Source organism: Drosophila serrata, unplaced genomic scaffold, assembly GCF_035046125.1.
Source record: "Drosophila serrata isolate PLE 108 unplaced genomic scaffold, ASM3504612v1 contig_240, whole genome shotgun sequence".
Classification (NCBI taxonomy): Eukaryota; Metazoa; Arthropoda; class Insecta; order Diptera; family Drosophilidae; genus Drosophila; species Drosophila serrata.
The window spans coordinates 10,080,337-10,152,425 of NW_028257138.1; the positions used below are offsets into that span (position 1 = coordinate 10,080,337).

Below are 72,089 nucleotides of genomic sequence, written 5' to 3' on the forward strand. Positions count from 1 at the left end.
ATATTTTTATTTGAAATTTTTCCACAATTCAAAATTTAAAAATCTCATAACTCAGCCTAAAACTCATTGATTTATATTCGGAAAGCATTTCTATGTTAGTTTTTAGCAGGTTAACAAAACTGCAAACTCCATTTAAAATGTGAATTTTGGCCGATTTTTGCAAATTTTCATGATGTAACCCCTTTCCTTTTTTCCGAAAAATGGGAAATTTCTGAAAAAAAATTTTTCGGCCGGATAAAGCTAGAAAGAAAGGCCTGTAGATGCTGATCAAGAATATATATGATTTATGGGGTCGGAAATGGCTCCTTCACTTATTTTTAAGCTTCTGACTGAAGGTGCATTACCATTTTTGCACCGATATTAACAATATTTTTATTTGAAATTTTTCCACAATTCAAAATTTAAAAATCTCATAACTCAGCCTAAAACTCATTGATTTATATTCGGAAAGCATTTCTATGTTAGTTTTTAGCAGGTTAACAAAACTGCAAACTCCATTTAAAATGTGAATTTTGGCCGATTTTTGCAAATTTTCATGATGTAACCCCTTTCCTTTTTTCCGAAAAATGGGAAATTTCTGAAAAAAATTTTTTCGGCCGGATAAAGCTAGAAAGAAAGGCCTGTAGATGCTGATCAAGAATATATATGATTTATGGGGTCGGAAATGGCTCCTTCACTTATTTTTAAGCTTCTGACTGAAGGTGCATTACCATTTTTGCACCGATATTAACAATATTTTTATTTGAAAATTTTCCACAAATCAAAATTTAAAAATCTCATAACTCAGCCTAAAACTCATTCATTTCAATTCGGAAAGCATTTCTATGTTAGTTTTTAGCAGGTTAACAAAACTGCATACTCCATTTAAAATGTGAATTTTGGCCGATTTTTGCAAATTTTCATGATGTAACCCCTTTCCTTTTTTCCGAAAAATGGGAAATTTCTGAAAAAATTTTTTTCGGCCGGATAAAGCTAGAAAGAAAGGCCTGTAGATGCTGATCAAGAATATATTTGATTTATGGGGTCGGTAATGGCTCCTTCACTTATTTTTAAGCTTCTGACTTAACAATCTTTTTATTTGAAATGTTTCCCTTCTCTTTTTTCCGAAAAATGGGAAATTTCAGAACAAATTTTTTTCGGCCGGATAAAGCTAGAAAGAAAGGCCTGTAGATGCTGATCAAGAATATAATTGATTTATGGGGTCGGAAATGACTCCTTCACTTATTTTTAAGCTTCTGACTGAAGGTGCATTACCATTTTTGCACCGATATTAACAATATTTTTATTTGAAATTTTTCCACAATTCAAAATTTAAAAATCTCATAACTCAGCCTAAAACTCATTGATTTATATTCGGAAAGCATTTCTATGTTAGTTTTTAGCAGGTTAACAAAACTGCAAACTCCATTTAAAATGTGAATTTTGGCCGATTTTTGCAAATTTTCATGATGTAACCCCTTTCCTTTTTTCCGAAAAATGGGAAATTTCTGAAAAAATTTTTTTCGGCCGGATAAAGCGAAAAAGAAAGGCCTGTAGATGCTGATCAAGAATATATATGATTTATGGGGTCGGAAATGGCTCCTTCACTTATTTTTAAGCTTCTGACTGAAGGTGCATTACCATTTTTGCACCGATATTAACAATATTTTTATTTGAAATTTTTCCACAATTCAAAATTTAAAAATCTCATAACTCAGCCTAAAACTCATTGATTTATATTCGGAAAGCATTTCTATGTTAGTTTTTAGCAGGTTAACAAAACTGCAAACTCCATTTAAAATGTGAATTTTGGCCGATTTTTGCAAATTTTCATGATGTAACCCCTTTCCTTTTTTCCGAAAAATGGGAAATTTCTGAAAAAATTTTTTTCGGCCGGATAAAGCTAGAAAGAAAGGCCTGTAGATGCTGATCAAGAATATATTTGATTTATGGGGTCGGTAATGGCTCCTTCACTTATTTTTAAGCTTCTGACTTAACAATCTTTTTATTTGAAATGTTTCCACAAATCAAAAATTAAAAATCTCATAACTGAGCCAAAAACGCATTAATTTTAATTCGGAAAGCGGCAGTATGTTAATTTTTAGCAGGCCAACAAAACTGCATACTCCATTTAAAATGTGAATTTTGGCCGATTTTTGCAAATTTTCATGATGTAACCCCTTTCCTTTTTTCCGAAAAATGGGAAATTTCTGAAAAAATTTTTTTCGGCCGGATAAAGCTAGAAAGAAAGGCCTGTAGATGCTGATCAAGAATATATTTGATTTATGGGGTCGGTAATGGCTCCTTCACTTATTTTTAAGCTTCTGACTTAACAATCTTTTTATTTGAAATGTTTCCCTTCTCTTTTTTCCGAAAAATGGGAAATTTCAGAACAAATTTTTTTCGGCCGGATAAAGCTAGAAAGAAAGGCCTGTAGATGCTGATCAAGAATATAATTGATTTATGGGGTCGGAAATGACTCCTTCACTTATTTTTAAGCTTCTGACTGAAGGTGCATTACCATTTTTGCACCGATATTAACAATATTTTTATTTGAAATTTTTCCACAATTCAAAATTTAAAAATCTCATAACTCAGCCTAAAACTCATTGATTTATATTCGGAAAGCATTTCTATGTTAGTTTTTAGCAGGTTAACAAAACTGCAAACTCCATTTAAAATGTGAATTTTGGCCGATTTTTGCAAATTTTCATGATGTAACCCCTTTCCTTTTTTCCGAAAAATGGGAAATTTCTGAAAAAATTTTTTTCGGCCGGATAAAGCGAAAAAGAAAGGCCTGTAGATGCTGATCAAGAATATATATGATTTATGGGGTCGGAAATGGCTCCTTCACTTATTTTTAAGCTTCTGACTGAAGGTGCATTACCATTTTTGCACCGATATTAACAATATTTTTATTTGAAATTTTTCCACAATTCAAAATTTAAAAATCTCATAACTCAGCCTAAAACTCATTGATTTATATTCGGAAAGCATTTCTATGTTAGTTTTTAGCAGGTTAACAAAACTGCAAACTCCATTTAAAATGTGAATTTTGGCCGATTTTTGCAAATTTTCATGATGTAACCCCTTTCCTTTTTTCCGAAAAATGGGAAATTTCTGAAAAAATTTTTTTCGGCCGGATAAAGCTAGAAAGAAAGGCCTGTAGATGCTGATCAAGAATATATTTGATTTATGGGGTCGGTAATGGCTCCTTCACTTATTTTTAAGCTTCTGACTTAACAATCTTTTTATTTGAAATGTTTCCACAAATCAAAAATTAAAAATCTCATAACTGAGCCAAAAACGCATTAATTTTAATTCGGAAAGCGGCAGTATGTTAATTTTTAGCAGGCCAACAAAACTGCATACTCCATTTAAAATGTGAATTTTGGCCGATTTTTGCAAATTTTCATGATGTAACCCCTTTCCTTTTTTCCGAAAAATGGGAAATTTCTGAAAAAAAATTTTTCGGCCTGATAAAGCTAGAAAGAAAGGCCTGTAGATGCTGATCAAGAATATAATTGATTTATGGGGTCGGAAATGACTCCTTCACTTATTTTTAAGCTTCTGACTGAAGGTGCATTACCATTTTTGCACCGATATTAACAATATTTTTATTTGAAATTTTTCCACAATTCAAAATTTAAAAATCTCATAACTCAGCCTAAAACTCATTGATTTATATTCGGAAAGCATTTCTATGTTAGTTTTTAGCAGGTTAACAAAACTGCAAACTCCATTTAAAATGTGAATTTTGGCCGATTTTTGCAAATTTTCATGATGTAACCCCTTTCCTTTTTTCCGAAAAATGGGAAATTTCTGAAAAAATTTTTTTCGGCCGGATAAAGCGAAAAAGAAAGGCCTGTAGATGCTGATCAAGAATATATATGATTTATGGGGTCGGAAATGGCTCCTTCACTTATTTTTAAGCTTCTGACTGAAGGTGCATTACCATTTTTGCACCGATATTAACAATATTTTTATTTGAAATTTTTCCACAAATCAAAATTTAAAAATCTCATAACTGAGCCAAAAACGCATTAATTTTAATTCGGAAAGCGGCAGTATGTTAATTTTTAGCATGTTAACAAAACTGCATACTCCATTTAAAATGTGAATTTTGGCTGATTTTTTGCAAATTTTCATGTTGTAACCCCTTTCCTTTTTTCCGAAAAATGGGAAATTTCTGAAAACAATTTTTTTCGGCCGGATAAAGCTAGAAAGAAAGGCCTGTAGATGCTGATCAAGAATATATATGATTTATGGGGTCGGAAATGGCTCCTTCACTTATTTTTAAACTTCTGACTGAAGGTGCAATACCATTTTAAATCGATATTAACTAAATTTTTATATGCACATTTTTTGGACAATTCAAAATGTAAAAATCTTACAACTAAGCAAAAACCGCATTAATTTCAATTCGGAAAGCATTTCTATGTTAGTTTTTAGCAGGTTAACAAAGCTGCATACTCCATGCAAAATGATAGTTTTTGGCCAACTTTTGCAAATTTTAATGATGTAACCCCTTTCATTTTTTTTCAAAAAAGGGAAAAAATTTTAAAACTTTTTTTTTCAACTGGACATGGCTTGACGGACTATGCTTTCGATATTGATCAAGATTACATGTGATTTATAGGGTCGGAAGTGATTCCTTCACTGAGTTTCAAGTTTCTGACTAATATTAATAATACCTTACAAGGGTATAATAATATTAACATAACTAAAATTAATTTTAAGTGAAGAAGATTTATGTTCAAAAAGTAAAGAGGATTTTTTCATTTGCAGAAAAACAATTCTCTATTTTTAAAGAAAAATGAAGCTACAATAAATTCTCCATTATTATTTTAAGAAATAATCCCAGCAACTATAATTAAATACTCCCAATGAGATTGATGACTTTTGTTTTGATTTCTTCAAGTATAAATATCTTCCCATATATTTGAACAAATTGGTTAATTCCCTTCCATATATCCAGCTGAGAACCAGCCTTCGCCACTATCCGATAAGCTTATTAACCAGGCTTAAATAGATACCAACATATATGTATACCGTCACCGATTTCTAGCCCGACTATTTGAAAGCAGTTTTGGGGTCCATTCACAGTTTCGGGCTGTCGGCTAACAACTTCTTTAAGTAGAATTTATGGCGCGACACCATCGAAATGCAGAAAGGAAGGGAAATATTAAAGAGACATTGGTAACCTGTCTTCGGATTAAGATTTTATACAAATGTTAACTTTGTTTGGGGCATAATTTGGCAATCATTAAGTAACAGTTAAATTTAAATATTTAACTATACCCAAACTATAAACTATAAAAAGAAACGCGAAATATGCTACAGAAAGTTCTACACACATATATTCGATCCAGATCATTCATAAAGCGATACAGATGTTCAGTGTTCCAGTAGAGAAATACGCATTAAGTTTGGAATATGTTAATGGTCCGAAAGTCGAATTTAATGTCGCATATATATGCTATATATATTTGATGTTCCCAATGCAGATGGATCCGGGGAACTGTCTACGGTTTTTTAGCTTGTCGCAAATCATTAGCGTAAAGTGTTGATTTTGCATAAATTTTGATGGGACTGTTGTGTTGGATGTGTTGGATTTAATTTGATTTGATTTGCAAAGCAAGTCTCTCAAGACCTGACTTGGGGCCATGTATTATGCTAATTATAGCTTATCGGCTAATTTGTATACCATTTTTGGGAACTGTGACATTTTTGCGTGGGCAGATGTTGAACTATTTTACCAAGTAGCCCATAGATTGATTTGTTTGATTCACTGGCGACTTTGCTGGGCGATCGAATATCTTCATTTTAAGGCTCCATGGTGGCGGATTTATATACCTGTCCGGCCAGTTGATTTAAAATGTGAATATTTGGTGTACAGGAAAGCGGTTCCCAGCTTCCACTTGGGGCTGAGATTATCTCTAGCGGCTTTTTCTTCTTATTTTATTTTGGCCATCGGAAACTCCAACCGTATCGCATTTTCTTCTATAAATTTCTTTTGGGGTTTTCTTTTTGGCTTGCTGTACCTTTCCTGGAGATGGCAAATACATTAACACTTTTTTATGGCTCCGGGACTGGACTGCAAACATCCAGCTCCGGCGGACACCGGCGTCAGTGCCTGGCGGGTGGCGAGCTATGGTTTTTTCGCATCATTTGCTTGGGAATCCCCCTTATGTTGATGCCACATTAGAGGCAGTGGCGGTGGGTTCTCGATTTCGCTTTATTTTTTACTCCCGGCCAGCGAGAGCTTGCGCATCATTGATTTCAATTTGAAGCTCGAGTTGTCGTGTCTTGGCAGGACCCCGATCCGAACTATCGGCATTAAATGTTATGTCCTACGCGGACCGTGGTCGTGGTGGCATCTCCTGCTCCGGCTCCTGTTCCTGCTCCTGCTCCTGCTCCATCCACCATGTGTCCGTAGTCGTGTCCGTGCGTTATCTGTTTCCGCAACATGATGTTGCAAAGTGCGGGGCGATGTGGCAGCGACAACGTTGTCGTTCTTGCTGATAATGATTATTGAAGTTGCGCCGCACACACGCACGCCGCCGCATATTTTATATATCTATAAACATATATATAGGGAGAGAGAGAAAGATACACGTATATATTTATGATGTATGCGATTTGGTCCAGCTGAAAAATTTCAACGCATAAAAATATCTTGGACGTGGCAGCCATCGGGCTCCCTTCCTCCCCAGCGGCAGTAGCCTGCTGCCTGCTGTCGTCGACACTGTAGCAAGATGGACTTCCGGTTTCCTGTTTCCGTCTGTCGAAGTTCTTTACTTTTTTCAATGCTTCAACGCACACACTCTCTCGCCCAACACCCTGTCATATGTATAACAATTTTTATATCGCTTCTGCTCGCCTCCATCTTTGTTGTTGCCTTTTGGATGGGTGGCCATGAGGGGGCGTGGCATTGGCCGGGGGGTAACATCCTTGCATCGACATTTGATGTGTCGGCAGCCCCAGTGCCCAGTTGGGTGTGAGTCCTGCGAAAGTTAAGCGCAGCTTTCCTAATAAATCGATAAGGAAAAAAAATCAGACTCAGCTGGGATTTTGCGAGTGGATTTTCCTCCTTTCCTTTTTTTTTTTAGAAATTATACTCACTTGGCCAGCCTTGAGAAATGCAACCCTTCAGATGGCTGAGCACCGTGCGAAACTAATGACAATTCGTCTCAAGCACCATTAGAGCTGAGCCCATGGCCATGACTTTCACAAATGAATGCCGAGAATGCCAGACAACATGACGCTGCTGTAACTGTCTGGGATTCCAACTGCAAAACACCTGCAACCTGCAACACCTCAGGAGCAACAATCAACTGCAATGGCATGCTGTGCAGCGAGTCTCTTTAAAACGGGGCGTCTAGCTGTCTGGCGAACTAAGCAGGCAGGATTTCGCGCCAGGAGTTGGCCTTGGTGCGAGAACACGCTGCGAACGGTCCGGGAATCGGAGGAACCTCTGGCCATATGCCCAGGTCAGAGGTAACACTAGACATGAAGGCGTCGGACATTAGTCATGGATCTGCTAAGGCTGACAATAATTGCAGGGAATACTAACTAATAGTCTAACCAACACAGCAACAGAGAAAGTTAAGAAATAGTTGTATTTATTTAAAAAGCTATCTTAACTTATAGTTACTGATATTGCATTTATATATTTTATCAAATTCGAAACTCTAACCGAACATTAAGAAATGTAATGTTACCACACACACGACTCCATTAATTTCCCTCTATCAGCTAAAGCTGACTAATAGATCATGTCTGAAAATACCTTAAGTTCAAAATAACAGTCACAGGCCTTAAAGAGTTGTCCGGTCGGCCTTTTCATTTGCCTTATCAATTAATGGTCACTAATAGATCATAATAGAATGCCATAAAATCAACATAGAAAAGACACTTTTGGCTACTTAAAGTTGTAGGTAGTAGAAGGCCTTTGTGTGTGGCATAGCTTTCAGGGCAAGCTGAAAGACTGTAAAACCCAAATGGGACTTTGTAGATTTTTATTCTCCTCAAATATATATACATATATAGGGGCTGGGCGATAAGCAAATTTTGATGAGGCAATGCTACAAACTTATCAATGATGATTCGGCCCATTTAATTTGAATTCAATTTTTATAAGTCTTTAATGACCCTTAGAATATTGACAAACCGGACCGTATATAAATGTTCCTGAAGAAGGCAAAAACAATATATCGAAAATAAATGTTGAACGATATTTTTTATTGATTTTTTACGAGCGCACACACTTGAATTCCAACCGAAAGGAATTATCACAGACTCCGTAGTAGATTTGCATAATTTTTTTGGGAGCTGAGTTTTTTGGGGCGACGGGGTCAAAAGTGGGACGAGGATCGGTGTTAAACGATTTGTCCAATCTTCGGGGATCAGGCGTGTGATCGTAAAACAAAAACATTTACCAGACAGAGAGCTTCGATCGAGGCGACTTTTGTCAACCAAAAAAAAGTCGTAAAACCATGTCGAAGAGTCACAACAAGAGCTACATTGGCTCCAAAGACCATTTCGCACCTGCGACGGGTCGATCGATCGTTCGAAATAAAAATGAAACCAACAACAAACTTTTTACGACCCCCTCGATCGGTGTCCATAAAAAAAAGCGATGGACCGCCTTCTCAGGGCTTTGGTCCCCCCTCAATAATCGTTGACTTATGTGACATTATTGATCGTTAAGGCCACAGCTCCGTTTGAGTTGCGAAGGGACTTGTCATTTAGCGTAATTTCGTAATTTGTTTTCCAAATGGCTTTCGACTACTTAGAACCGTATCAGTCTGACGAGATCCGTTGCCGGTGGTCTGGACCTGCTCTGTGTCCCGTCCCTGACCCCCCTGGATCATCAGCGATTTCCAAATTTTCAATAAGATATTGCTTTTAACGAGTTGGGGCCACATGGAGTTGAGTTTAGCCAAGTTGAGCTTTTATGTTGCCAGCATTTTTATGATCGACTTTTATGAGGTGCGATGACTTAGAGATTGCCTTGAACTCGATTTTTGTTATTGGTTTTTTTTTTTTTGCTCCGGGATTCTTTCTTTCTGTGTTTGGGTTTATAACGGCACTAGTTTTAGCCTTATATATGTAAAGAAATATGACATGTGGTTCATGAAACGAAACTAGAAAGTTTATTTCGCTAGAAATAGGCAGATAAACAGCAGAGTCCATTAGTTGACTACTTTAAAATACAATAACTAAGCTTTGAGTGAAGATACAAATGCAAATTTACAGGAATTTAGTATTTAAATTCTGACTAATGAAATGTTTTTCATTTACTTTTATAATATATTACAAGAACCGAGAAAGGAGAGGAAAACAAGGATTATGAAGTGAAAGTGTCGACGAATTTGTTTTGTCTTTTAAGAGCTACATTTTTGTGTGGCTTCAAATTCTTGTAGAATCATTACCCTTTAACTTGAAAAATCCTGAAAATTATATTATATTTTTTCAAACTGTAAAGTACTTAAAACTAAGTCTGTGTATATTACACTCTCTCCTGAAACCTTCAAATTAAGATACATAACCTGTGACATTGACAAATTTGTAATAATTCTTTAGACAGATTCTTCGAGTTCCTCTGACAACATTATCATATCTGACTGAAATCCCTAAAGAGCAAGATCCAAACTAGATCTGGTGGTGAATGCAGCTGCTCGATTTGGAACTCAACGGGGATCCTAGGAGGGCCCTCTTCCTACAAGTAAATTTTATTGCACCGAGTGCTGGTGGACATTTTTTTCGGGTATTGTTCTAGATTTTTGTGGGGGAAAATTGCTAGAAAATGTTAAGTAGGCTGGACCTTGGACAAAAACTAAATCCAATAATTTCATTCTTGACTTTCGGCTCTGGAGATGTGGGTTAACTTTCTGACATGGGTTTTATGGAACCGATTGCTATGCCCTTCTCTCTCCCTGTGTTGTGTAAAGTGTGAAGAAACTGGAATAAAAATCGAAACACATATTATTTATGAGGTTCATCAGGAGTTTACGACGGCTCAATGCTCATTCAGAGCCGGCGTATAAGAGGAGAAGAGTGGAAAGAATACCTGACCGGGCCATAAAAATTATAAAAATAAGGTATGCATCTGCCCCGACCACTTTTGCACCTCAGTTCCAGTCTCAGTTCCAGTCCCAAGGCAACCTCATGCTGTGCGGAAGGGTCTTCTTCATCGAGAGCCGAGAGGGCCACAGAGTCTGGCCGGCACAGACTTCATGACGTCCCCGCTTAATGTCCGACGTTGTAACGAAAGTAAATTTCTCATAACTCGCCGATGAGCCGATCGATAAATATTTCCAGACTGCAGCAGGTAGAGGCAGGTTCTGTAGGTAGCATCTTGTCCCGGCTGCTGCGAGTATATTTGCTTTTTTCGGCTCCAGACAAACTGGCAGCGGCATCATTAGCAAACTGCCTGCGTGTGTGTCTCCTCAATGACAGAACAGGAATCCCGGATTCAGGGTCCAATGCGGGTCGGTTCGGGTACCTCTGGGTGCACCTCGTTCTCCTCCCGAGGGGATGTGTGCTTGGAGTCCGGTCATAAATGACTAATCGAATTGGGAGCCAAATGGTTTACAGTCCCATGGCTGGAAGGGAGGAAAAATTACGAATTACTGGACTGAGGATTAACTGCAGAAATAAGGCAAGGAGCTGGCTGCAGTTCGGTTAATAGAGTACTTCAGAGTTGGGTTTTTTGGTTCAGAAAATGGTTGGAAGTTCTTGGATGCTACTATAAAATTACAAGATACTTATTAAAACAAACACTTCCTACCTTTATCACTGAGATTTAATGGCTCTAACCTTGTTATTTTTTGTATAATTGCAGCAAACCCATTGCCATTTCTCACCTTTTACCTTTTACCCATCCAAACACTAGTCATGCTCTGTGAGCCCTTGTCCTTCACCTTCCGTTCACGCTCCTGAAGAGCCCAATGTTATTACTATTTGCCTAAGGTCAGAGGGCTTTGTCAAATGCAAATAGATCATAAAACTGAAAAATATTTGATTGCCATGCCAAAAAAAAAGAAGGAAAAAGGTGTCAAGTGTTCGGTGAAAATGTGTGGAAAAGGTTGTCGTGGCGGCTACCACGGACACTTGACAATTGTCGGCCAAATAAACAAAACTCTCTGCGTAAATACGAGTATCTGCTGACTGGCACTTGAATAAATAAGGGAAGCCAAGAAACCGTAGACTTCCTGGCTGCCAAAGAGTGTGAACACCAGGAGGGATTTCGTATTGGTTTTTATACCCTTTCAGGGTATTACAATTTCAGTCAGGAGCTTGAAAAGCAGTGAAGGAATCATTTCCGACCCTAGGAATCATATATATTCTTGATCAGAATGAAGAGTCGAATCGATCTAGCTTTGTTTGGTTGAAAAATAAAATTTCGAAATTTTTTTTATTATATGAAAAAACATCATTAAAATTTGCAAAAATTGACAAAAAAAATTCAGTTTTCTAAAATTCAAAACTAAGTATGTAGATTCTTTACCTATAAAAAACTAACACAGAACCGCTTTCCGAATTGAATTTACTTAAGTATTGGCCAAGTTATGTATTCTTTAAATCTTTGATTTAATGAACAAATTGTCATATAAAAATATCGATTATCTTCCTTACATTTAAATATAAATAAATACCAGTAATGAGTCCTCCAATAACATGCATATCAACATAATCCATCTTGGTATTATAGTATATATACTTAATCAAAGTAAAAATGTGCCTGTAGTTAACCAATTAACGATGGTAGTTGGTTCTGTTTGGGATTTGGAACGCTTCAAATATGCACAAATCGCGTTAATTGGCATCGCCCTTTTCAAGGAAATAGCCAACCCCATTAAAGGATAATATTCTTGCGGCTTTTGGCTAATTAGGCGCACACGCCGTCGCGTTCAGCTCGTGCCACTTTCGACAAGCGGATCACATGCCACATTCTCGTTCGCTGGATACAAATTACGCAAATGTTACCAGAACGAGCCAATCAATTGCTCGTTGTCATGGCTAGCACCTACTACACACAGATAGATCCTTTGGCTTTCTGCCCACTTGCCAGAGGAACGGGATGCATAGTCCTTGTTACCAAGGGGCACAGCCAATTAAATGGATTTCAGCAAATGCGACCACTGTTCGGCATTTGATTGCCATGATAGTAGCAATAAAAGTGCGTACAAGTATAGAAAAATAGGGAAAATACTTAAGGCTTGAATAATGAATAATGGGTCAAAGGAAAGCACACAAATAATGAAGTTTTTATAATTAAAAACAAGACTCAAAGAAAGTAGATTAAAATCAGAGTTTACTTGCGTGTTTCTTAGTTCCCTCATCAGTTAATTAAAAATATATTACTTAAACTTATAGATTAATTATATTTAAGCTATACTGCAACTTAAATTATCATATAATAGTCGTATCTAAGGAATGTTGTAAATACATATATCAAGTTTCCAGCCAGAGACCTCAACCAGCCGCATTCGAGTGCCTGTGGTCCACTTGAAATTATGCCAAGAGATGCTCGAGTGGGCACAGCCGCCAATAACCACGCACAACACTCGTCCAGATTTATTCCTCAGACCCAGACCAAAAAACCCATACCCAAAAAAAAAAAACCCAGAGCTCGGACTGAACCGCAAACAACCCTCGATTCGAGAGCAATCTTTAGGGGTTGCGGGGGATTGATGGACTGGATGGATGGATGCTGATGCGTCCTCAATCAAAGCTGCTGTGCCGATCTTTCTACTTCGATAAACGTTTACTGGGATCTGTCAGGCTGTTTGCGGCCGGATTTTGTTTAAAATTGCCAGCAATTAGGCATTCCACATTCGTCCATGAATTTGGCATTTCCTCTAGTTTTATTTTTTTCTTCAGCGGCCATCTGCATTGTTGGCATAATTATAGGCTTAACGCGATTTATTGACAAGTGAATTAGAAAAATATTTTGGTTTAAATTCGTAGTTACAGTACTCTGCTCTCCTCTGGCATTCTTTGTTTGAATAAATGGGCAATGAGTTGGAAAGTTTTTAGGGCCTGAACGAATGTGTGAAACTATTTGAATTACAAAAGGGGACTAAACTGTTTGCTGGGAAAGAGGTCACCCGGAAAGGGGTTCAGTTCTAAGTCGTAGAAAAAAAACATAAGTCTATTTGAACGTGACCTTTATAAGCAGTACAGAAATAATATGAAATTAACCAAGCCAATTGGGTTAATTAAAGGTGTAAATTCTGTCAAGCAGGATCTTCAGCTTAGTATTAGTTTAGTTAGTTTTTCTTTTACATTTTTTAAGCTATCACAGACGGATTATAATGCCATTACCTGGCTTGCATAACCACCGATCTTTTAGAGAACCAAAACCTGTCAGTCTGCCCCGCCCACAGGCGCTAAAAAGCAACTTAAAAATAACAAAGTGACAACAGACGCCAACGCACACAGCCGGCCAATTAATATTCATAAGAATTTCGTTACGCTTTTGCCGCAAAAGTAAGTAGAAGTAGAAACTACATAGTCACCATCAAAGTTGTCCGCTCCGTACTCCCGCAACCACTCGAGAATATATGTATATGTATTTTTCGAAAGCCCAAGAAAAACCAGAGTACAAAGCACTTACCTCTTACCGACCACTCTCAGTGCATACTACACACAGTAAGTAGTTGCTGTCGGAGGAGGGATTGGGATTGGGACTGGGAATGGGTCTGAAGAGCTGGACAGGGATGATGATGTCGAAGGGGAGTTGTTGGGCACAAAATGTTATAACAAACGTAACGAATCGAATGCGGTAGGCATGTCCATGTGTCTCTCAGTGTCTTTCCAACCGAGATTCCCAAAAGCCGAAAACTCAAATTCTGAATATTTGATGGGGGGAAAGTGTTAATTCGTCATGATGACGTCACGGCTAGAAAAATTGATTACCCAAAAGCGGACAGAGCGTATCCCCGAGCAGTGAACATCGAGTATCCTATAGCCACCCCGAAACTATATACACACATATATTCATAGTGGGTTGGAAAATAGGGCTGGCCAAAGGAGGATGGTCCCAGGGAGTGCTCTTGTTGTTGCCACATAAATTGCCTCATATGAATAAACATTTTGACAGATTTTTGTTTGGTTTTTTCGACTCCAAATTTAATAGTTTGCCGAATTTCTTGTTACTATTAGAAATTTAAATTTTATATCGAGTTTGTTTTCATGCTGTGTTTTATATACACATGTACATCTGATGATTTAGGGACGGACGTTGTTTAGCTGCTGCATGCATATGGATAAGTTTGAATCGGGTTTTTTGATTTTTTACGGATCGTTTAAGTGCTCAACGAAATGGCCGATAAAATTTCAAAGATCATTTGAACATTTTCGGGTGAAATCTTGTTAATTTTTTTCATGATTTATGGATGACAATTAATGGTTGTGTATATTATAATTTGAAGAACATATAAGGTATGTGTAGTGTGAAATTTAAGTTTAATAATCAAGCATACTTAAGATAATCTATGTTTCTGTATCTTTAATAATTTATATACCTCACATTTGATTCACACTTTAAATTCAAAATCCATTAATGAGGATCAACTCACTCAAGAGAAGACCCTTGCTTGCAGCATTTTTAAAGGCTTAAAGACCTTTTTCCCACACTGTCTTTCGTTTCTGAATCTCTCCCCCGACTGAACGCATCATTTCGTTTATTATCACGATTTTCACATTTCATATCAGTTGGAAAGTAAACAATTTATGCGCCCACACTGACGTCTGACTGGCTGATTGTACTGTCCCGGCGGCGTAATCTACATCATCATAACCCACAGAGGCTGCGTAGCCCCGGGCACCAAATTATCGTCTCGCTCACCTGGGAAACCTATGGGGGGAGATGACACCTGAGTCTGCATTTAGGGAACTCTGAAGCCTCGATCCGGGAGATAATAAGTACGGGGTTCGCCTTGATGCTCTATAATACCGAGGTACCCAAATGGGACTCCTCCTGCTGTTCGCCATTCGAGGCTTCTTTTTTTTTGTTATGCTAATTGGCATCCAAAAGCGAACCATCATTTCCATAGGTCTGTTGCTCCTCCATCCTGGTGACTGGCAGGGTCCACACGTACTCCGCCCAGAAGTTGGATGGACCTTAAAACGCTTAACCAAACAAACAGCAAATAGTTTCACTTTTCACGATTTTTTCTTTTTGTTGCTCCATGCAAAATGCGAAGGAAGCCCCAGCTTCAGTTGTAAGTGAGAAGTGAATGTTGCCATTTTGTTGGCGTTTGCTGGATTGCAGCAAATGGGTTCTATAGAGCTGTGTGCACTGAGAGAAATAAGAGGGAGAAATTACAGAGAATTAAGTTAAGATATACTGTAATTAATATCGAAAGAGTTGAAGTAATGGTTGATGATTTGAAATGGTTTTTAAAGTGCAATTGAAGAGGTTTCCGTAGCCTATATTCAATATCCTTTTGTTACTACAAAATCTAAACTTAATATATTAAAATGTGATGGACTATTTTCCTTATTTTCCACAACAAATTTATCTAATATTTTTTAATGATATCACAATTAGTTTCCCCCTTTTTATCGGTGCATAGACCTGGGCCATGTTTGTGTTGGCTGTTAAACTCTGTGCTATTAAAGGCTAAGGCCGACTTTTTGTCAGCCATTATGGTGTGCACCTTTTGTGCTCCCGTGTTGTTGTTGTTGCCATTGCTGCAGTAGTAGTTTTTCCAGGGAAACCCTCACATGGACACAGACGCCCTCACAGACACAGGCGGAGCAGCAGACAGAGAGATGCATATACAGTTGCTCGCCTCACTCGCTGGCATTCATGAAATGTATAGCATAATAAATCTTTACCTAGACGCAGGACCAAGGGGGCAGGAGGATGAGGAGGAGGAGGTCCTCGGGACAGGACATATTTTTCGCTGCTGCTCCGCAGGTAGCAAACGGATTTTTGCCACCTTTGCACACAGGATGTAACAGGCAGCGGCTGCGTAGGAGTTTTCGATGGAGGGAAGGTCCTGGATGTCCTGGACCCGCTTCTGGGAAATGCTATGACGAGCCACGACGAGTCCTTGCATTTTTACGTACCATTTTACAATTTCGATTGCTATCTGTACTGCTCCTCGAATTCCGATCCCTTTTGCCAGTGTTTCAGTGTTTTTTTTTTTTTTTTGCGGTATTTGAGGTAGAAGACAAAAGGATGCGGAACGCATGGATAATCATTTGCTGATGGACTACTGTGCACTCGCTCTCAATCGATCGATCGATCGATCCCTCGATAGGGAATTCTGCGTGCGTTTGCGGTTCGTTTGATTTTGAGGATCGCTTATCGTAAGGATTGCATCGTCAGCGGCGATAAGATTAGCCAAGCAGACTGCCTGTCGCTTTCCATGGAAACGGGAGGATAGGGATAGGGATTCCGAAGGGAGGTCTGTTTTGGGTCAGAGGCGTTCAGACATGAGGGCATACAGGAAGAGATAAGTCGGGTTAGGGATGGGTTAGGGGATATGACTTTAATTTGTAACTGAAATCCTGATTGGTGATGGATCTAGGATACTGATTTTATTAATTCCTGAAAGACTAAGATAGGGATATATTAATTTAAGATATGCATATTATAAAATTGCGAGGTATATTAATAAACACATTCAAGTAACCCTTGAATCAGTTGAGTTTTCTATTTCTAAATCTAAAGCTTTTAAGATCTAACCAGTTTCTGTAGTCTCCTTAACCCAGGTCAGTTTCCTTTTCCAACTTTCTCAACAAAATATAAAAATATATTAGTAAAAGACCTACGACAAAACTAACTGTTCTGGGCCACATTTTCACTTTCCATCGAAATGCAAAAGATAAACACAATATAAAACCGAAACTTTTCCAATCCCCAGATCCCAAACACTAAACCAGCAGACGGATTGCAACAGATATTAAGGCCCAAAACTTTGTGTGGATTTATGAGCATTAAATTTCCAGCAAAACCCAGGGCTCTGAGCTCTGGGCTCTAGCATTTTCGAAATTTTCATAGAAAACCAGTTTGGCGACGTTTTCGCTGTCAGACAGCGAGGCTGATCCATCGATTGAAAACCCAGACTGAAATAAATAAGCGCGTTGATTTTTAAGTGTTGTGCATAATTTTAAATACAAAATTTTGGCTCTTCTCTCTCTCTTTCTCTGTATTTTGTGTGTTAAAAGCAGCCGGTGACTGACGTTTATTTTCTGTTTTAAATTAAAGCTCTACGAGCTCTGCGGATCTTTGTTGTTGACAGTCGTCGGGTTTTATATATTTTTTGTTGGAGAGCTGAAGCTCTACTATTAGTTTTGGTTTTGGTTTCTGTTTTGGATCGCGAATGGGTTTTTGATCTGCCGGCTATGGCGCTGCGAAACCGTTAACACCCATAATAAGTACCGCTATGTACCCTAATTATGTGAAGACGATGGCTGCCCAGCAGCCAGTTTTAATGGCCCAACTTATGCATAATAACCCCAAGTTCCTCTGAGGTTAGAGAGGGGAAACCTCTCGGTGGAGAAATCGAATTCAACAGCATTTCTCGATTCCAGATCGAGAGCTTCGATGCCAGATTTTGTTTCGTGGCCATATTTCTAGTTCATTTGGGAAATGCATTCGACGGCGCGTGACTTCTCTCTGAACTTGACTGAAGAACTTTTATTTTGTTTTCTTTTTTTATTACATTTATTTTTTGGTGTCGGCGAGGGCGGAAATTATTTAATGGCGCGTACATGGGCGACATTGCTGGGCGGAAATCACGCACAGCAGCCAAGGTCTGACTCGGTGGGGAGGCTGCGTGAAATTTTATTTAATTTTATGCCTTCGCTTTCAAGACTTTTTTATTAGCCCTGCTCCTGGTTCTGCTTACAGCAAAATTCCCAAATTTCTGGCTTGCCAAATTATTTGTCACGCATATTTTCCAAATTTATTCGTTTTATTTTTTTGGTTAGGGGGGCGGGAGGTTGTGGTTGAGTGGAGGGCGTGGCGGGGTTTGGTTGTGGGGTGGCAGAGGAAATATGAATTGAAATTTGAAATTCTTGAAATTGTGATAATAACAATTTATTTGGTTGATTAATTTTAGATATATCTGGGAAAAAGATTGAATTAAATTTGATTTCGTTGGATTTTTAAGTTAAATATATAAAATATTACATTTATAATTTAATATATTAAATGTTTTAGAACAGAGAACGTTTGTTTTGTATAATTATTTGTATATATGGTATATAGTTTTAGTCAGAAGCTTAAAAAAGTAGGAAGACATCATTTCCGACCCCATAAATCATATATATTCTTGTTCAACATCAATAGCAGAATCGATCTAGCCATGCCTGGTTGAAAAATAAAATTTAGAAATTTTTTCAATTTTTCGAAAAAAACAATAAGAGTTTACATCATTAAAATTTGCAAAAATTGATAAAAAATTGAATTTTTAACACGTAAAATGAAGTATGCAGATTTATTAAGCTATCAAAAACTAACATGGAACCGTTTTTAGAATTGAATTTAATGCATTTTTGGCTTAGCTATGAGATTTTTAAAATATGCCACTTTGGCCTTTTGTTTCCTTTAAATTCCTTTCTTCACCTGTCTTTTCCTTTGAAACTCTTACTATCATAACTTGTTAATTAACTTTACTCTTTAACTAAATCAATTGCATTCAAACATTCTGTTCAATCCTGTTAATAATTTCTCCCTTTTCCTATTCTTATCTAATTGCATTGACATTTACTCTCAAACGAAGAACCTGCAACTGCAACTAAAGCATTCAACAAATCTACACGGGAAAACATTGAGGCAGCAACTTGGTGCACCTGCAATCAGCGGGCAACTCACACTCATTACAGACACAGACAGACACTGTCACCTGAAGGACGACATCGAGTGGCGAATGAATGGAGGCGGGGGACAACACTGCGTATGAGCAATGTGCGATGTTCGGAGACATTTTGTGTAATTGTGGCAACGAAGCACTTGAGAATTAGTTGCAAATTGCCTACTTAAGTTTGTTTGCCATCGAAGGACACGAGCACAATGGTAACTACGTGGCTGCCACGCCCCTTGCCCAAAAGTTTGTCTCCTGCAGCAAAAGCGGCCAAGACGGACAGCACTTGGCAGCCGGCACCCGGCAGCAACCTGTTATCAACACAATCAACAAGTGCAATTAGCAGCCGCCTGGACTGGCACAATGAAGCGTGTGACAGAGCAAACAAATTGCCAAGCGGCAAACAAATAAACAAGCACACAAGCGAGCGAGCAAACACAATTGCAGTGCATGCAACTGCAACTGCAACTGAAATTGAAATTGAAACTGAAACTGCAACTGCAACTGCCACAGCGACTGGCATCTAGCGTCTTCGAGGCAAACTCGTCTTTTGTGCGTTGTCATCAATAAAGTTGTGAGTTTGTGAAAAGGATGGACGGGCATTGGTTAGAGCATCGGCATTGTCCTGGCCACCGCCGTGCTGTCAGGCATGCAAGGCGACTTGTGGCCAGGACAGCTCTTAGCCCGGTTGCGCAAAACCCATTCGGCTGTCCAAGACAGGTTCTCCCTCTCTCATAGAAATGGCAATTATCGGACCAAGAAATGAGCATATGTCGTGTGGCCAGGGAACGTGACCGAAAGGGTTACGTCTTACCAAGTAGAGCAGAGTAAAGACCCCATTTTAATAATGTAATTATGAGTAATTATGGGATCTTAAAGATCTGAAAAGTTACAGGGTTTTGCTGTTCTATTATTGCAACTTTAAAATGTTTATAATCTTCTTCCCTCTGCCTTAAAAATAAACCATAACCATTAGAGATATCCAAAGTATTCCCTGTCCCCAGCTCACTATCAATGATTACCCACCTCGTAAGGGTCTTTCTACCAAAAGAGAGCGAAACACATTAGCAACTTCACACTTGGTCCACACAATCCCTTTTGGTTGCTTATTTAAATGCAACTCCGATTTATTGTCAACGCTGGGGCATTTCATTCATTCATGGGCATTATTGTTGTCCTGGCCTCCTCCTCTGCTCTCCTTCCGTCGCCGTCGGGTAATCCTCGAGCCTCTGGGCGATTCTTGGGCACATTAGCAGCCGCCACCGTCATATCGCGTATCTTTGCCAGGCGGCACCTTGGACTCAATGTCTCGACCTAACGACTTCCGTTTGAGCTTTGCGCACGCGCAATACGCCTGAAGTCCTCGCTGGGGCTGGGATTTGGGATCTGGAGTCGTCCCCTTTTATCCCCTGCCTTGCGCCCACAGGTTTTAATGATAATCTCCTGAGTTATGTGTTTTTAAATATAATTTCGTTGTTGGCGTGCAGACGACGGACCCATAACTCACATAGCGCCAAGACCAAGTCACGAACTGTCAGACTCAAACTGGACTGAAACGGAGACCAGGTCGAAACGACAGAGGAGAGGCTGAAGATGGAGTCAGAAGTGTACTAAAGGTACAAAGAATGTAGTGCCCTCCTGTAATTCGATCTAAATGCTTACATGCATTACATATTTGCACTCCCACGGCAGCTCATTAATTGCCATATAAAATAATGACTTTGATGCAGTGAGAGAAAGGCTTAATACTATGTTTAAGAGGGAGAAATTTATACTTAAAAGTACATATCCTATTTTGATATGATAAGAAATATATCTACCTTTAAGAAGACTAAGTTTATTGTATTCATTCTAAACATAAGTTCACTTTAACTTCATGTTACATCAAATGCTTACCAAAAGAAACTCTTAAAATGTATAGTATGCTTGGGAAAGAATAGCCCAAGGATTATATACCCATAAGAGAAGTACTCTGTACTATTTTCAAGGCATCCCTTAGTTATAGAAACTCAATCCTTGTAGCTCTTTTAATTTACCACTTAAACCATATATAGCTTTGTAAAATGTAATTACCAAGCAACCATTATGCACACACTTTTCGCTTAATTATTTCAGCACTTCATTTGACCTCACTTAGTTTATTCCAATTGCCTTAATCTGGACGCTAATCCGATTACCGCATGTATTTATCACCCCCCAATTTCTCACTGTGTATGCCCCTGGGCCTTGGGATTGCGTGTCTATCTCGTATTGCCGTCCAGGGGGAGCGTTTAACTTTTCACAACTTTCAGGTTTGGCACCCAATTTATCAAACCAGAGAGAGAGAGAGAGTGAGAGCATTTGTCGTCGCACATTTTTCCCAAGATTGTGCGAGGTGAGTGTGCGTGGGAACTCGGCCAGTTGAGTGATCGATCCGGAGAAGGGTCTTTAAGCATTGATTGGGAGCTCCCGTCACCAGTCTAGCGCTAATAATGCGAATTACTGTCCAGAACAGGCAGCTGCCGTTTGCCGAGAACACGTTGTAATCCTACAGGAAAGCTGTTGCTGTTGCCTGCAAAAGAAAAGGGGTTTTTCTCGCCGGGAAGCTGGGTCTGGAAACCGTGGGATGTCAGCCGGAACCCACCCCCTATGGCCGCCTGCTGGGGTGCTCGTGCTTCATGCCCGTCCTCGAATATCGGCAACGAATCGGAATTGGAATTGGGATGGAGTGAAATCAAATCAAACAAAAATTAAAATCCACTTTGAGCCTATTAAAGTGTGCCTGGGTCGGTCGGTCGCCAGGACACGCCGTCCTGGTCCTCGTCCTGGTCCGCATCCAGCCGCTTGTGCTGTCACTGTCAGTCTCCTAGTTTTAATTGACATGCAAGTCAACGTCCAGCCGTCGGCGACATGTCAATCAAAGTCTGCATTCCCAGCACACCCAGCCTGCATCCCTTACTCACACCCCATCACAACCGTCCCTGCCTCATTACGGTCTGCGGTTTGTTGACGACACACACTTATACACACACCCCACACACTCTCCCCCTGCAGCTGCCAGTTTTGCCCACTTTTTTATTGCCGAATCTCAATTTTTTTTATTATGATTAACCGATCGCTTTGCTGGCCCGCATTTTTTTTGTGGGCGTTAATTGGTTCAATCAATATGGCAAACTAGCCGCAAACTAATTTCTGGCCAAGTGGTTAGCCACAAGTGGAACAAGTGAGGCGAACTAATGCTCAATTAGCTCAAGGATCGAGAAATCTAAACAGATGTGCACATGGAAGGACTTCTTTATCATATATAAACTTGTAATATTTTTAATCAATCAGAAATATCTAAAACTCAAGCCAGACGTAAAGAATAAAGTCATAAATAAAGCTCTTTTAATTTAAAATTTTATACCAAACTTTAAAACAAATAAAGAATAAAGATTTTTATTTACTCTTTTAGGGTATTCTAAATTCAGTCAGAAGCTTACAAAGCAGTGAAGTATGCAGATTTATTAACCCATCAATAACTAACATAAAACCGCTTTCCGAATTGAAATAAATGCATTTTTCGCCTAGTTATGAATTTTTTTAACTTTGATTTGTCAATAAAATTGTCATATTAAAATATTGATAAATATTGATTTTAAAAATGGAATCATGTTAAGCTTAAGTATGAGCGATCGTCAATTCTATTCAATATTTATATTTATAATATTTCAAACTGCAAGGCTATATAAATATCTATCTCTAATATCTATCTATCGTTGTTAATGTTCATGATATGCCTATAAGTATTTATAGTATTTGCTTTAAATGTTTAAAAGCTTTCGTTAATTTGGTATTGAACAGTAACTAAATAAATAGCTTAACATAACAACTAAATTAATCTCTCTCTTTTAAAAATTAAACACAACTGAAACAAATAAATAAACTACCACCCTTGATTGGCAAAATCAAAGACCAAAGCCTGACTCATTTGCTCGATTAAGCTGGCTCCCAATAAAAAAATAGTAGTAGTAGCCGGACTCCGTTCCAAACCAGAAATGTGCCAATAAATCTTGGCAATATCGCATCGATCAGGCAACAGTCTTTTGGCCAGAAATCATTGTCAGGCAGGGCAATTCATCGGGTCTTTTAATTAATGCCACAACGAGGCAGTCGCGCTGAGCTGGGATTAGAGCTTAGTTCAAGTTCCATTTGGCGCTGGAAAGAAAGTTCGAAATACATATTCGATATATACTTTCTTGTTGGGATGCTTAATATGTAGTGGAGATAGGGAGAGGTAAATGATAAATTTGGCGTTTAAAATGCTATAAAATGACAACGAATTTTAGGAGGGGGATATGCAGGTCCGTGAACGGTATGAACTATGAAGAGGTATTGGATGCCCCGTCGGGTTTTCTCATAAACAAATCAACCAAACCTCTCCATTGTCTTCGCCAGCGAACGGTATTTTTGGCGCACGCTAAATTATAAGTCTTAATTTGTTATGCTTTTTGTCAAGTCTCGTTTGGTATTTAAAATATTTTCCTGTCATCGGGGCTTAGTTTAGTTTAGTTTTCTGTCTATGTCAGCTTCTTTGTTTCGTGTAGATTTGTATTCTGGTTTCCCATTGTCCCCATATAGGCCTAGATGTGTGAAAACAGTTATTTTGATTTGTAGATTTGTTTACCACACTTTTTGAGTATCGTATCAGTAGAGTCTTTGAACTCGAAGTTTTGTGTGGCATCAATGGTATTAACCCCGTGGATACAGTCTCGTTCTGTCATTGTTTGGAACGGAGGATTAGTTTATGACGGTTTGTCTGGTTAACAATGATATATATGATATATATATGGCTTAAAGAGAGTATAGTTAAGGCCAAGTAAATCAGTTCTGACCTGACATCACCGTGTGCATTAAATTCATGTGCTTATCCTGACTTCCGATGTGAATTCAGGTCACAAAGCCTTCACATAACTATCCGTTTATATGCATATATTTAAATTAAATTATATTGCCCTATAATTAAGTTCAACCACAGCCCCATTAATTTATATACTTGGCAATTACATTGTGACTCCGCTATGTACTATATCCATGCATTTTCTTTATGTATTTGCCATATGTAGCCACATAATCTGGTGGCTTTTGAGCTGAGCCGGGGCCAACAAACATAAGCAAATTAATTAAAGTTGCCACTTCAGTTGAATTTTCCAGGTGAGTGATGCGGAACAAATAATCAATCAATCAGCTTGCACACACGCACGTGTATGCAAAAAACTGCAACGCCCTATCTAGACGGCACAGACGGCGGCATTCATTGGTTGGACACACAGTCCAAGCGGTCCATCAATCCGGCAGTCCGTCATTCAGTCAGTCAGTCAGTCAGTCTGTCATTCAGTCAGTCACTCAGTCAATCCGGGGCCTGTCGTCTCTGCCGTATCCAAATGACGTCCCTTTTGGTTTTTCCTTTGCCGGACATGGCGAAATGTTCAAAATAAGTATGAGACGGTGTGCGAATGTAAATGTGCAGCTCCATTCCCTACTTTTTGCCTTCTGTAATGCAACATAAGCTACAACCATTGCACAGTGTCCAAAAAACTATTTGGAATAGAAAAATGTATCTATTTAAAAGTAGTTTTTGTTTTCTAGAGAAAGGTAGGTTTGGTCTTTAGACCCTAATTTCAAAATACCATAACCCAGAATTCGGCATTCGGTTTTATTTTAGTTTTTAATAAGTGAAAAAATCTTTCGACATTTTTTTTTTTCAACCAGGCATTACTAGATCGATTTGGCTGTTGAAGCTGATCAATAATATATACGCTTTATGGGGTCGCAAATGATTCCTTCACTTTTTTTGAAGCTTCTGAATGAAATTAGAATAGCCTGCAAAGGGTGTTAAACCTAAATGTCTCGGATGTTATATTATGGTTATCCTTAATTCTTTAATCAACTATCTCTATGTTATATGTTTTCATTTAAAATACCTTAAAAATAGCTCCTAAGACAAGGTGCATGGGTCAGCCTGATTGCAGGACTGCATTTATCAGAAGCTTTTGCACCCGGACCTGTGTCTGGCTCCAGTCCGATTCCTAGGTTTGGACTATGGTCGGTCAGGTCGAAGTCACCATTTCGGGCACCCCCATTTCTGGACAACATTTTCCCCCATTTTCCTATCCAACGGACACATACTGGCCAGGCCGTGTGTGTGTGTGTGCGTTTGAACTTTTCCAATTTGCAAGCGAAAAATTGAAAATGCGACGACTACGATGATGTCGACGACGAATGTGTGATGAGCGGAGATGGATGCGGAATGGAGCAGTCGAGGTGCCCAGGGTGTATATGTGGCTATATCAAGTAAATAAATCCATACCGTATGCGCAATATATATATAGATACATATAAATAGTATAAAAACAATCTGTAGCTGCTTTGTGGCTCAACAAACTGCCGGACATTCGAAATGAAAGCCACTGAAAATGTTGTTAAGCGTTTGTGTCTGGGCGCGGTTGATTAAAAATATATACACTCGTGTACACAACCACATATATTTATATAAAATACATACAACTCGTAGGTGGTGTGTGTGTAAAAAAAATTGGTTAGCAAAATCGATTTGAGTGGCGAAAAAAAAATTGTAATTAAAATTGAATTTCATTTGGGTGTGTTTTCACCATGAACCAAGGGCCCCTGCCCTGCTCCGGACCTGACCAGTAGTTGTATGTGAAGGTGGAACACTGTGAAAAAAAAGACAGCAAAAAGAAATTGAAGATTTTCGCAGACTTGGGAGTTGTCATGGCTACAACACCGGGGAGCAATTTATTTAATTAGATGCATAAAAACTCATTAAGATAAGAGCTTCTGGTGCTGCTGCTGCTGCTGGTTGCCGACTTCAAGTGCGCGAATCAACAAATGCGCCAGGACTCGTTGCTCGGGACTTGGCGGGTCCCAGCATCCTCAGCATCCTCGGCATCCTGGGCAAAGTGAGCGATTGTTGTGCTCACTTGCCAGTCTGCCAACTGAAAAGTAGTGGCTGCTGCTGCTGCAGGTGCAGTCAGGGATTTGCACCGGAGATTGCTGGATGAGTTGGAGTCCCTTCGTCACTCCATCCATCCCCACCAACTACTGAGTAATTAACTTGAGCAACGGCACTGATGACGACAATAAAACGCCAACTTAATTAAGTGACACAAGTGCATCGCGCCCGAGGTTGTTGTGCCTTCTGCCTTGATAACCATAAATATACCACCTTTTTTTTGCTGAAAGAGTTCAAGCTTTAATTAGGCCTGAGTTTATATAAGAATTTTGGTTAAGATGACTCTAGAAAAACATTCTTTAAAACGTAATACAATATTAAGATCACAGATTAAGAGAGATTAGATGAAAACCACTGAGATTTGTAACTTTCATGTTCAAGACAACCCCTCATCATGTACATATATCTCCTATATCACTAACCTAGCCCGCATATATAATATAGTATATAGTATCGTTACACACATCGTCGTAATACACACACTCACCAAAAACTGAGCAATCAGATGGACAGCCGGAGTATCAATGACAAATCAGGGCGTGACTAATCGCCTAATTGCAAAACAAACCGCGGCCGTAACAGAAACGGCCTTGCCCAGACCTCCCTCTCAAAAATTTTCCAATGGAGGGGGAGTGAAGGCTCAGACCCTTGGGCGATAAAAATGCAAAATTATAATTAGACAGCGATTAGCCAATGGCCCCATGGGACGACACTCAGATTGCGCATTTATGCAGGCTCAAGACCATGATTGAATTACACTAGTGAAAAATGCGGGCGAGGAGGGTTCTCAGTACTGAGTTTTCCCTTCTCAGTACCAAGAACCCTGCTTGGAAGGAAGTATTATATGCAGATAAACATGAAACTTAGTCGTTGCCACACAAATCCCGAGGCCCGAGAGAGGTCTGTGACTGTGGGCTTTGGTTGCAACTATTGGTTTTATTGGTGATTATGATAATATGCACTACGATCTATGGGGACTTATTGTTCCTCTGGCTTAAAGTCCTGTGTTTATTTAGCCCTTTATTGCCCAAAAACTGAGGAGAGTAAAGAGGAGGAGGAGGATGTGTCCCTGCATCCGTTTCTGTGCGGATTTGCGAGGCGTGGATTTTAGAGGTTCATTATCCGACACACCTAGGCGACGACCTGCTGTTCCCCGTGGGTTTTCCCATTTTCCGGTGCAGGTGGACAGCGCGGCTTAGGGTTTGTCGCCAGGCAGTCTCTGACCATTTGCATGTGTGTGTTCCTGGCTTACAAACAGGTAAGTTACCTGGCTGAGTTACATGTCGTAAATCATCGGTCCTATCGATCAAAAATCACAGGCCTATAAATTCTTACGGCTGCCACACATCCATCAAGTGCTTTGGACCTTGCTAGCTGCTGGACCAGGCCCCACAGCTAATTGGATTTTTGTCAACTAATCCGATTTGTTTATGTACTCGCAACTCGGAAATGTAACATATATTTATATACCCCGTTCCGTTCCTCCCTTCAAAAAATAAAATAACACACAAAAAAGCAGGCCCGTCTCCGAATTGGTTACAGTTTTAGGCTTATGAATCAACTCGGCTCCGTTGCATGTCTCACTCGGTTAACCTACATTCCACAAATGTGTCACTCTGGGCCGAAAAACACAAGCCACTTAAAATTTACTAGCCCTGACTGCCTGGCTTGCCAGTTACTTCCCAGACTGACGTCGAAGTAATGACATTTGTTTGCCAACTTTTCGCCATTGTTCAAGTTTAATTAGTTGTTCAACTCTATCTCTATCTATCCATCTCCCAGCATCCCCAGTATCCATCTCCCTCTTACTGGTGAGCTTTTGTTGCCATTATTATTGAAGGGTTGTTTGCTCCAGAGAAAGAGAGAGAGTAAATCGGGAATCTGGATGGGATTACTTGTATCTGATTAGGAAAGTCAGCAGAGGAAAAGTATTGATGAAATCTGTGAAAATATTTAAAGATGGAGGAGGAGTTTATGATTAAAATACAACTGGGGTTTTTACATATTATTAAATCATACAGAATTGCATAGAAGAAATTTACATCGTTTCATCAATTTCAAACCACGACCTTTCCTAAGGTTATATGCCCAAAATGAGGTATATAAATCAATTAATCAGTAATTAAATAACCTCTCCTTAAATATAATATTGTATAATTATAAAATTAACAAGTGTAATAGAAGACCTTAAACTTATTTCATAAAATCTCTTATCTAATCAATAAACAAACCCCGAATTGATTTAAAACTTGACTAAACACCTATAATTTCTTGGTCAATCAACATGCTTCTTCATAAATATAAACAGAAACTTAAGCCCAGAAATAAAACGGAACTATTATAGTTAATTAATGAACTAAATCAAAAAGAGCCAAAACAAAGCCAACGAAAAACTCTCACGATCTTCGATTGCTGACTCAGGTGCTGCATTAAAAATATATATATATATATATATATATAAAACAAGCACCTGTCCCCACTAGACGAGCGACAAACAAACACAGAGATCGATGCCAGAAACCACCAAATAAACACAAACAAAACAAAATCTTGTTAAACGTGTGATTAGCTCTTAATTTTAATGGCAATCCGAAGCTCGATAAAAATGCTGTCATCGGGGGATTTCGTTTAATTTTCTCACTGATTGCAACAAATGACAGCGCCACAAAAAAATTAGTTAAAAAACTGAAACAGAATGAAGCACAGAACAATTTTTGTTTCAGCTAATTAAAAGTAAGCAAACACAGCTGGAATGGATGGATGGATATATACATTCATAAATAAATCCAAATCAAATATCAAACTCAGCGGACTGAAACGATCTGACAATTTGCATGTGAAACAAAGTCACAGTTGAGGTAGATTTGTATCTGCTGCTGCAGCTTAGGTCAAATGACACCCATATAGCATTAATAAATTTCTTGTTTTGCATTTGCTTCACACACGACGTAAAAAAAAACTACAAAAAAATAAATGTTTAAAAAATTATGCATGTATCTCGAACAATCTCGCATTTCAACACAAATAAACAGGCCTCAAATCAAAGATAAGCAGCTCACCAACCAGAAAACAAAATATATCTATATGTGGATATTATGAAAATTGCCACAAATGCAAATGGAGTCGAGTTTGAGTTTTTTTTTTATGTATGCGAACTATTTTGAGCATGCCAAATAAAATCAACAGTTTATACTATAAACTAAAAATACCCAAAGAAAAAAGATTAAACATTTTTAATCAATCCGGACTAAGGGTTAACCCTTGCTTCCTCCAATGAGAAAAATAATATAAATGTAAAGTTTTATAATTAAAAATGGTTGGCGCTAATTGATTGCAAAGTCACAATAATGGAAGTGAAATGGAAGCAAAGGTGAGCCAACTCCCAGGGGGTGGGAAAAATTGGAAATATTTTAATTGAAATTCCGCGGCAGCTTTCATTTTAAGCCGAAGCATTTACTGAAATTATAATAATCAGCAGCGGCGGCTTTCGAATGACACAAAAAACAATAAACAATAATAAATAAAAAATGTAGTAAACAGTGTATAATGTTTGCACATAATAAATAAAATGCTTTGTATCCAAAAAATAAAAAAAAGTTGTCGTTCGACCAAATTGTTTGTTTTTGGTGCCAGTCCGCTCTGAATTTGCAATTTTTCATTAATAATACATATCATAATTTTTTTATGAGCTTTATGAAATGTTGGCCTAGCGCGTGGGCCAGATGTGATGGCTTGGCCGGCATAAATTAGCCATATTAAGTGGATATTATGCCGTTTTGTAGGCCCATTCACCGAGGGTCGAGTGATTGGACAATCTGGGTCTGCCTCTGGTGAGTGGCTCTATATATAATATATATATATATATCTGTTCATATTATCAAATTCCAAATAATTGGCTTTAACCTTGATGTAGGACCGATGCATGATCTGTGGAATTAGCTTGGAGCGGTGGTGTCAGGTACAAAGCTCCCGTTTCCGGTCACGAAAATTGCATTTAATCATTGACAAAATGCATTTTAGATAAATATTGAAATATTTCTGATTACCCAAAAATAATTGTACCTGTGGCTCAATCTAAACATTCAGTTGGAATTCGTATATATATATATTTTTTATGACAATCTCATTTCATGTTTTGTTCTAATTTGTCAAGGTTTGTTTAATGACTGACGACGGCAACAAGTTTCACTAACATGTTGTTTATTTATGCTGCCAATGCGTGAATTTCATTTGAGTTTTACTACTTTAATCGCCTTTGTCTTGGGAATTACGCATCCCACTAAACAATGAGAGGGGAGGGCCATAAAAATCGAAACTGGATTATAAAACATTTAACACTTTAAGCCTTGCATATCGATTTTGAATGCAAAACTCACGGATCCTCCCAGTTCTATCTGACTTTTGCCGACGGCAAAGTTTTTGAATTAAAGAAAATTGAAATGTTTTTTTGTAAAGATTTTTCTTTTATTTGTTTTTTTGTGGATTTTTGTTTTTATTTTATCTCCAGGTGCTTGGCAATGTTTTTTGTTGTTTGGATTTGTTTGTTTTGCTTGCCTTGCTCCATGTTTCACATTCACGTTTTGCACGTTTCTTGGTTTTGTTTTTGTTTTTTTACTAAATTTGCTTTAGGTTTGCTAACATTTTTGTTGTTGTGTTTTATGCTTTTAGATTTTTGCCTTCATTTCGATTTAAGTTTTAATAATAATAATTTTCATTTTCGCTTTATTACACTTAATTATGTTTGTCTTGTCTGGTAATTGTAAGCATAATTAATAATTAAATTGTTTATATAATAGATAATAATTAGAGTTACTTAATGCATAAGAGAATTTATAAAATAGAATGTTTTTGACATTATTTCTTTGTGTTTTTTTGTTTTATTTCCTCCGTTTTCTGTGAAATATTTTCATTTTCGCTTTTTCCTATATCAATTTTTGTTTTTCCTATTAATCTTTTTGGGTGTTTCTCTGTATCGACGATTTCCGTTGCCCTCCTGCGAACGCACATTTAATGTTTAATGGGAATGTATTTTTTATTTTGTACAGCAAGTGGATGGGGGAAATGAATTGATCTTTGAAATTAAACCATTTGTTGTCTCGGTAAGTTGCAACAATTTATTTGTATCACACAATTGTTGTAGCTAGCAGGCAGGAAAATCGAATCAACACAGAACTGAACAGAATGGAATGCAGTGAGTGGTCGGTTGTCTTCCTATTGCGGTACAACAGTGCGTATGCTTTATGTTAAATTACTAATCGTTAAACTCTAGGCATTACTTATACGTCTGTGTGTTTGAATTGATACTTAATAACTAAAGCTAAAATTGTATCTGTGTGTGTTTTGTTGTGTGTGTGCGTATCCTAGGGCTTTTAGTTAATATTTTCAATAATTTACAACGTGGATATATCCAACAGGCCGGCACTGGCGACCACAGCCGCCTCGTGGCCAGGATGATAGTGATGGTACAGCTGATGATGCTGATGCTGCTGCTGCTGCGGGAGATGCTGCTGCTGATGCTGGTGCTGGTAGTGCTGCTGCTGCTGCTGCTGTTGCTGATAGTGGAGATGCTGCTCCTCGAGATGCTGCTGCTGCATGTCCAGCATGCTGGCCGAGGCCGCGAACGAGGAGCCAGCTGCAGCGGCAGCGGCAACAGCGGCTGCAGCTGCAACAGCGGATGAGGCAGCCGCCGCCGAGACGGACGAGGATGAGGATGAGGATGAGGCAGCGGCGGCGGCGGCGGCGGCGTTTGCAGAGGCGGATGGGGTCAGCTGGTAGGCGGCTGCCAAGGCGGGTGAATGCGCGGCGTTGTGGCCACTGGAATGCGCCGAGGAGCGGCCTCCCGACGAACCCGATGCCGTCGGACTGGGCCGTCCGTTCAGCAACTGTTGCTGCTGCTGTTGCTGTTGCTGCTGTTGTTGCTGTTGCTGCTGTGACGCCGTCGGCATGTACGGCGGCAACGGCGGCGAAACGCTCACAGTGGAGGCTGCTCCATAGGCGCTGGCCATTTCTCACATATGGGCCAGCGGTGCCATCGTCCGCAGTGACTGCTGGTGCTGCAGGTGATGTTGCTGCTGCTGCTGTTGCTGCTGCATCGCTTGGTGTTGCTGCGGGAGGTGTTGCTGCTGCATCGCTTGGTGTTGCTGCGGGAGATGTTGCTGCTGCTGCTGCTGTTGCTGCATCGCCTGATGCTGCTGCTGCAAATCAGGCGAATCCGTCTGATAGTGCAGCAGGTGGCGCTGCTCGTCCGGCAGATGGTACATGTTCATCAGGTGATTCAGCTCACCGCCGCCGGCTGCTGCCGCCGCTGCTGCTGCTGCCGCTGCTGCAGCCGCAGAGCTGTATTCCCGCTTCATGATGTGATTGTTATTGTTATTATTGTTGTTATTGAGCGCTATGGCACTGGGACTGGGCGACACGGGCTCCGACTTGATGCTCGAATCGCTGGGGCTGTGACTCTGGCAGGAAACCTGGCCACCGCCGCCTCCACTGGATCCGTAGGGAGCCGGACTACCCGGCTGCTGTTGCAGGCTACTCGTTCCGTACGGTGACGGTGATCCCGGCTGCTGTAGACTGCTGCCATACGGCGATGTCTGTCCGCCGGACACCGTGCCGTACATCGCATACCCGTTGTTGTACATGTGTCCCATGTCGTAACGCTGGGCGGCGGCATAGTGCTGGCCCATGTAGGAGGTCTGATAGGCGGCCGCTCCGGCCGGGTCCGCGTGCATCATGTAACCGTTGGGCATGTATCCATTGGGCGCATTCATCTGGTACATATCCTGGCGTGCCTGCTGTGCCGCCGCCGCTGCTGCTGCCGCCGCTGCCGCTGCACTGCCTCCGCTCCCGTTCAGTGATTGATTCTGACCCTGGCCCTGGACTCGAGTGGGCGTAACGGGTTCTCCGGGCGCTCCACCGCCACCCACTCCAACTCCCGCCTGACCGGGCATTAGGCCACCCATCGGATACTTCTCCTTGGTCTTGGTCAGCGTTTTGGTCTTGCGACGCGGCCGGTACTTGTAATCCGGATGCTCCTTCATGTGCACTGCCCTCAGTCGCTTGGCCTCATCGATGAAGGGTCGCTTCTCCGCCTCGGACAGATCCTTCCACTGGGCACCCAGTCGCTTGGAGATCTCTGAGTTGTGCATCTTGGGATTATCCGAGGCCATCTTCCTTCGCTGACCCCGGGACCACACCATGAAGGCGTTCATTGGTCGCTTCACTCGATCCGCATGCTGTTGGTTCTTGTTGGCCGTGGCGCTGTTGTTGTTGTTATTGGAGGCTCCACCGGTCATGCTGCTCAAGGCGGATCCAGCGCCCAAATGTTGCTGCTGCTGCTGCTGGGAGTGTTGCTGGGAATGCTGCTGCTGTTGCTGCTGCTGCTGGTGGCTAACGGGCGAGGTCATGTGGTGGCTACCAATGCTGCTCTGCGTGGGACTCAGCTCACTGGAGCTGTGCAACGGCGAGCTCTGCTGTTGGCTCACCTGGCTGCCACCGTTACCGTTCAGGGTATTGGCCATCGAGGATTGCAGCGAGCTGAGCGGATTGGGACTCTGGCTGGCCGCAATGTGGGCGCTCATGTGATGGTGATGGTGGTGATTGTGATGGCTCAGCTGCGAATGGGTCAGGTGTGACTGGCCGAGATTCATCAGCGGCGCCAGAGCCGAGTACGGCGAGGCGGCATGTCCATGGAGCGCCGCACTGGTATGATGCGGCGGCATGGTGGCGTGCAGCAGGCTGCCCTTCATGTCCGATTCCATGGTCAGCATGTTAGATGGCGAGTAAAAGGTGGATTTCCTCCTCGATGATTAAGATTTTATTACTCTGGGATTTTGGTTTATTTTTGCAGGAGTAGCTGCTACTTTGCTGGCTCGCTAAGGCGCTTCGCTTGGTTTTTGTTTTTTTAATTAGTTTTTGAACATTTTGTGGGAAACCATGTTGCACTTGGTATGTTTTTTGTTATTGATTTTAATCGTGGCAATAGTTGATATCAAAATTTTGTTTGGCTCTCTTTGGATTTTAGCTTTTGGATTTTTATTATTTTATTTTTTTTTTTTGTTAAGCTCCACAGTCACAATTTCTCTATTTGCACGGCGAGCAAACACTGGGAAAACACTTGAGAATTGTTGTTTAAAAACCCGACGCGAATATGGTCGTTGTCTTGCTTGTGTGTATTTATTATATTTTATTTTTTCTTTCTATATATATATATTTTATTTTTTTTTTGGGCAAATCAACGCATTTGCGGGAACAGCGAAAAAATACCTCCACACTAGGCGGAATTGAGCACCTTTCTGTTTCTCCGGACGACGGCGAAACCTGTTCGAGGTGCGTTCTACGTTGCCTTTTCCGTGCCTTTTCTCTCTCTTATTTCCCTTCCCCTGCCCTTCTGGCCTGCTGCTGATGATGATGACGAGGCACGAACCGCGCACGCCGAACGAGCCGAGACGAAACGAAGCGAAACCGAGTGTACGAATAGTTGCTTGCTGTTGTGCGTTGCGTGCGCGTGTGCTGACAACGGGGCGAATGAGAGTCGAATGAAACACTGACTGTCGCTGGCGGTTCGAGCAACCTCCGTTCCGTGGTTCCAGCATGCACACACACACACACACACACACTCACGCGCACTCCCTGGCACACACAGACAGGGTGGCTGCGAAAAACGGGTCTCTGACAGCGAGCCTGCTAAGGTTGTGTGCGTCGGCATGTTGAAACCAGTTTTCCCTCAGCTAGCCTTGGCCAGAGCGAGACAACCCTAGTGCTTGGTGCTCTGCTAATAAATCAAATAAACGCACAGGCCTGTGTCGGTGTGACTTGGTTGTGTTTGTGAGCGCTGGCTGGGTCGGATTTTGCGCAGCCCCATGCACCAATGAGCGGTTCGTGTGAGCAGTTCCGCCTAACTGTACTATCTCGCTTCCGCCCCGTATCGATCCGTGTTGCGCCTGACGTTGCCATAAAAATGTCGTCGGCGCGGTATATGTGGTTTATGGTAAGCGTTGTTGCCACTCTTCTATATCGCGGCAAACGAAACTCTGGAGGAATTTTTCGCCATAAACCGTATAAATTTCGAGCTTTAAACATGGCCGACCCCAGTGGGCCAGAGGAGGGGGCAATGGGGAGGGAAGTAGAGGTCGGGCTGGAGGGGGGCGTGGCAGGGCGGTAGATCCGTGTTTGCGGCGTTTTCGCCGTTAGAGCGCGTCTCACGCGCATAGTTTTTGCCTATTTTTTTTCTCCTCCTTTCGGTACTTGCATATTTATTAAAAAAAATTACTACTTACAGTTAAGGTCAAGAGAGAAATTCTTCAAAGGGAAAGAAATATATTCAATAACTAATTTCAGATATTATTATGGAAGATAGCATTTTAAATTCTTGATATTAGTCACTGAATATTAAGTATTATTTGTAATATTTATAGGAATATATTATATTTTAAAATTCACTCACAACAAGAAACATTTAAAATAAAATTAAAAGGTTTAAATTTTTTGATAAATCAATAACTAATAATAAATTTTAAGACGATTGCAGGGTATTCTTATTTCAGTCAGAAGCATGAAAAGCAGTCAAGAAGTCGTTTCTATATTACAGAGAAAAAATTTATAATAAATAAAAGCAATTGTAATTTTTAAATGAAACAAAAAAATTAAATATATAATAAGAAAGAGATTTTGTTGTATCTCCAAAGCAATTTAACTTGACTTACACATGAAATTTCACGTCATTGTTTGAAGGAACTATACCTTTATTTATATTTATTTACAATATTAGATACCCTCCTTATTATCATCAACAGCTATATTAATTCCACCTCGACTGTAGAGAACTCTATATATTTATATACATATATATATATATATATATATATATATATTTATCTGTAGTTTTACATCTCCCCCCAACCCCCGCTGCGTCTTGTGCTCGAGGTTCTTATTAACCTAATGGGTTTGCCAAGGTAGCTGCCGAATAATTGTGTAGGCAGCGAGCCGGCAGCAGATGGAAAAAATTTATTAAGCAAGTGCACTGCAGCTGACGCTGACGCTGACGCCAGCTTCTGGCAAAATGTATCTTTGCGGAATGTATCTTTCGCTCGGTGCGAAACTTTGATGCGGCTTGGCATCCGCTCGCTCACGTATCCCACGGATCCACACACCACACGAGCTTGCTGGCTGGCTGACTGGCCTCCCTGGCATTGTCTCAGTAGCTCCCAGCTCCCAGCTCCCAGCTCCTAGCTGCCACTCCGCTCCCTCCATTCCGCTTTTCAGGAGCCCCATTTAATTTACCTTCGCCTCGATTAATGCAGTTTTTACCCAGCGTACTAGTAGTAGTTCTTTTGCCCGTGAGTAACTCCTGGAATGGATGCTTTTGTTCCGACTTTCAGCGACGTAAAGTGATTGGATTCCGGTTCTCAGCTGGCTAACACCCATGGCACACACTCATGTTGGAGTAATGCAAGTGGGTTTTGTCGATTAATTACGGCTTAAATATAGGGTTTGATATGGTGTGGTTAATGGTCTTTATCGAAGAAGTCTAGATTTATTTGTTAACTTGAAAAATTCCTTTTAGTTATGGTAAATAATTAGTAATAAAATATTATGAGCCATGCTAGAATATAGAAGATAGAAATTTATTAATCTTTTATAAGTGTAAGGCAATCAATAAGGATAAAATCTAGTTACGAACATTCAAATTTCATAAACTATATAAGAAAATATTCCTTTCTTTCCAGAAACTTGAAAATCAGCTTACAAATTTCAGGAATTACTTTATTTTATTTCATTTCCTGATAATTACCTTGCATTTGTAAACATTTTCTCTTCAAGAATCAACGTTTTACTTCCTGCAAGTCATCTCTGAAGCACTTGAGCCGCGCTACTAACCCATTAAAAATGTATAAAAACAAACAAAAGTCGGTATGTGGGCTCGTTCGGGGGGCCTGGTTAATGAATTTATGGCCAATTGCAAATCATTTGACAATGGAGCTCAGCAGAAAACAAGAACAGCAAATAAATAAATGAATGGAAACCGGACAAAACAATGCAAAAACCTGCCCCAGTAACTGACCTACAACAAAAGCAAGAGCAACAAAAAAACAAAACGCAAATCTTGGCCGCTAAAAGTTGGCCAAAGAAAAAGGAAAAACTCAAAAGTCAATGTTGAGATGTTGATTCCACACAGTTGGCCCTGGCCCATTGTGTAATATACAGGAAAGAGGGGAAAACACACACACATAATTCTTGTTTCATTATCAATGTACTTGCTATGTATTATTATGTTGCTGCTGCTTGTGGCATTGATTCCTTTGATGGTGGCAAGACTGTTGCTCTTCAGAAAGCCTTTGCCTTTCATTTTGAAAATGGGAAAATAAAAAAAATCCAACGAAAAACTGAAAACCAACAGCAACAGTTGAAGAGGGAACCAGACCAAGCCCAGACTTAAGACCAGACTCGAACTCGGATTCGGATTCGGATTCGGACTCTGGGTCGGATTTGGATTCGGATGCGGATACCGATTCCAATTCCGATTCGGGTTCAGAACGAGAGACGAGTAGACACACTCAGACGGCTTTGTTGCCGTTTTGCTATTTTGTGCTCCACGTTTGACGTTTGAGCGTGCTGGGCGCGCGTGAATGAAAAGGAAGCTCACTCGCAAACAAAGTCAAGGTCATTGTAAAGAGTTTTAATTGTTCGCACACACAAAAATAAAAAAAAACACAAGAGAAAAGAAAATAAAACCGAAAAAAACATAATAATAAAAATAAAAATGCTCACACACTCATACAGAGGAATAAAGCAGAAAAAACCCACACACACACACACACACAAACAATGGGCGGGAGGGCATTACACAAACAAACATTCGTACATAATAAAAGAAATAAAAACGCAACCGAGGAGCGGACAATGGCGAAAATGGCAACAAGAAGGGGCACCACCAGGCACCAGTAGTAGCAACAACAACAACAACCACAAAGGCCAGAATTGGCAAGCAAACAAGTTGAAAGTGAATAAAAATTGGAAATAAAAGGATATTGCGGATAGAGTTCCATGACTTTTGACGATTTTTTAATAAATAATGAGTGGCCAAAATAAAGGTAAATATCTTTGTGTATTAACTTAAAAGAAACTCTGAAATATTTTAAGATTTAAGAAAATCAAATGAAAAATTTATTTAAATCAAATTAAGAACCCTACACACATTATTAAAGTTTTACATACATTTCTAAATAATTTCTTAACAAGTTTACACAAAAATCAACTCATTTTATAAAAAAAATTTATTAAATTTGATTTTGATATTTAAATAAACTTTGTTTTATATTTCTCGAGTGAAAAAGAATTCACATATTATTAAATAATAATTTTTGGCTTTTGGTTTACCCTCATAAAATGAAAATAACCATAAAGCTGTATAAAATTATTAGTAAACTAACTTATTTAAAGAATTTAATCTTTAAATCTCATTTTATACATAAATATCTGTATTCTATAATAATCTATAATATATCATTTCAATTTTATCCCCGCCAAACTATAGTATCAATACCTTGACCCCACAATCGATCCCAATCGAAACTTCTTTTGGCAAAAATATCAATACATTTTTCCAGCATTATTGCCCATATTGCATCCGTTTTTGTTGGTTAAAACTTTAAGCCACTCCCGGTTTTTTTGTGTTTTCTTTTTCCCTTGATAGCCATATATTGCTGTGTAACTTTCGCTGTTTCTGTCTAAAACTCGGATCTGTAACGCTCCCTAAACGCTTTGCTCTTTGCAACAACTTTTGCCCGGCAACTGTTTTACTGTTTTTACGAGTTCGTTTATCCGTTTAGCAGGCGCCCCCGAAAAAACAACAGTAAAAAATAAATTCAACAACAAAAAAACAAGTAGAAGGAACCCCAAACCGACAGAGAGAGAAAAAAAAACAACAAGAAAAATCTGCAAACACTCGTTGGGAGAACAAAAACAAGTGCAGAAAAAAAAATTACGTATACGACCCGTAGTCTCGACACTTGCAGACGAAACCCCACCCACACAGACACACACATGCTATAAGGGCAAGTGCGAAAGAGAGGGCCACACAGACACCAACACTGGCAGAGAGAATAAGCAACAGACACATCCACAGACGCTATTCAGACTTATTCATTTTACACATTCATTTCCTCATTCAATTCGCAATTGTATACGAAATTTCAATTGTTTGTTGAATGTATTATATGCGTTGTGGCTGTGGAATGGCACCGTTATTGCCGTTGTTGTAGCTGTTGTTGTTGTTGTTGTTGATTCTCCACTTGCCACGATGACGACGACGATGATGACGTTGTTGAAAATTGCATTCGCAGGCGAAGTTCAGAACGAGCGTGTGTATGTGTGTAGGAGCAACAGGTTGCTCTAGCTTTTGAAATTTTGCCACAGGAGACAAAGAACAAATGAATCCGGATAGGACCCCGAGTGTTCAGATGTGTGTGTGTGTGTGTGTAGTCTGATTGCATGACGATGATAAGCGCGAAGTTCTGGCCATTGAAATGGTGAACGTGTTGATGAGCACAGCATTCACTCACCCATTCATTCATTCATTCATTCATTCATTCAGTCAGTCAGTGAGTTTGCCAGCGAAAGTGAAAGTGGGTCTCTCGGTTTTGTTAGGATGTTTAGGAAGGGCCCCTAGGATCTCTCCTGTCTGTCCTCGCCAGGAACAATAAAATGGCATTAGTTTTTGGGCTCTGAACTTGATGCTGGGGAACAATAAAGGTGGCAGCCAGAGCAGGATGGAAGTTCCATCATCGATTTTATGCGGTCAAACCAAGAGAGAGAGAGAGACAGTCAGACAGAGATAGATAGTGAAAGAGAGCGAGAGAGATGGTTAGAAGGAACTGCCCCACATTCTATTCATGGCAACCGAGGCGACCCCCCAAAAGAGTTGAAAAGTGAAAGATGCAAATAATAGCTCTCTGTGCTCAGTGCTGCTGCCATCCCTTTCGGCGCAGACGGGGCGTGTTTGTCAGCCAAGGCGAACAAAGAGCCAAAGATATAATATCTTATTGTTATTCTGTATTATTTTTGTGTCATTGAACTTATTTTGCCACAAAAAAAAAAATAAAGGAGGCTAGACGGAGGGACGGCCGCCAACGCAATCATAATCAATAAGGGAAAATGCAATTGTTTCAGGTTCAGTCCCCGATTATATTTCACTTTTATTTTTACATTTTTTGTACTTTCTCGAACAGATAAACAAAAGCCTCCAACTGTTCGGCAGACTCAAGGTAGACGGATCGCCAGACCGCAGAATGTTTTTCCAGAGCGGAGATTTTACGATTAGCGAATTGATTTTTTATTTGTTTTTCCCATTCTTTAGAGTTTTATTTTAAAGCTGGAAATTGTATAAATGGCGAGGGAGACTTATTCTGTAATCTATGAGAAGAGATATATATATAAAGGATTCCTAAATGGAATAAATTATTTCATTGTAAGACGGTTTAAAGAGTGAATGAATGGTAATCTTAAATTTCTAGAAATAATATAATCAAGATTGAGATTAAATATATAGTCTTCAAACTATTTAATATATAAGTCGGAAATCCTTGCATAGTTTTCGGTGTCATATTGCATTTGTTTGCTGAATTACTTAATTTGCATTTAAAATCTTATTGCTTACTTTTGACAGTGGTATTTATTTAAATTATAAACATAAATGCCGAGATTATGATCCAGACGTAGTTTAGATATAGCATCAAAGAGTATTGTATATCTCTCATAATCTGTTTTAATTATTAATAAAGGTTAATTCCTTTTGAAGTTTACCATATTAATAAAAAATTAATTATGACACGACTTATGACTTTTAGTACAGAAAAGCATTATCTTTGAATGAAATTATAATACCCTTGGAAGGGTATACAAATATATAACGCTCTTATAAATTTTTAAAGTCAAATATATTATTTCTATATTCTCATATTAATATTTCAAGTACTCAACATGCATTTTAAGGCAGCAAAAATCTTGCGCCTTCATATCTTACTGGAAATTGCTCATTTAATGAAACTAATAAAAACTTTGTTCGTTTGATTTTGAACGCGGGGAGAAATAAGTAGAAAATCGTAAATGCAAGAATGAGCTTATAGAGATGGCATATGAAAATGCCCGCTGACTGTCGCCATATTTCCATTTAGTTGACTCTTGGGGCGGATACGGCCAATTGAGTGGGGCGATGACGACGATGGATGTCGACTGCAGAAGTTCTTTGTTCATGTCGCTGGGGCGTAATTTATCGCATCATTATCAACGTGATGCGATGTGGGGCCCAGAGGCTTGTTAAAGGTTGTTGTCTCGCTGTCTCCTATTGGCGATGCCGCGCAAATTGCAGCCACTTAATTCAATTTAAATAAATTTAAAATGCGTTGAACTAGTTGGGAGACTGGTCATTCCATCTCTCTTATTCTCTCAGGGTGTTTGTGTCGTTTAAACTTGAGTGCGACAAATTGGGATAAGTAGAGGAAATAAATATGTGAGTTTAAGTGTTCAGAAGGAGAAATGATTTAAGTGTATCAAGAGTGTGTGAATCATGTTTAAATGTATATCTAAAAATATAATAACAAAATGGAAAACCTTGCTAAACAAAATCTAGAAAACTTACACCTAAACAAAGCTTATAAAACAGGCTTTAAAATTGTAATTAAATTCTTTACGGACTAGCGCTGAAAAGTAGGCAACGATTTTGGGCTAATAATCAACTACGCAGTTCTTCCTCACTTATATTTGATATTTATACTTCTTTTTATATATATTTATTTCTCCATATTTACTTAATTTCTTAACTCAAAAACCTAAAACATTCAGCAACCAAATGACAAACTCACTAAGCGCAACACATTGAAACTTGTCGGCGGAAAATCGACAGAGTTGGACTCCCTTCCAAGTGTTCTTCAGTCACCGAGCTCCGTTGCCTTGTCGAAAGCGTCAAACTTTTGGCCAGAAACTGGAAGGGCAAACACACCCAACAAGGAAGGGATCATCTAGCGCTTCGCTTCGGGGCGTGAATAAATGAAGTTTGCAAATTGCACCACGCCTGACCACCGCCAAGGCATTCCGTGCTGCAGCCCGGCAATTGCTTGTTGCAGTGCAGTCAGCATTACGAATGCAAAACTTTGTCCTCATTACTCGGAGATGCTGGGAGAACATCGAGTCGAAGTTGAGAGATTGGAAGCTTGGAAAAGGAAGCAGGGACTCTGCCCCTGGGTTAAGGCGTTGCTCTCGGTCCAAGTTATGGCGTCTGTCACAGCGGGGCCAGAAAAACTTGTCGTCATCGCATTGTCCGGCCCAAGTTCTCGGCAGCTGTAGGGCCTCTGAAGGACAAACCAGAATGAGGAGGGACTAGGATGTGGATGTAGGAAAGAGGAACAAGGACCAAGGACCAAGGAGCGAGAACCGAAGAGATGACGACAACATCTGCAGTTCCAGTGCCGGCCAAAGTCCAGCAGCAGCTGTCATCCCGTCTAACAAGTGTCACAGCAAGTTTTCGCTGTTTCTGGACCCGAACTGGACATGGAGACATTCCATCCTATATATACATATATAAATATATATATATATGGATATTCGTGTATATATAAAGCATTCCTGGCGAGTCCTCGGACACTCTGTGTGGACTCTTTGTGAAAGATTAAAATCTGCAAACAGTTGTCATCCCAGTTTGAGTTTCGCAAATATACCAAACGGCCCCGGGTCTTTCGTGCTGATTAAATGATTTAAGGTCAGTTGGATTTTGTTTGGTTTTCAACTTACTTCCACTCAGTAATTCATGAGTAATTAGTAAGCAGAAAGTTTTGTAATTGACTTAAGCTTGATCTAATTGTGTGTGAACTGAGGCAGGCATTTGCTTTAAAAATAAATGCGAGTGCAAGTGAAGTTAAAGTAGAAACCAAAAACGATACACTTATAAAGTTTGTATTCCTTAGAATACTTTGTACTAATTATCACATGCAACCATAGTTTCCTATGAGAACATTTTTTCAGTAGCTCTTACGGCGGTTCGATGCCGCCCTATATAAGACCAGATAATTGGACCACCTGCATTGTTGTTATCGATCCGATCGAATCTACTTATCCCCAATGTAGACATAAAATTACGTAGGGTCTAAACGGCGTTTAGAGTAACATTAAACTAAATACCCATAGAAACCCATGACCGCATGAAATTAAAGACAACAAACAGTCTGTCCGCTGGGAAACTGAAATCCCCTGTAATTTGCCAAGCCAGTTACTCATCGAACGGTATCGGAACGCAAAACGAGATCAATCATCAGACGAAGAGGCCGAAAAAAATCGCTCCTCAACTTTAGCAGAATTTAAAGTACACTGTAAGAAATCTCCCCTCTGATCGGCAGACAGCTGGCAATCTGGCTGGCACGCAAATTCTGCGTGCTATTCCAAGTAAAACTCGAAACCCTCGATGGGGTATATCGGATGGTAGGGGTAGCTCAGAACCAGTAGCGATTCGAGACTAAGTCCCTGTAATTTGAGTCGATTTTTCCGGCATGCTGTTCTCTGAACTCATCGAGATGCCCTGCCATGGGCTGCCCTGCTTCGTGGTTCCATTTTAATTGCAGTCGCCGGGACTGGGCAAAAAAAAAAAGAAGAAGGAAAATCAAAAAAGGTCGGCTCTTGCTCCGCTCTGCAATTAGATCCAAAAACGTAAGACGAAGCCGCAGCCAAGGATCGCAAATGAGATCGCAAGATGCGTACTAAGCGATATGCCAGGACTTCTCCTCCTCGAGATCTCCCTGTAATTATGGAACTCGTGAGAAGTAGTGAGTGACCTGCCCTGTGTACCCAGAATCCCCCCTGATCTGATCCCGATCCGACCCTCGCCCAGGCAAATTAGAATGATTTGAATGACAATGACAATGCAATAAGGAATCAGTTGGCGGAAGTTTGGTTTTAAATATTTTGTAAATTTTGTGGGCGTCCACCGGGGTGCTCTGGTGCTCTTGCCAAGATGCTTAATGCCATAATCAAATTAAATCCCTTAAAAATGGCGAGACTCACAGCAAACACACACTCTGTGTGTTGTGCGCACTCGAGCATGCCAAAGTTTTTTTTTCTTCGAGGAGCTTGTCTTGGACACTCCCCTCACATCGCACATGGGTTTGGTTTTGGGTTTGGGTTTGGGTTTGGTTAGAGGTCTAGGTATGGGCTTAATGGTGGAGGAGAGGAGAAGATGCTGCCCCACAGCTCATTCCAGTTGGCCGATGATGAGTTTTTAATGGCTGGCGCTGTGAATTATGGTTTTCGTATATACATATGCCCCTTCGAAACTGGTTATGGTCACATGATTTGCGACGCCAAATCACTGAGCAAACTAAAGCTAATCGTATAGAGCGTGATTTCCAAACAGACTTTAAAGAGAAGTCAATTTTTAATTAAATTATTAACTATTCCTATTTAAGATAACAGTTTTCTGGATTTAATGGACATATTTCAGTCATTTTAAGCCTCTAATTTAGTACTTTCCTTAAATCAAACCATAGACACTGCTTTAAACGAGGCATATTTGTATCAGTCTTTTAAAGAGAACCACTCTATAAATAGTTGATAATTATTCTAGTCATATTTTATCAAACTTCACAGCCTATCCATGCTTTCATCGGCGAGGAAAACAAAGTCCACACACTTTCATATCTCAATAATAGAGCCAAGAGACTTTGCCACAAGGGAATTGTCTAAGTGTGGCATGCTCCACAGATCTCAGAGATCTTCTGCCCTTCATATGCTAATTCATATTGATAAAATATAGAAGTGAGCCGAAAAGCTGATTCGCTTTATTCATTAAACATTGAGGGGCCTGAAACTCTGTAATTTACAACGCATACAGTTAAGATCGAATAGCCATATATTATACACTTTATTTGGACTGGAAACTTATGTACCCCCAAAGAGATGTTTGTAGATACATAACCAGAGACTGTAGATTCGCATAACTTATAGTGGGGTCGTGATTAAAAATGCAAAAAGTAAAAGGTTGAACGAAGAACATGGGGTGTTAATAAATATCCAATGATATGGGAGAGCCTGTCACTTTAATTGTTTTCGAGATAGAAAAATTCAAATCCTCACTCTCTGTATAAATTTATATAAATATCAATGAAGTATGAATTCATTTGGCTGCCACATGGCGACACGTATTAATAATTTCGATTATGTCTTTATTCAGTTTAAGAATTCCTCTAAAACACTTTGAGCAGTCCAAGACAAGACAAAACCAAACGCATCAGAAAGAACTTTTAATGATCACAATAAATAACTTCCTAAAAAAAATTCAAATATTTTGCTAATATCTCAAGAAATTAATTCATAATTAGGCAACTTCACGCCACCAGCACGCACCAAGTTCCAAAAATCCAAAATCTTGGATACGAGGCCTCACAACTTCCATTGGCGAACAAAAGTGGACAGTGATTGGGGCATAAATTATGAGCCCCTTCGTATCTGGACAGTTGCTGGATCTTCGAGTTCGAGGTTGTGGCTGGAACTGGACTGGCTGAGTGTGAGATTTGTCAAATATAAATTAGACATGGGGTCAGAGGCACAGTGGATACGATTGCTATATAAAGCGAAAAGGCATTTGAAAGGTATCTTTTATTAATAGAATTTTATTTTTAAATGTAGAAGATCAGTAAGTATCTTTCAGCAGCAAGTTGCCATAAACAGAAAGTATGTAACTATGATCAGTAATTAAGTATGATTAGTAAGTTTCTATAACCAGTAAGTAACTACGATTAGTAAGAATCTATGACCAGTAAGTATGTGTGTATGATCAGTGACTAACTTTGAACACTAATAAACAATGACTTGCAACTTTTGTAACACAACACATGTCTGGTACTTGGCCGGGAGGAGTCACTTCGTTCCGGGGATGTTAGAACCAGTTGGGAATCATATGCACAGATGTACGAGATTTGTTTTGGATCTAATTTAACCTATTTGAATGAAACTATGGAGTTATTCTTCTATATAATTTTACTAATCTATAAGTTGGAGCATGGCGAATCGGTGGACTATATATAAACATATATATAGCTGACATAGGAACAATCAGACGATTTATAGAACTATGATCAGTAATTACCTATGACCAGTAATTACCTATAATCAGTAACTTTCTATGAACATAAAGTAACTCTGAATACTAAGTAACTATGAGCAGTAAGTATCTATGACCAGTAAGTAAGTTAATCAGTAAGTATCAATGATCAGTAATTAACTTTATGCAGCAAGTTAATAAGAGCAGTAAGTAACTCTGAACAGTAAGTATCTATGACCAGTAACTATGATCTGTAAGTATGTATGTATGTATGATCAGTTACTAACTTTGAACACTAATAAACAATGACTTGCAACTTTTGTAACACAACACATGTCTGGTACTTGGCCGGGAGGAGTCACTTCGTTCCGGGGATGTTAGAACCAGTTGGGAATCATAGGCACAGATGTACGAGATTTGTTTTGGATCTAATTTAACCTATTTGAATGAAACTATGGAGTTATTCTTCTATATAATTTTACTAATCTATAAGTTGGAGCATGGCGAATCGGTGGACTATATATATACATATATATAGCTGACATAGGAACAATCAGACGATTTATAGAACTATGATCAGTAATTACCTATGACCAGTAATTACCTATGATCAGTAAGTTTCTATGAACATTAAGAAACTCTGAATACTAAGTAACTATGAGCAGTAAGTATCTATGACCAGTAAGTAAGTTAATCAGTAAGTATCAATGATCAGTAATTAACTCTGAACAGTGAGTAACTCTGAACGGTAAGTATCTGAGACAAGTAATAAATTCTGAAAAGTAAGTATCTATGACCAGTAAGTATGTATGTATGTATGATCAGTTACTAACTTTGAACACTAATAAACAATGACTTGCAACTGTTGTAACACAACACATTTCTGATACTCGGCCGGCAGAAGTCACTTCGTTCCGGGGATGTTAGAACAAGTTGGGAATCATTTGCACAGATGTGCGACATTTGTTTTGGATCTTATTTAAGCTTTTTGAATAAAACTTTGGACTTATTCCTCTATATAATTTTGCTAGTATATAAGTCGGAGCATGGCGAATCGGTGGACTATATACATCTATACATATATATTGCTGCCATGGGAAAATTTTGAGACAACAAATTATAACTTTTCCAGTTTTTAACAGATTTTCATCGAATTTGATATATAGCCATTATATTATGTGTAAAATTGTATGATCGAATTTTAATCTGCAAGTGTGTATAAACTTCGGCGTGCCAAAGTTAGCTTTCTTTCTTGTTGTTATTAGTAATAATCACCAAACTTTTCTGAAGACCACTGTGGCTGTACGTGGCTGAGATGACTATGACTCCACACACGCACATGGAGGAACAAAGAAGCTGCTGACCGCATACCATGTGGCACTCGTTCCGCCAGAGTCCGGAGGAGAAGTATGAGCAGTTCAAGACTGAGGAGGAGATGGAGTGGATGCTGCGGTTCCTTCTGCAATCCGCAGAAGTAACAAGTAATAAGCCAGTCGCTGTCGTCGCCATTGAAATGCTGTTACAAGTAACTGAAAACGCGAACAATGAGAGCTCGCCCAGCCAGCCGTTCGTTTGGTCGGTCGGTGAACAATGCCCCCGGGATCTGAACCCGGGAATCCCAGCTTCCCCCAGCTCCACCTCAGAGATGTTATTAATATGGCTGACAATTTGTCGTTGTCCACGTTCACGTCGGTCAATGAAATGGAATGCCTCTAAAATAAAAAGCAAGAGCAGCTGAAATTGTCGCACTCGCCATTTGCCATTTGCCATTTTATTCAATTAACTTGCAAGACAAATCAAATATATATATACGTATATATATATTGATATATTTAGGAACGTCTGCATCTTGTAGGAGCCATTTTCAATTTGCTGTTTTCAGCAGTTTCGGGTAACCGCCTGAAAGGAAATGCATCATCAGCATTTGCATTCAAAGCAAGCCCCCCAAAGTCTTGAAACTTGAAATTACTTGAGCTCGTTAAAGTGGGAATGGCATCGGAGATGGTGATGAAGATGCTGGAGCATCCCAGCTTAGAACGAGGGCGTAAATTACCAAAAAAGAAAAAGAAAGAAAGGCAAAAGCCAAAATGAAATGGCCACTGGCAATTGACACCACCAATAATCCTGGTTCGAACAAAGCCCCTAGAGTTCGACAGGCAGATGGAATTTTCGCTGAGCTCCGCACTTGTTTTGTTTGCCACTCGGTGCCCGGTGCTCGATTTTCGGTGCTCTAACTTTGTGTGTTACAATTTTCTATTTGGAATATACTATTTTCCTCACATTTTCGCAGCGCAGCTATTTGTGCTTTGCATTCGGTCGTTTCTAATAGCCATAGAGCCCCGAAAATGTACCAATTTTCTGCTTGATTAAAGCCCAGTTGCTCAGCTAATTACAGGGAGGGGCCAGCGATAGAGCGAGCTATTCGCTATGCAGTCAATTTTGGTTCGAACGGGATTGGTTTACTTAGCCATGATTCAATGGCTGTAAGGGGAAAATAAAAATACAACAAAATATGGTTAAGCTGGAAAATCAATAGGGATTTCATTTGCTAAACGAATAAAATAACATTTTTCAGGGTAAATAACTTCTGAAATGCATTGGAAAAATCAAACTTCAGGTCTCAGCTTTAATAGCATTAATTTATTAGACAAAGTCACCGTTATTCAAACTTAATTATATGAAATTCTCAATTCCTATTCTATGTTCTACTCTATATTGTTTCGCTTTGTTTTCGTAATGCCATATTTTGCCCTTACATTTCCATTAACGTAACAAACACCTGGGCTGTGCCTTCGATTACTCCAATCTACTTTGCGCACTTTCCAAGCAATTTCATCCTTGGCAGCAGGATAATGCACAGGACTCGGTAGCTAGGGGGATGCCAGAAATGAATAATAAAAAAAAGGAAAGAAAAAAAGGGAAAATGAGAAAGGCAGAACAAAATCAATCAAAAATCTCAGACGGTTTGCTTGTTTGATTCAAAGTAATTTGAAAGCAATCTACGACAAAACAACAAACAAACAAACTCCAAAGATACAGAGGGCCAACTTGGTGCCACGGCTGTTTCCTGGCTGCTCCTGGAAATCCCCAGGAAAAAATAAAACAGGCAAAAAGCACTTTGGACCCCAAACCCACACGGGCTTAACCCATGGCATCGTCATCAAGTGGGCCACCTCATCATAAGTAAGCCAAGCACTTTGCTCAGCAAATGTGCAAATAGGCATCGCTGTGGCACCGCTGACTCTCAAACTGTGCCCCGCCAAGTGCAACGAACGTTGCAGGTTGCAGGTTTTACTCTTAGCCATAGCTGGGCAAGGGCACATAGGCATAACTAGACACATTCATCCCCATGGCTGCCACTCGCACTCGCATTCTATTTTTGCACATGAGTTGTTTTACTTAAGTTCTAGCATTGCACTCTCAAGGCACATGCACCTTATCCCACCATCTCCTTCTGCCTCTGTCTCTGTCACTGCCTTGGCATCTCCATTTTCCGCTTTCCACTCCCCCTTCTTGGCCGCCGCCAGTCTGGCTAAAATGTTACCAAACGTGGCTCGAATGTCAACGGCAGTCGTTGCTGCTGCACTGTTGTTATGCAGTGCTCAAGTAATCAGTGCTACTGTCGCTTTTTGTTTGTCCGTCGTCGGTGTCTGTTTCGGAGTCAGTGTTGCAGCAACAGTGGGCCGAAAGCAATGTAATTTATTTGTTCAGAGATTCTAAATATTCAAGAGGTTTTTTTTTAGATTTAATCAAGAACAAGATAGTAGGAAAATTGGACTATAAACATTGGAAACATTTTTGAAAGAAGAAAAATTAGACTATAAACATTGGTCAGATATTTTAAAGATTTAATTAAGAACAAGATAGTAAATTAACTGTATTGTAAATTAATTGTATTGTTTTTTAAACACTAAAATAGCGTACTTTTCAGCTTATGTCTGAAAGAATCTTTAAATGTATTTCTTGTACTGTAAAGAGGATCATGATCTTAGATTTTCTTGATCTGAACTGCCTTAAGCGATCACTCTTTAAGCTGATTAAACTGTATCCCTGAATAAATATTCTAAAAAGATGTAAATATATAAAACTATATTGAGATTAAGGCTTATCAAGACCTTTGCTATGTCAGCTAATCTTGTTTTAAGTTAAGTAAAACTACGGCTGTTTCCTTCAATAATATTAGAGAGGAAAATCTTTAAGTTATGAATCTTTTTTATAGAGCAATTGTAATATTAAAAAATAGATTTATCTCTCCACCTTTTGCACTTAAGCTTCTCAAATAGATACTCTTTTAAATAACTTAATTTTCCTCACATTTTCATTAAACCTTAACCCACTGTGTTCACCATTTGCCGGCTAGTCTGACTTGGTCCAGGGCCGGGGGTCTGGGTTCTGGCTTTTTTTGGTCTGGGACTTGGCAATGAGTTCCTCGCCTTGGACGCTGCCATCTTTCTACCCAACCGCCCCCACCAGCAACTCCCCTTTCCTAAATCTGATTTCTTCTTCTACTTATGTTGCAAATATGGCGCCGCATGCACATATAATGTTTGTTTTTTTTTTCTCTTCTTTAATGTCTGTTTTTTTTTTGTGATTTATGGCGGTTGTAAGTGGAAACTCGGTGCACTTGCCTGGTAAATTAAGTGCTTATTTGGAGTTTAAGTTGCCGCAATTAGACATCTTCTCAAGGGGCCTGCTCTTGGCCAGATACCTGAGGAATGGATGGTTGGATGACTGTCTCTTGGTGGATGCTCGTCGGCCCATGGGTCTCATCAAGGACCTTAATCCCCAGCGGGAGGACTATATGACAATTGTCTGTTCATATTTGTCACCCTAATTTGGAGGATGGAGGGATGCCTCAAGTATAATTGAGAAACTTTGCAGACGATTGTCAAAGATGATGAGATCTTTGATTGTATTCTCTTCGTCAAATTGAAATGGAAGTTATTCGAGGGGAAAAGATTGAAGAGAATATCAGTCCCAAAAATATAATTCAATTGTGAACAAGCAACCTAAGCTTTGAGTTTTAAATAAATTTTCAAATATTAATCCTTTTGCCACTGACTTTCTATATTGTTAAATCACTTCCCCCACATCATCAGCCTTGACCGAAATCACAGAGCTCAAAGGTCCAAGCCATAAAGCCGTAAAATTAAAAATATAAATTTAATTACAATCCCCCCATATGCAGTGTCCTTCTGGTAACACGAACACTAAATCAGTGCTAATCCTGGGTCTCATGGTGGAGCATCAGGAAACTGATGTTCGCATAAATCAAGGCTGGCATAAAATTTCACACCTTGCCTGGTTTTACGATTTTACGCTTAATTTACTGCCCAGATACAAAAGGGGGGAGAGAAATGCTCGCACGTACATAAAAAAATATTTGAAATTTACTCTGCCTACTGCGGGAATGTCATAAAAACGAGATTCAATAAAAATTAAGAAAAACGCTGCCGGAGATAAGGTTTGCCAGGATGAAAAAAAGAAATCCAAAGCAGTAGAATCCTTTGTGTGAGACAACCAGCTGCCGTTCGTTGCGTTTAAGGTGAAGATTTTCGAATCCTTTCGGAGCAGGCGGAACAACATTTTATTAAATTCCTGGCGCGGCCAGACAGTTCGACGCCAATCGAAGTCGAGTCTGGGATTTAACTCCACTCCGTTGGTCGTAAAAAATATATATATATATAGAGGACGAGAGAAGGAGTACGGCGGCTCCATAAGATTTATGGCAGGGCAATAAATTTGCCGCCACTCCATGTTAAAGTTGCTCTCTGTGCCGGGTGAAAGTTCTCGGTGGGACAGTCAGAGAGTCCTAGGGTCTTCGATTCACTTATCGATCCGGAGGTAGGCAAATCATTAAGTGCCATAAATAACGCCCACCAAACAAGTCTTTCCCATCTTCCCTGAACGCACAGTTCGCCACAGTTCATCTTCCGTCGTGTGAAAATAAATTGCATTTCTTGGGCAATTCCCTTGAAGTGCAAAAAAAAGAAAAACCGAGAAATCGATAGACAATGGCCTGCATCTCTCACAGATTTCAGTGCCTAGGGTCCCTGCTCTCATTATTCGCTTTTCTCAAGTACCGACTCTCATTATTGTTTCGCTAACTGTTTTTCGTTCGGGTTGAGGGCACTTGCATACCCGTTCCCCTACCTCATAATGATATAGGTAAATGCAGGCATCCTTCTATTCAACAGCCAACAGGTATTTTTATTGTATTTGCTCATGCCGAATATATCCTGCGGCTGGCCATTGTCAATGGAAATTGCACAGGACTTATTGGGAATGCCGCCGCCCTCCTAGAGATTGGTGGGAAAAATTTGTGCAACAACCGTAAAATTTTTGTATCCTGCCGGTGACGAAGTCGATCGGTGGGAATGCTAATAAAGATTGCATTCTGTAGATTTGAGTACAATAAAAAAAATCAATACCTACTCGGGTGTACAGGTAAAAAAGAGATTTGAAGAGATCATTGAAAGATCTAACAAATCATAAATATATGATGCAAAATTATACATGTACAGAAAATCATTTAAAATCACTGCTTATCTTAAAGATTTGATTTACTTTTTATTATTTTATATTTCCTTTTAGATTTTATTACCTTCCCCCATTTAGTTTTATTTACCAAAAGGCATCCCCGAAGCAAACCCAATCCTAAATCAATTTTCCCCTTTTTTCCCATCACAAAGTCAGTGAGTACTTTGAGGAAAATCTCTAGAAAATCTCTGAAATCACCAGCCAGAGGCGAATACCAATTGAAAGTACTGAAAATGCAATTGCGCAATAGTTTCGGCAAAAGAGGGGGAAAGATCTGACAACGACGTAAAATAACATTGACAAGTATCTGGAGGGATCTCTCCTCTCCTGTCTTGAGATGAAACACCTGAAGCAAACGCAGACATAATGGCAGACAGGGCTTGACGATGATCGATGTCTGAGATGCTGGATGCTGGATGCTGAATGCTAGGCGATGAAGGTGGTGTGTTGCAATGCAGCAAGAGTGCTGAAAAGTGCAGATTGCTGAGGCTCTGTGACAGGCACTTTTGGGTTTAATTGAAGCTTGTAGCTCTGCTCAAACCCGAAACTCGTTACAACTGCGCAGTTATTTTGTACTTTTTGCCAGGGAATATATAGAGTATTTTGCATGAGTAAGAGCCGCATTCAACCCCTAACGAATCGCGAGTTCCAGAAAAGCCACCTGGCAAGAATTTCGATCTCAACTTGTTTTTCTTTGGGAGCAGCTACTGCTCACTGTTGCCAACTGTGGGCCATCCTGTTGTTTGCCAATTACCAGGAAGCATGAAATTGTTATACTGCTCTCTCCTTCCCCCGACCCCTGCCCTGTGTGTATTTCAATTTTCTAATTTCGGATTTTCAGTTCGGTGCGGTATGGGCTCAAAGTGCCCATTGAAACGCAAAAAATGAAGGATTTATTCTCTATGCCCCCAAAAACTCAGCTCTGTGTGTATCTGAAAGATTTTACGGATACACCTTTCCGTGCGTATTTAGTCAGCAAATTGATCCTCCTACAAGGATCGCAGGCAGGATGGCAGGGGATCGCAGGTAGGCAACCATCTCACTCTCACCGCCTGGGGGCTCTGGCAGTGCGCAGTTTAATCCTCGCAAATCGCCTACAAAGCTGATTGCGCACCGGCACGGGCACACCTGGCCCTCGTCCTGAGTCCTGACAGGAGGGTTGGTCCTGCCAAACGAGCGGTGTCGTGTTTTGTTCTCTCTACCGATCTAGGAACTCACTGCGATCGGCAGGCTTAAGGCGAATTAGAGCGAAAAACTGTGGACCCGAGGATCGAGTTTTAAAACTCTGAGCCGGAGTTTGGACTCGGCAACCCGGATTGGATCTGAACCTGGCCATAAGCCGAGTTGACTTGATGGCTGTCAGCGAAGCTGGCCAAGCTGGGATTGGCTTGATTAAATCCCGATTGCTACATTTTGTATTCCAGAGCAAGGATTGCATATATATATAATTTTGGATTAGGCAAGTTAATTCTACATTGCATTGCATATTCCTATTACTATGTCGAGCCTGCCGGGATCATAACTTCCATCACAACTGTACTTGCTTTTGTGGGGCCCATTTGCCTGTAATAAGATCACCCAAAAAACCCTCCACTCCGCGGGGACATATGTCAGCATTTTGCGGACAAGGATCATACCCACCCTTCGATACGATGGAATGTGCTTGATGGGTCCAAGGCGAATCCGCAACCCCCGGGGCAGCTGCGCATGCGCGATCGAGGGGAACACCTTTCGGGCGCCCCGGCCGCGTGCGCAATATAAATACCATAAATTTTCTATGGAAAACCTCTTCAGATGGCGCGGCATAAAAGGAGGAAAGTTCCTCCATTCAGCACCGATCACCAACAATGGACACGATCGCATTGTCGTCGCATCGCCGTCTCCATCGCCGTCTTTCGCGATGGCATTGTCTTGAAATGAGCTGGGTTTTGCTCAATGAACTCGGGGACAACAAATGACGACGGGTGAAGTAGTAGAACATAAACATCAACACGTGTTGCAATTCATTCAAGTTTCGATTCGGTTTTGTATTATCAATATTGTTTATGAAAAGATGCCAGCGTCTTGTCGCTGATTTATTGGTATCTCCTTCTCCCATGTTTGTTGTGTTATTCGACGGAGATTGGGTCAAGGAGAGCGGGTCCACAGCTGCCGAGGACTGACAATAGGATGGAAAGGTGTTCACTGAACCCGGGCATTTCGATATGGGTTTTTGATTATCATTATTCATTATGCCTTATGAACTTTGATAGTGATTATTATAGGATAACGTATTCAATGATTATGTATTGATTTTAAAAGTTAAATGTTTGTATTTTACAGATCTTGAGGTGAAATTTGATTTATTTTTAGGATAAAAAGTTATTGGAGAGAAAAGCAATCCTAGAAATATTTATTAATATTTGTTTAATCAAGTTCTAGTATCAAAATATCCTCTTTAATTATTAAATACAGTATTTCTTTATAATTTATAAGGTGGACAGCATAAACATCTAACTGAGATACTTTTAGAAGCCAATTTAAGGTACTTGAAGACCTATTCAAAGCGCAGTTAATTTGTTTTTAAATCAATTTCTTTTCAGTTTTAAAGCTAGTTCTAATTTTTCATTTCATCCCATCTTCCCTGCACTTCCTGTAAAAATCTCGCATCAGTAACTTGGTCACATCAAACAAGTTTCATATACACGGAGTTGGAGCTTCAGAAATTTGATGTTTTTTCTGTGGACAGTATATACAGAAGAAGGAGCAAAAATTCGGACTTTGTTTGCACTATGGCACATGACGTCCTGTTGGCCATAGGAGTGGCAAGGACCAGAGCACATCAAATAAACTCACATGTTTAGTTAACTCCCAGGTGGAAATTAAAAGCGAAGCGTAACCAAAAAACAAACCAAGGGATTCGGATGGACGAAAGGCAGGAGGTCCTGGTCCTGGCCGGGTCCTGCCCCTGCAAGCCACTTTAAGCATTGCATACTCTGGGGCGCTGCATGCAAATGTCACATTGCTATGCGAACGGAGCTCGAGTCTAGATTCCTGCTCGAGATATGTATGTGTGTGTGTGTGCAGCTTTCATTTCGGATTTGAGTTCCTTTTTTGTTGCCTGGCAATTTGAAAATGATTTCTGCAGGAAGCTGGCATGTCCAGAGCAATTTACTTTACTTTTGCTGGCGCAAAACAGGAAGTAGAGAGCATATACGCAAACAGTGGAAACATTAAAGTCAAACAGCTAGGGGCTGACCCCGAATGTTTTCAAAAGGTTGCCAACCTGCCCTTTGACATCTTCAAAAACTTAGGTGAATCCCAGGATAAGTCAAGGCTCCCCTCTGAAAATTCCGTTGCATACATTTCTGGGTCCAAGGTGAGGCTTAGCTTGCGTGATATCTACCGCTTTTAATCAACCATAAATTGGTAGCTAAGCAGCAGAACATTATGGCCAGGTTGATGACCTTAGCCTGGGAAAGGTGTGTGTGAGAGTGTCTTCGGATCGTAAAATATGGAATTGCGTGCAAGTGTTCAATTATGTTCTGGAACACACTCGCATTTCGCCACACTTCACGCATTTCACGCGGTCACTCGCTGGTAATGGATTCCTAAGTAGAGTCTCATGTGTAGATCATAAATCGTATATTTTGCTTTATGGATACACATGTGATTAACAAATGGACCTTAAAAAAATATTAAAGAGGGGAGAAGAGTTTGTGCAGGGGATGCAGAAAGTGGTGGTTTCTCAGGTATAATTTATCCTTGCAGGGTATTATAATTTTAGTGAGAAGCTTAAAAGACAGTGAAGAAGTAATTTTGACCCTATAAATCATATATATATATAGATCGGGATCAAAAGCTGAATCAAAAAAAAATTGTTTGAAATTTTTTTGATTTTTTGAATAAATGATAAGGGGTTACATCGTTAAATAGATTAAAAATTGACAAAAATTTTAATTTTTTAATTAAGTATGTAGATTTATTAGCCTAATAAAAACTTGCACAGAACAGCTTTCCGAACTAAAATTAATGCTTTTTTTTGACTGAGTTATGAGTTTTTTAAATGTAGATCTATTGAAAACAATTTTATAACAATTTCGAGAAATATCTATTCAAAGAAAGCAAATATTTTAAGCTAAGCTATGATGTATTTTTGATTCAATCCTATAATGGTATTCCTAGCATCAATGGTACTATTTCTTTGGCCTCCCGAAGTTAGTTTCCTTTCTTATTAAAGCTAACAATCCTTTCTATAAATTTATGTAAAAAGTTAATATAATAAACTTTAAATATAACAAAACCCCAGCACTTTCCAAATTTAAGATCAAAAGATTTAAATCTCAACTCTTCTCGCTTGACTCCAACTTAAATGGTATCTTTGAATGCAATTCATCCTGAATTGGTTTCCATTCAGCTTCCTTTCTTCCTCCAGCACTGACAACACTTCACCTGCAGGTGACTCCGACTACCTTCCTCTGGAAAAACTGGCCAAACAAAATGAAATCCAGCCAAAAAGGGCTTCTTCTTCCGCCACTCGTGTTTATTGAATAAATCAACGCTTCAAAATTCCAACTAAACTTAACGGCTTTCATTGGCTGTGCAGCAAATAGCTTTGGCTATTATAGTATACGTAGAGCACACACGTCGTGGCAAGAAAGTGAGGGAAAAAAACTGTAGCCAAAAAGTGCACGTTTCACTCGGGAGGGGAAAAAAAGGAAAAACTGACATCTGCTGAGGGATAACACAGGAGAGGGCGGAGCTGCTGGTAATGGGGATGATGGGAGGCTGGGCTAAACAAATGGCCAATGCAAATACAAAGTGGAAATTCAATGAAGCTTAGCGCTACAGACGAAACTTGGTCTACTAATTGGGCGTGTGACTTGCCGGCCAAAAAGGAGGTTTGGCCCAAAGAGGGGGGAGGGTCTAGGGGGACGAGCTACGTGCATCAATGAACCGTAAAGCTATTTCGTCATTTAACGTTAAAAGCAAGGCAACGGGCCATACAAAGGCCAACGACAAACAACCAACAAAAAAATACAAAAAACTGAAGCTAAAAATAAAACTGGAAAGGGGCAAGAACGCGAACGAGCGCGACCAAAGTGAAAAAACTAATTTGCGCTGCTTCAAAAGCAAACACACGGGGTGTGCAGGTGTGTGTTCTGGTGAGTGTGTGTTCGGAGGGGTTGGGTTATCGAGGGTTAAGGTTTCAGCAACGGCAACGTAGGTGCTCTGCTCTGGCTAAAGAAAAACATACACGTATTTTGGCCAAGCAAAAAGAAAATTGGGTACGCTCTGAGTGCTAACCGAAAAACTTTTTCATTTATGCTTCACAAAATGTCGGAGCAGAAGAAGCAAGCCAATGACAGTGTCCTGGAAGTTTTAAGCGAACCTATATTTATTTATAAAATTATTTACTTTAAACAAATTAGCAAACTAACTTCGGGAAGATGAAATAAATATATTCTTGCAATTTCCAAATGAATTATAGAATGGAATCAGAAATCACTTATAACCAAGCTTAAAATTTGTGCATTCTTTGTTTCCATATTTATGAAAATTTGTATATGACAATGTTTCTGACACAACTAGGTTTAAAGTTATAAATTTTAACTAAGTCAAAAATGCATAAAAATCAATTCGGAAAACAGTTTTAAATTAGTTTTAAGTAGGTTATCTGCATACCAAATCCAAAATTCTAAAAAATTCAATTTTTTGAAAATTTTAACGATGTAACCTCTTATCTTTTTTTCAAAATATCTGAAAAATTCGGAAAAATTTGTTTTCAACCGGATATATCTAGATCGATTTAGCTGATGATATTGATTAATAATATATATGATTTATAGGGTCGAAAATGGTTTCTTCATATCGTTTTAAGCTGCTTACTAAAATTATCATAACATGCGAGGATATAAAAATTGAAATAAAATCTATGGAGATAAAAGATTGAAGTTTAATTGTGCTATTTTCATCTTATTTTTCCTCCTTTAAAACTTAAAAAAAATCCCCTTTCAATCTTAAATTTGTACTACAGTTTTTCAAAGTTAAAAGCTTACGTATACGTAATATTTTAGCAATACATTATATTCCCTTTCAAACCACTGTTAGCGACTCCTACAGCATCCGTCTCCTCATACTGTAGTCCTTTGCCTGGATATACGCGTGTGCAAGAATATGTGCCCACCTGTCAATATTGCATCAGAGCCGCCCCAGGTGGTTGGTGGGGCACCAACTGCGACTCCTGTTCCCAGCTTCAGTCACAGCTTCAGCTCCAGGATCCGGGCTAGTGTTCCTGGTCCTGCTCCAGCTTCAGCTACGGATTGAGCTTGTGTAGTTAACGCGTTGAGCTCACTTTTATGCTGCAATGGTCTGGGTTGGGATGGGCTTGGGGGCCATGGAACCCGATGTCAATCAAAAATTCCCATAACCAATGCAGCTCCCAATGGTCGAGTGGTTCGCAGGGATGAACACTACCCACTCACACACATCATATATGTATATACTATATATAATATATATGTGTGTGTGCCTGGGCTGGGCATGGTATGTTTGCTTTATGAATGCTTTTGGCACATGTGGCGCATAAAAAACGAGACGAAAATGGTGATGAAAAGGTTACAGGAGGAGGGAGAAGAGAAGGAGGAGGTGGTGGGCATCGCTCTGGGGTTTTTCCTTTTCGGCAATGGCGAGGACCAAGAAACATGTGATGAAAAGGATTTCGGTGCCCCTTGCGTTGCCACTGGCCTCTTCGGCCCACCATCACGCCCACACACGCTCCTCGTCCAGGTAAAGCTTGCTTTGCCAAATTAAATTGCCAAAAAAATCAATTAGGAACATGTCAAGTTGCGGAAAAGCTGTTCCTGAAAATTGGTGTCAGCAGCAAATTTAATTTCAAGTTTTTTTTGCTGTCCCTTCCCCTCTAGGAAAATGGCATTTGGCAAAAGGAAAGATGCCCAGCATGATGGAGAGTGTGTGGATTTTTATCAATGAGAATTCCCAGTCAAGACTTCAGATTAAGTTTTTAATCTTTAATCTATATAATAATATAAGTAATCTTTACAAAATATAGAAAACTAAGATGGCAAACCATCTGCAGTAATCATTTATTAAAGATTTTTATATTTGTTTTGGTACTTTCAAACTTTTAAAGAAATATTTAAAGACAATGATATTATATATATGATATAGGTACATAGGGTATCAATTAATTTACCATACTTAGTTACCTCACAACTTCTTCTTAATGTTAAAGTTTTTAATTACCTTAGCTTCATTATTAAAGCTCATCGTTCAACTTGAAGCTTATATATCCTATAATATAGTCACTGACCCGTTGAAATGCCTCAAGTTTACTTCCACACAAGTACCAATCATTTAATCGTTGACAGGCAGAAGTTTGAAATTTGCATTAACATTAAGCCGGAACTAGGGACCAGTGAAGCGAAAGAGGCCTCGGCAAATATATTATTATTATTATTATTAATAGCACAACGATATACTGGAGCTCTGGAAACTGATGCCGAAGTCAGATGATGAAGATGAAGCGATGGAGCAGATGACGTAGAAACGCCATCGAGGCGACGGGTGACGAGCATTCTAGCGCGAAGTTTAGATAAACACATCAGGACCCCAAGGACAGACAGCTGAAAATGCCAAAGCACAGATAGAAATTTGTTTGGTTGTCAAACCGAATGCAGAGTGAAAGATACAAATGGCAATTTACAAGCGTGCCAGCAAAAATACACTGGGAAAATCTCCCAAAGTAATAATTAAATACGTTTGGCAAGTTAAAGAGGAATCCTAGAAGCAGCAATTGATATTCAGCAGAACTTTATATATAAAGTAGTAGGAACACTTTTGCTTGAAATTAATTAAATACTTTTGAATTTAACTAAATAATTCCTTCTTCTTTTCATAATTTATTTTCCTTTTTTAGAGTGCACTCAAACTGATGCTTCGCCTTGGTCATTAATGTCAAAAGTTATTGCGCAGGCGGCCCTGCCGGCGATAATGTCTGGGGATGAACTTTGATGGCTGGAATACCGTACCGGCCAGGGCGTGGCAGGAGTGGGCGGGGCGGTGGATTGGCTGACCACAAGACCGCAGCGCCTTGGGCCACCGTCGTCGTCCTCGTCGTCGCCATCATCCATCGTCATCGCCGTCGTCGTTGTCGTTTCCATCGTTGTTGTTGATGCTGCACACGCTTGGCCAAGTTAGCGGCACGTGTCCAGCCACGCTGCCTCACGCTGCGATTCCTCCAGCTCCAGTTCCAGTTCCATCTCCAGCTTGAGTCCGAATCCTTGTCAGCATCACCATTACCATTACCATCACCAAAGACCGAAAGCCCGAGGCCATCACAGTTGTCTGCTTCTGGTTCCGGGTGTCGGCTGTCGGCTGTCGGTTAATGGTGTTGCCTTGGCAAATGAGTTGAATTTAAAGTGGTGGGTTATTTGCACATTCCGCCCCGTATTTAATTAGCCAAAAATATACATTTGAAACTGTCTGTCGTTGTGTGTGACTTTATTTCATAAATCATGTGCCATAAAAACCATAAACAGAAATCCCCTCGTAATCGCTTCATTAGAGAGTAATTCCTGCAATGACCAAGCTTTGCAATGACTTTTTTCCAATTTGATGTAAGCTTTAGAACAGTTATAAAACTTACCAAGAAAAGTACACCTATTTATTTATAATCTTCAATGAATTAGTTTATTTAAAATGCCTTAAAATAATCCTTTTGAAGTTTAGAAATAAATCTCATTCGAAGCATTCCGCCCAGAACAGCCGCACGCTTCATTTACTTGATGGGCTCCCACTCTCTTTCTCTTGGTTTTCCCAGCTTTTCCCAGCTTTTCCACACTTTGCTGCATCGCCTGGTTAGCATAATAAATCGATTAGCTCAACGCCGCGATGCTGGCGGCTCTGGTTCTCGGGATTTGCCATATTTAATAATCATGAGCTTCGGCTGATGACGTTGGCTGATTATTCTAATGCGACCCCCCAGTCCTGCTTCCAAGGACTCCTCGCTGGCACCCAAAAACCCACCGCTTGCCCCTTTCGCTCAAAATGATTGATGGCTTTTGTGGCACGCAGTAGTTAGTCGTTGGTTTGTCCGGGTTCACATAATATACACGGATATATATACTAGATATATAGCATATACTTTTTTGGTGTTTTGCTTTGGCATTTTTTGTTTACGGTCCGTCATCAGCATCTCACGAACGTCGCCACCGTCTGCGTAATAAATCTCCTTTTTTACATTTCTTGTGTATCATTTTGTGTCATGCGATTCTCGCTGCTTGCTACCCATCTGCGTGCCTCTGTGTTATTAAAAATATTCGAATAAAAAAAAATGTGAGGAGGAGGTGAGTTCGGGGCCACGAGCGTCATATTAAAGTATTCCCAGGCATTAAAATTTCATATGGGCCCCCGGCCAACTGACAACCCATCCGACCAGGCCAAAACATTCATCCATCCATCCATCCATCCATCCATCCTTCTGTCCATCCAAGTCATCCATCTCGGCTTTGGCAGCTTTCGCATTAATGCTTGAATAATTCCCCTTTATAATTTGTTGATCATCGCTGGCATTAGTTACATTAGTTCGAGGGCTTGCAACTTTCCTTCTCCCTTGCATAATGACCGGAACATTTCCTAATTCCGGTTGGCCAAGGAGAAGGAGGGTTTCAGTTTAAAATGGAAATAAAGTGCCTTTAAAGCTGCTAAAAATAATAAAAATATTAATTTAGTTACCAGAAAAGTCCCTAAAATAGTTTAATTATTATTTAGAAGGGATCAAAACGGTGCAACTTTAAGATTATACTTTGTATAAAGACTTTGAAGAGGCTGTTGGATATTGGATATGTCAAAAGATATACAAATAAATTCTGTACTGAAAGAGAATGTTATTTTAATTCATAAGAAAACAGAACACATTTAACAAAGTTAAAAATTCAAAGATATACACTTTCTTGAAATATTAAACCTAAGTCTTGAGCTATAGTTTAGTAATATTGGTAGGGATCCTTTATAGGTACCTCCCCCCAGACTTCCCTTAAAGTACATAAACCCTTTACCCCAAAATAAAAAGCTAAATATACAATATATAAAACCCGCTCCACTTGACGGATCCGTCCAATAAACCAAAGCAAACAAAGCATTTAAAATGCACAAAGAAAATATTGCGACACACGTCAAGGATAAGGATAAGAGTTGAGGGGGCCATGGTTTCCTGCTAAGGATAAGGTTGAGGCTGGCCAAGGTATATACACTGAATATATACAGTGTACACATTGGCGGTATGCCTGTGTAATACATATATTAAGAGCCCCGGAGCCATTAATGACTAAGTTTACATTGCGTCCAAGCGCACACACACACTCCTCCCCGGCTGACATCAATTATTCACAGAATTTATACACGGATTTTTCCAAAAGCCAAACAAACTGGGTTGAGACTCTATAATATTTACTCCCGGCGCATGTCAAATTGGGCGTGATTTTCAAGTGGCTGCCACTCGTTCCTCTCGTACTTTTGATTATGTTTGTCTATTTGTTGTGCGGCTGCTGTGGATTCATGCATTTTTGAGGCGGCCAACATCGGCATCAGCGTTACGACCTGTTTACTTACGGTCAAGGCAATTAGGTTTTTGCGGCCTCGGGGCGGAAATGTGCCTTGGAAAATATTCAATATAAGTAAGCGCCTTAGCACCACCCCTTTTTGGGGGGAGAACGGGCAACCGAGGTCAGGCCCATCTCCCAGGAGCCGGACGGACTCCTTTTCTGACATTTAATTTTCGATTTTAATTGGATACTAACAGCAGGGCGCTTGCACGACGACTATAACTATGGACCCTCCGGACCTCTGCACCTGGCCAAAGATGGAGCAAAAATAGTAAATTAAAAGGTACACAACATCCCAGACCGAAGGAGCGAAGAGGGGAGCGGGTGTGGGATGAAGGGACGAAGGACTGTCGGCAAAGGCAGTCAGAAACTCTTGGCAAAAAAGGAGTTGGCTAACATAATTGAAAAGCGCTTTTCTATTAAGAACGCGCGCCAGGGTTGCCATCTCCCAGTTGCTAGTAGTCTCTCTGTGTGTGGGTGTGTGTAGGTGTGTGTGTGTGTGTGTGTGTGTGTGTGTGTGTGTGTGTGTGTGTGTGTCCGGGTTCCTGTCTAGGGACTTGTAATTGTGGGTGTAAATACACTCACAGAAAATTAAGTTAGTTAACGAGTTTTAAGGGGATTAACTTTCATCCTGTGACTTTTTAAAGCTGTTTATTTTTTGTTCTTAGCAAAATATAGGAATTGTACACAATATATTTAATATTTTTAGAAAATATATAGGTAAATATCGATTTAAAGAATGGAAAAATTTAGTTTATGCTTAATTTCAGATTCAATCCTATAATTCATCTGCAGACTGCAAGAGAATGTAAGCTTCAGCTTTCTAAAGATTGTTTCCCTTCTTCTTAATATTAAATCCTTGATAATATATATTTAACTCATATATATACCCATAAGTATATGATATTATTAAAGTATAAGGAGTTTTCTCTTAGTGATAGAACCATCATGGCTCCTTGCCACGATGAAGCACTGATTGGCGGCGGCGCCTATTGACTGACTTAACACGCCATTGAGTTGGCTGAGATCCTGGACGCAAATTGGCGCGCCAGCATCAAGGATCCAGCGAATGGGGCATTAAAAGGAGCAAAGAATGGCCCCCAATGGGAACTAACGGGGAATTAAAGCCACGTCTGGCATTCGGGCCAATTAACAAGCTCGATTCGAATCGGGATCGGCAAAGGCGGCTAATTAATGGGATGCCTATATTTCAGGGAGTCGAGTTTTGGATATTTAAATATGTACAAAACATATATAACCTGGTGAAACATTATTTCCTTTTTGTTTAATAAGGAACTAATTAATTTATTTATTTAAAAAATATTTTACACTTACTTCAAACATTTTTATTCATTCTTAAACAATGAAAATAAGTAAGAATGGGATCATATTATTATTAACAATTTGGTTAGCCAAATTTAAGCTTAGAGAATGATTGATTAATGCTTTTTAAATACACATATTCATTTTATAAACTTGTCAAAAATACATGTTCTGAAAAAACCATACGGCCTGATATACTCATCTTGCTGGGAAATCTCTTAAGTTCCGCTTTCCAATCAATCAGACGCCATGCATGCATGCATGCTGCATGGGAAAATTAGGCAATTGGGAAATGAGTATTAAGCATCGCGGATTTTTGGGGAGCGGGATTCCGGAGCTCAGTATTTTCCACCGAGCATTGTGCTCGTTCCCAGCAGCAGCATCAGCGGATCCGTTGTGGATGTGGAATATTGCATAATTATCGCTGATAATTGTGAGATTCCCCCCCTGAGCGGGTTCCAGGGGTTGGTTTGTTGACGACAACTCAATGTGGTTGTTTCGTCTTAAAGCCAGTTTCAGGGGACTTTAAGGAAGTCAGTAAGGCAACGAAGGCGAAATAGCTTGATTGACAGTCAGTCAGACTCAACTCGTTGAGGCTCAGCATGCCGAATGGAATTATAACTTAATTGACATATGCTGAGCACTCTCGGAGCGACTCTCGAGCCTTACAGGATATATTCTCATACATGTTGCAGTCCGTTCGCACCCCTGTTTCGCCAAAAGGATCACACAATATTTATATGTCTGTGCGCGATGCGGGATAATATTTCCCTAAGTAGACACCAACTGACAGCGCAATTAAGGCGAAGTAATTATTTTAAGTAGGGTTACATTTGTCATTACAGCAGGAGCTGTGAAGTTGTCCGTGAGTTCTCCAGAGAGGGTTCTCAAGAGGCAGAACCCCTACTGATATTCTGTCCTAATAAGGTAGAAATATTTTTTCAATTTAATCTTAAAGTTTCACATATAAAAATCTTGAAGAAATATGAGTCTTGAAGGTATTTACATTAAAGGGTTTCTTAAAGACAGCAATCTTAAGCAATATTCCTAGCTCTGTATGGATTTTTCATACATTTTAATTGCATTGAACATTTTGTAATTATTTATTAATCCAAAATAACAAGCTTACTTACTGATTAACTAATTCAACTATCATTAAGTTTCTCAATAAAATCATATACCTTTCTTAACATATGTTGCTCTCCCATTTTCCTATTTTATATAAATCCCATAAATCTCTTTCGCTTTATAACATCCCCCGCAAAGACCTCGATTAGTTGCAGAAGATGAAGTAAACTGAAAGACCGAAATCATTAAATCATGAACAATTAGCCATTTATTACTTCCCCTTAATCATGCGCCATTTGCAATTAATTTAAACGCAATTTTCGCAGTCCGCACAGCGGGCTCAGACAGCGTTGGCGGACATATAAAATCTCAAGAGCCAAGAAAGCTCTTCCGGCCCGGGGTCCCACAAAAAAGATGAGAGCACCACATCTTACACACACACACACACACACATTCATCCAGGACTCGGGCAAATCTTTTGCACAAACATAATTTTGAAACAGACACACGACTCGCAGAGATGAACCCTCCTTCCCGGGCCGAGGGCCAAACGAGAACATCTTGGGAAATCTGGGCAGCAAATTGCAGGCAATCCACGCAAATGGCTTAGAACAACGGGTGGCATTAGAGCAATCCTGTCGACGGGGGCAGGAGCAGGAGGAAGCAGCGACAGGATCTGAGTGGTGGGAGGATGACTACTTTTGCCGGGGCAAATAATTTTTCGCGCAGCCCAGAAAAGTTTTCATCCAGGACACCCCTAGCCCAATGGCGTGCCAGGCATAAATCACGCCGTGCAAAGGGAAAAACTTGGAGCGAAAGTTTATCCCCCAAGCAGGGCAGACCAACAACGGCACGGCGGATCTGCGAAATTTGTCTTGGCGTTCGGATTTATGTTTTTGCGACGCTTCTCGAAACAAACACGGAAAGAGAAAAGGCTCCAGAATGGGAGAGTTGCAGATATGCACTGGGAAAACAACTCTACTTGGACTATAATACCAAGAATTTATGTATGGCAAAATAATCAAATACATTAGAAATTACATAGAAATAGGTAATACTTTTCTTGAATAATTTATGAATATTATATTTGTTGGCTTACCTATTAACCTATTAAAAAAATACAAATATTTTGAACTTAGTTAAGATAGGTTTTTCCAATCGATTCTATAGTTCAATTGCAAATGGGAACGATATACAGGTTAAACGGAGTCAGTTTCCTTTTTATTACATAGAAAATGTTCTTTAAACTTAAAGCTAAATCCCAATCAATATATTCGAAATATATTCTCTAGTTTTATCTCTTAGAATTCTGAATTCAAATACGGATTTCATGAATCCCAGTGTAAAGAATTTTTTTCAAGGTATTCAAAGACAGATACAAAGACAGTGTGTGCGAGTGTGAGGGGGCAGGAAAAAGTAAGAACGAAGGTAAATTCAGGAAATGCTGTCCTCAACAAAACAAAGCCGAAAAGAATCCGTGAATACGTAGGACACCAGCCTACAAGTCTCTCGTTTTTTGGGGTCCTGGGGCATCCATGATTTATGGGCAGCCAAGGTAGCAAAAGTTGAGGGTGGCCCTCGACAGAGGTACATAACTTTAAAAAAGTTTCGCAGGTTTCGCCAAGGATTTGCATTTAAGAAACACACACCGAAACAGACACAGAGGGAGACAGTGGGCATCCGGAGATGGAGGCTGAATCCGACCTCTCAAGGAGCATTTTGCTTCCACAACTCTTGGCGCTGAGTTTCCTGTTTGTTCACGGGTCCCGAATTTGTCATATTTTGTCGCTGATTTCTTACCGGCTAAAACTCGGTTGCCGCATTTGGTTTGTTTGTTTATTTGTATTGCCGGTTTCTTGGGTTCTTTGCAAACAAATTTGTCGTTTAAACTTGACCTTTTTTTTCTGCTTTGGTTGTGTACAATGGAAATAAGAATTTGTTAATGGGAATTAGGGAACCTACATTATTACGATTGAAATTAAAGAGAATACATTTAATTTGAAGATTAAGAGGTGAGTTTATGGGAATTTTAAGGGGTTTGGGTATTAAATTTATTATTTTACTACAGTTTCTAAATATTCTAATAAGTATTTACTTTGTATTATACATAATTTTTCAAATTGAAATACTCCGTCTCCGTTGAATCTTAACGAGCTCTGATAAGTATGCTACAATTTATTTTTAGGATTCCTTCAGGCTTTGAAACAAGGGAAACCCTATGAAATCAATCAAAACTCTGCTGAAATGTAGCAGGTTACAAAAAAAAGGTTTTGTTCTAGCCTCCAAAACAGAGTTTGGGAAGGTCGAAGCTCGCGCATGGCCAACATGAGTCCGCCATTTTGTGCGGAGAGTTCGAGAGAGTGAAACATAAAATATGCGGAAGTTGCAAAGTATGATGCGGAAGTCTGTATGACTGCGATTGCTAATGGATGCCGTCTACGTCTATGGGGATATTTCCCGTGAGCCTGGGGGCTCCAACTCCAACACCAGTTCCAGAATACGGTCGAATGGATTTCAAATTTCAAGTGGTGCCCCCGTCGTGGACTCTGAGCAATTCGGTCGGGGATTTAAAACCACGCTCAGCTAGTTTTTCGGGGTATCAAGTCCAACGGTGTACGAAGTTAGATAAACGGATTAAGTGTCAACAATGTCACAACAGGCACACACACTCCCTGTCGCCGAGAGATGAGCAAACGAAGGGCACTCGGGCCGAGATGAGCCTGACCGAAAGGTGGCATCAGCAGGCGCAAGAAGGATCAGAAACAGGAGCAGAAGCAGGACAGCAGGATTGTCACCGACTGGCTATTAACCACAAATCGATATCCCATTAAAGGCTGCCCCCCATTGCTCTTATTAACGCTGAGGCAGAGGTGGGCAAGGATTAAAATTAAGGCTTAGGTGAAATGGAATTGATATAGCCTTAAATCTGCTATATAAGAATATCTATAAAACACAGAAGATTAAAATACATCCCATTCGTTGTTCCTCCCCAGAGTCTGCTGGAGTAAACAGACTTGCCGTTCCTGAAACATTTACGGAGCTTACTTGACTAACCCCTATATCTCACTCAATCGAGTCTCGGCACATTTTACCTGCAATTTAAAGCGCAGTACCCCAAGGGACGTCCTCCAGGGACCTTTTTAACCTGTGTTCCCCTGTTCCTTTACTCGTTCCCATTCCCATTCCCACTGTTCGAGTCCTGAGTCACTTGTGAGCCCTGCCCCACTCCGGCAAGTGTCCTTCTGCGTTTAATCAAACACACTTCCGTTGCAAACGGCTTGAGCTGCTTCAATCAAACAACAACCACAAATATTTCAAGTGCGGCTGGTTGCGGTTGGTCCTCCAGGTCCTTCTTCCTGAGACAAAACTCGTCAGCGAAGAAAATACCACAACCTGGTTGTTGATCGGGACGACGACGACTATGAGGATGATGATGATGATGAACCCTTTGCCTGATTCTCGAGGGCACACGGGTGTAGCACTCTGTACAAGGACTAGCTTCTATTGCCCATCATTGTTTCTTCAGAAGGGAAATCTGGGTGAATGATTCCGGTTAGACTACACTTGGAATATAAGTTGCCTTGAAAAGTACAAAAATCATTAAGGAATTCTGTAGAATGTAAAATACAAAATATAAAAAGCTTTTCGGTTTGGGAAATCCTAAACAAATTAAATCTATAAACTTAAGTTACAAGTAAAAGATTTGGCCAAAGGCAAATAGGTAACAATATATAGATATTTCCCTAGATCTTCCGCTTGTTTTTTAAAGTGCATTGATGGCTGTACTCAAATTTAGCCTTTTGCCAGCCAGCCAGCCGCCACTTGAATATCACGTGGAAATATTTCGTAAATTATGGGCCTAATTAAAAGCATCAAAATCGCCGAGACTGGAACGGGTTAAAGCCGAAAAACTCATTGAGCCAAGTCGAGTGTCTGGTAACGCTGACCAGACCAGACCAGACCAGGCCAGACGACCAGGTAGACGAAAGGCCCTCCAGTTAACCAGCTTCATTTCCACCTCCATTTACTTCATCCCAAAACGACCCACAACAGCCCCTTTTGCACCACTCAATTATTGGAGCCCTGATTTATAGCAGCGGTACCAGGACTATTTCGTCCTGGGGAGGAGACGAGTTATTGGTGTTCCCCTTCTTTCTTTTGTATTTTTTTTTGTGTGTGTGTGATGAAACCCACTCGAATGGGTGGATGGGGAGGCCAATGGTGGCGGCTGTTCATTTGCATTTCGTGGGGAACGATGGTAGGGTTTATTGGTGGTTGACCGCCAGGCAAAAGGGATGATAGCAATTTCAAGTGCAATATTCCATTGAGAAGGGAAGGGTATGTATCGATGTTGCAAGAGAACGAGTCCAATCCATGAATACCTGTGTCGGTACCTTCTCCACTTTTTCACATTTGTGCTTGAAAGCTTCACTGAAAACAGTTTCAAAGTCCAGTCGAATTCGACTTCAGAAAAAAAAAAATTTTTAAGTTTAGAATTCTATATACAGATTTATAAACCCATAAAAAAACTAACAATGAACCGCTTTCCGAAAGGATTTTAATTAATTTTTGGCTTAGTTATGAATTTTTTAAACATTGATTTATCGAAAAAACTGTCATATAAAAATATTGATAAATAGTTATACAAAGAATGCTTAGTTATGATCGATTTTCGATTCGATTATATAATTAAATTTAAATGGAGCAACTTCGGAATTCCAAAATAAGTTTCCTTTCTTGTTTTAATTAAATTTGTAAACTTTTTTCTTTATAAAAAACGAATTTCTTTAATTTCCAAAGCCTAGTATATTTGCTTGAACACTTACTATTCGTATTTTCACTTAATCCTCTTTTTCAGAAATATTTACTGAAAACACAAAAGAATTTTTAAAGAATACGTTGCAATAAAAATAAATAAATAAGCAGCATTGTACTGAAGAATAATTAAAAGAATATATAAGTAACTTTTTACAAGTGAAAACCATTTACATTTAATTAATAAAATATTCAAGATTCACTGTAATCTGAGATCAATAGAGTCCTTTCCCTATTTAAAAAATTAAGTCACGTAATTTCCCAACTTTAAATTAATAAAACCCTTTAACACACCTCTTTCATTTTGTTTAACAAACCTTAAATCTTAACCTAGTTCTGTTAGACCTGAATATACATACAAGAGTTACCCTCATAGCCTAAAGTTAAATTGAAAATTCCATTAAGTCACCAGAATTGTGTGCAACTCTTTTCCTACCCATTCAAAAGGGAAGGTCTATATACCCCTGTCCCCTTAATCGACAAGTTAATTTCTTACAAAAATAAGCAAGTGCTGGGCATAATTGAATTTCGTGAGCAACATGTGCCGCCTGCCTGCGGGAGCAGGTCCTTGTCCGCCAATGCCAACTGCAAATCCGCAAAACCGAAACAGAGAGTCCTGGGCTTGAGACTGAGCCTGAATCCGTATCCGAATCCCAATTCCAATTCCCCCGAAATGAGGCCCGAAATACCACTTTATATAATACTGTTGACATATGTTAATCAGGCGTACGAACACGCGCCGCAAGGAGTGAAAGCAGGACGAGAGGACGAGGATAAATCCGAGGACCCGGACCGAATCGAAACGTGTGGATGATGCTGCCATGATGACGATGACGATGATGATGATGATGCTGCCTGATGAGGGGGTGATGGTAATGAGGTTGCTGCGGGGCGGGTCAAAGGCATTAATTCGAATTCAATCTGCAAGGCTCGGTCGGCTCAGCGACAAAGTAAAAAGCCTATTTGAGGCACAGACACTGAGGCGCACACACACACCCGGGGTCGCAGAGATAGAGACAGCCACGGAAACAATCTGATTGGAATAAAAGCTGCCAAAGAGAGAGAAGGGAGACGCGGTGCGGGGCAAAAGGACTTTTGAAACAAGGGTTGTGTCCTCCACTTCGACGTCTGCCGGCAGTTTGGGAGATAATTTAATTTCGGATTCGCATGAGCGATGAGATAAAGCCCACGGCCCAGAACCCAAAAACGTGGTGGGGTGAATCGGACGGCTAGCATATTGATGCAATCAACTAATCTTCGCGCTTCCGTAGCGCTGACCCACACCCTTATCCTTTCAAGCTCTCAAATCATTCTCTCATCCTCCTCCTCCTCGTCCTGGCCAACCGATAGTCCGGCAGCGATAAGAGGCACGAGAGCTCCTTCCCCATCGATTGATTTAGCATATTTCAATCGGATGTACATGTGTTGCGTGATTGGAATAACGATCGGACAGAGGCGATTGTTCCGTTTTCGGGGGAGTTATCCATGTCGAACCATCATCGGCTAGCATAATGGAGCTTCAATTATCCATTCAAAGCGAACATTATTTATGATTAATAAAAGAAATCAAATTATGCATCAACTGTTCCGGTATTAAGAAAAACTATTTCCTATATTAATATAATACTTTGGAAAATCTAAAAAAAATATTTCCTATATTTATATTATTCTTTGGAAATGAAATATATTAATTTTGCGAAAATGTAACAATTTAAGATGTGACTTTTAGGGCACTTATTTTCTATGGATAATAATAATAATAATAATATTAATATCTGAATAAATAATGTTATGTTTTAAACTATTTTATTAATTTTACTTACAGGTTATGGAAATCGTAATACAAGTTGAAATAC

The 72,089-nt window shown here is 39.8% G+C and overlaps 2 protein-coding genes across 2 annotated transcripts; both read right to left on the reverse strand.

Annotated features, from left to right (window-relative positions):
• Positions 1-30,245: 30,245 nt before the first annotated feature.
• On the reverse strand, positions 30,246-31,808 carry LOC147644054 (uncharacterized). Its single transcript, XM_086831342.1, has one exon. It carries the CDS (start codon positions 31,806-31,808, stop codon positions 31,194-31,196), a length of 615 nt encoding a protein of 204 aa, XP_086687468.1. The 3' UTR covers positions 30,246-31,193.
• On the reverse strand, positions 30,246-41,324 carry LOC110183899 (SRY-box transcription factor soxNeuro). The gene has a single exon (XM_086831340.1). It carries the CDS (start codon positions 33,567-33,569, stop codon positions 31,812-31,814), a length of 1,758 nt encoding a protein of 585 aa, XP_086687466.1. The 5' UTR covers positions 33,570-41,324; the 3' UTR covers positions 30,246-31,811.
• Between the last annotated feature and the right edge of the window lie 30,765 nt (positions 41,325-72,089).

What these genes read in the sequence shown, in the direction of transcription:
- LOC147644054 (XM_086831342.1), bottom strand. Translation starts at nt 31,808, where the DNA reads ATGGCCAGCGCCTATGGAGCAGCCTCCACTGTGAGCGTTTCGCCGCCG.
- LOC110183899 (XM_086831340.1), bottom strand. Translation starts at nt 33,569, where the DNA reads ATGCTGACCATGGAATCGGACATGAAGGGCAGCCTGCTGCACGCCACC.